This window comes from Rana temporaria, chromosome 4 (assembly GCF_905171775.1).
Source record: "Rana temporaria chromosome 4, aRanTem1.1, whole genome shotgun sequence".
In the NCBI taxonomy this organism is placed as follows: domain Eukaryota; kingdom Metazoa; phylum Chordata; class Amphibia; order Anura; family Ranidae; genus Rana; species Rana temporaria.
The window spans coordinates 299,286,824-299,358,912 of record NC_053492.1 but is presented as its reverse complement, the minus strand read 5'-3'; the positions used below and the strand labels follow the sequence as shown (position 1 = coordinate 299,358,912).

At 44.1% G+C, this 72,089-nt stretch overlaps 1 protein-coding gene across 1 annotated transcript; it reads left to right on the top strand.

Annotated features, from left to right (window-relative positions):
• The first annotated feature begins 13,331 nt into the window (after positions 1–13,331).
• Positions 13,332–33,670, top strand: LOC120937358 (p53 apoptosis effector related to PMP22). Its single transcript, XM_040350517.1, has 3 exons — positions 13,332–13,659; positions 29,162–29,299; positions 31,434–33,670. Exons 1-3 carry the CDS (start codon positions 13,467–13,469, stop codon positions 31,649–31,651), a joined length of 549 nt encoding a protein of 182 aa, XP_040206451.1. The 5' UTR covers positions 13,332–13,466; the 3' UTR covers positions 31,652–33,670.
• The last annotated feature ends 38,419 nt before the right edge of the window (positions 33,671–72,089 follow it).

The following is a 72,089-nucleotide window of genomic DNA, read 5'->3' as shown; positions in this document are numbered from 1 at the left end:
TAAAAAGCAGCTTGCTATGGAGGCACATGTGTGGGCGCACTCCCTAGCTATACACACACACACTGTGTGGCTCCGCTTTGGCCCCCACTCCCTACATACATGATTCGATTGGCAGGAGCCCCAATAGCTCTCTCTGCTGCCTCTGTGCCTGTGAGAGCAAGGAGAGAGACCAGTGATGCTGTGACAGGCACAGCAATGGATCAATACAGGGCACAAGTAAGAATTAAGGGGGGGGGGGGACAGCTAGTGGACTTTTTTTTTACCTTAATGCAGGTAATGCTTTAAGGTAAAAAAATGTTTGGCTTTAGGAGAAAATAATGTTTTTATATTCATGTAAGCAAGTCAGAGGAGTCTCTTTTATTGCTCGTTTACCTCATTGTTACACTGACTAGAATGCATGAATTGGGGTTTGATTTAAAGTTCTTGGTTAGAATATGCAAATACTTTAGTGTGTATTGTCTGAACCATGTTTACTTTAAATTACATTGAAATGCAATGTCTGACAAAGACTGCCCATTGCACAGAATAAAAATTCTGCTGCACAATTTTACTGCAGAATGAACAGCACTATCACCATTAAAGGAAACAATTGAATTACTGGCAGGATCAAAAGGCAACAAAAATATGCTACATGAGGACTAGTTTATTTAGCATGGTTTCCTGAAGCTTTTTTTGCAGAACTTGAACTTGGATAGGTTCAGGGTAACTTTGGGATACTCTTTACCACTTACACATGATCAGATTTTCCGTCGGAAAACCTTGGATGCTTTTTCCGACAGAATTCGGCTCAAGCTTGGCTTGCATACACACGGTCACACAAAAGTTCTCTGAACTTTCGACTGTCAAGAACGCGGTGACGTACAACACTATGACAAGCCGAAAAACTTTTAATGCTTCCGAGCATGCGTCAAATTGTTTCCGAGCATACGTCGGAATTTTGCGCGTCGAATTGCTACAGACGATTGGAATTCCGATTGAACCAGCTCTCAAATTTTTGTTGGTGGAAATTTCGACAGGAAAAGTCCAATGGAGCATACACGTGGTCGGGGTTTCCGAGCAAAAGCTCACATCTGAGTTTTCTTGTCGGAAATTCCGACCGTGTGTATGGGGCATTAGTAGTGAAAGTGAGGACACTAAACCTCCTCCTAGTAAGGTGAACAAGGGCCCTTGCTTGCAGCAAATATTGGACCCAGCTTTTCAGGAACACTTTAGTGGTGAATTCCCTTTAGATAGAACTGACTCTGTTGCAAGAAATCTAGTAGAGCAATAATGTGAGCAAAGAGTCCTTTCTTGCAGCAAATAAAATAGTGGACTGATCTTTTTAGCACACCAGACACAATGTCCCCTTTGGACAAAACTAAATCTAGCAAAAAAAAGGATTGCTCTCTGTTCTCTCCCGTTCCGTTCCTCTGCTCTCTTCTGTTCCATTAGCCATCCAATCAGGACGCCTGTGCCTTCAGGCAATCAGGTGACAGGTATTAGATCTGTGCATCCTTATTGGCTGAGAGGAGGTTCAGTGTTATCAAAGCAAATATTCATTTACTTTGCTAACCCACCTGGGTGAACTGCGAGCGCAATGCTTTCCGCTAGCAGTTTATCTGTTTTGAAGCCTATTCGAGAATATGGCTTTAATTAGGTGCATCAAAAACACCCCATCCCCCCCACCGCTATAATTCAGATTCCTGGCGTCTGAAAAGGGGTGGACACCAGAATAGGGGGTGTCTACAGCGGCTATGGATAGATCCATGCAATGCATGCATTTATCCATTTTACACAGAGGGGGGTGGCTGGAGAGAGAGGGCGGAGCCCGTGCACCCTTATAGACACCCCGCCACTGATTCAGCTAATGATTTAACTCTCCAAGCCCACTATCTTCCAGAACCTTTCCAAACAGACAGGAGAAGCAGTCAGCCCTGCAGCTTGTGAAACACACAACAGACCAAAGTAACCATATGCAGCTACATTGATTACCCCTTAAACCCTGCACTAGCTTGTCACAAATGTGTGCATTTACACGGTTGTGGGGCTCCCCAATTCAGTTGGGAATAATTTTTGCCACACAGCGATGCAAGGCATTGTGGCATGCAGCATATGTGCACACCCCTCTGCTGCCTTTGCAGCTAAAGGGTGAGCAATAAACCCATGGCTCAGTTGTGTGTGTTTTTTCGTTTTTTTGTATAGTGTACGGCTAGCATTAGTGTATTTACACTCCTCTCGTCACACCTAAAAATGCTACATCCGCAGCTCCAGGTCTGGACAGTGACCCATTCAATCAATCAATGGATGTCCATTGCAATCACTTTCCTTGCAGCACTGGCTCCACACAGGAGCACTGACTGATTGGAAACACTTCCCAATAATGGGCAAAAGCCACCTGTGCCTAACTGGATATTTGTCAGCCACACTTTCCTTGTTGCAACCGGATCTCCCCCCTCACACTTGCTACATTTTAACAGTGATGGTAACATCATTACTGGAATTCTGGTGTATGGGCATCAGACTAAGAAAGAAGTCAAATTCAGTATTCTTGTATCTTGGTCATTTTGTTTTTGCATTTACATTGACTTCTGTAGCAGTCTTGCAACTTGCTATGGCTTCATTGTAGTTATATCATTACTTCAGTTGTAAATAAATCAATGTCCATGTGCACAAGCCGTATTCTGCTTGTATCTGTGTATACAGAACCTGTGAGGAATGGGACACTACAGCATAATGATGCAAAATTGGCATAGTGTTACATTGCTCCCCATCCCCATGATTCAGAATGAAAAGATCTGTAATTAACATACCAAGCTTACATGTCTGAAGAATCACTGGCTATACATGAAATAGTAACCGTGACTCCGAAGGATAATGATGCTCTTTGCACTGAGAGCATCAGGATATTAAAATTCTTAGGTGAAACTATTAAACGTTGCACTTCCTGTATCAGACACATAATGTAAAATCACAAAGCTGCCTATACACCATAAGTTGGACTAATTTAGTAAAATGTTTGTTTTGGTATTGATTGAGTAGATCTTTAACTCATTTAAAATACACGGAAAAGAAACCCCCCCCCCCCCCAAGGTGGGACTTTAACGGTAACAACTTTAAAATACACATGCAGTCGACCCCTGACAGGTCTCTCTGATTTGCCCCAGGTTCTCTTCCCTTTCTGTTGTACAGGCAGTCAGGCACATGACCACTCTGACAATCTCACTACTCAATCACCAGGCAAGGGGCATCTTCTTATGCTTTAATGCTGGTTGAACTTGGTTGGGGTGCAGGTAAACTTTGAGATACTCTGCATTTAGTTCACAGGGTATCCGGAGGACGCTCTATGTCTTGTCTACTCTCTTCAGGGCAATCTTCCTCTTGGCAGAGACTAAGAACACAAGCAATCCTGGGGCTCCAAGCAAGGGCAGTTCCAATTCAGCAACACTGAAGCATACATTCAAGGGGTTACAGATACTCAAGTGGATAAAACAGCAGGCCGTCACGAGGATCCTACTTCCAGGCCTTTACTCAAAATGTCAACGGATACTTGGATACCTCCATCCAAATTTGTCCTGAAACTCTTGTACATCTCCAGGCCAGACCCTCAGTGTACCCCCGCAAGGATCCTACTTCCAGGCCTCTACTCAAAATGTCAACGGATACCTCCATCCAAAATTGTCCTGAAACTCTTGTGAATCTCCAGGCCAGACTCCCAGTGTACCCCCACGCATGGGCGTCCACTCCATAGGGCAAGGGAGGGCGCTTGCCCCCCATAAAACCCAGTGCCATGATCCTCGGGGAGAAAAACAGCAGGCAGGAAGCAAGGTGGTGGCACGGCAAATTCAATTAGAGCCGCTCTTTCTCTCTTCTAGCTCCAGCTGACAGAGAGGAGGAGGGGGGCGATCGGGGGAGATATACAGTACAGTCAGCCTGTGGCTCTCCTCTCCCTGTCACAGCGCCGCTGCTCCATTTACCAGAGAATTCGGCAGCGGCGCTGTGACAGGGAGAGTAGAGCCGTGGGCTGGCTGTACTGTATATCTCCCCTGATTGCCCCCCTCCTCCTCTTTGTCAGCTGGTGCTAGAATAATGAGAGTGTCTCTAATTGGATTCGCCGTGCCACAGCCTTGCTTCCTGCTTTCCTCCACAGCAGAGGGCCAATCAGAAGATTCTGGGGACTAGGGGCCTCATGGGAAATGTAGTCCCTTAAGAGTGGCGGCCCCAGCGTGTCCACAGACACCATGCTAAAGCCCGTACCCGCACCAACCAGAGAGCCACGCTGTACCCGCACCAACCAGAGAGCCACGCTGTACCCGCACCAACCAGAGAGCCACGCTGTATCGAACCAACTAGAGAGCCACGCTGTACCCGAACCAACTAGAGAGCCACGCTGTACCCGCACCAACTAGAAAGCCACGCTGTACTCGCACCAACCAGAGAGCCACGCTGTACCCACACCAACCAGAAAGGGAGTCACGGTGTACCCTCACCACCAGAGAGAGAGTCCAGCTGTACCCGCACCAACCAGAGAGCCACGCTGTACCCACACCAACCAGAGAGAGAGAGTCCAGCTGTACCCACACCACCAGAGAGGGAGCCCCGCTGTACCCGCACGACCAGAGAGGGAGAAAGACCGAGCCGCTGCCAGGGTACAGGCATGCTACACTACTGACTAGAGTCACCCCAGGCAACCCAGAGTGAGTAAACGTCCAGCCAGAGGGATCACTGTTGCGGTTTCACCAGGACTGGTAAGAGGGCCTGTTGGCCATTACCCATTACTGTTCCTAGGGACTGAGCCATTAGGAAGTGTCTAACCTGATATCCTCCCATCTATGCTGGGGGCAATTATTGCAGAAAATGGCACCAAATGCTGGGAGTTTTTAGTGCGGAAACTGACACCAGTGCTGAGCGTCATTATTATGTACATTGGTACAGATGCTGAATTTTTTTTCCTAGAAATCTGCACCGATGTGGGGGGTTATTGTTGGTGCTACTGACACCAATGCTGGCAATTTTTATTGTGGAAACTGACAGCAAAGCTAGAGATTGGTATTGCAGAAACTGGCACTGATCCTGGGGGTTGTTATTTCCTTGGGGGGGGGGGGGGGCTCAATTTTTTATGATATTGTTATTCAAAGTTGCTAGGTGCTTGATAGTTGCATCAGGTTTCACAAACCTTTGCATGCCTGCGCTTTATGTGATAATGACTAAGCCCCTCCCCTTCATGACATTGTCAAAAAGGGAGCGAGCATGGATGACCTTAAAATGATGCCCCCCATGAAAAAAGTTCAGCGGACGCCCATGCCCCCACGTGGATCCTACTTCCAGGCCTCTACTCAAAATGTCAACGGATACCTCCATCCAAAATTGTCCTGAAACTCTTGTGAATCTCCAGGCCAGACTCCCAGTGTACCCCCACGTGGATCCTACTTCCAGGCCTCTACTCAAAATGTCAACGGATACCTCCATCCAAAATTGTCCTGAAACTTTTGTGAATCTCCAGGCCAGACTCCCAGTGTACCCCCACGTGGATCCTACTTCCAGGCCTCTACTCAAAATGTCAACGGATACCTCCATCCAAAATTGTCCTGAAACTCTTGTGAATCTCCAGGCCAGATTCCCAGTGTACCCCCGCGAGGATCCTACTTCCAGGCCTTTACTCAAAATGTCAACGGATACTTGGATTCCTCCATCCAAAATTGTCCTCAAACTCTTGTGAATCTCTAGGCCAGACTCCCAGTGTACCCCTTTGATTTAGCTCCAACTCATTCCATAAAATAGCCCCCCAGCTCCCACTGTCCTGGGACCTTGAACACCTACAGACTTTGGGCCCCTCCAGCTCCCACTGAGCTGGGACCATGAAGAACCTCTGCAGACTTCAGTCCCAGCTCCCACTGAGCTGGGACCTTCGTGAAATTCTGCAACATCAGCTATCTTGCCCAAAAGGGCAGCAGCGCTTAAGGCTGGGATCTCTGCTGTTCCAGGCCTCAGACCATTTATGCCCTTCTCAGCCACCCACTGGATACTCACTCCCCAGGGATTGGCTGAGACCACATAAATATTCAGTTCCAAGGTCTACCACTTCCAGCCCACTAGATTCTAGAAACTATTAGAAGGCAAGTGAAAGTAGTTTAGCCTGCAGCCAGTGAGTCCCAGAACAGCCAAAAATATTTACACACCAACCAATGTTTACAGAGGAGCAACAAAATATGAAATTTACCTGTAACTCTCTAGCAACCTATTTTTGGAGGGTGCTACACACCTTTTACACACCTTGTCAATTCACACGGAGCAGCTCATCAATAAGTTTATAATTAGAGAGTAGCTTCAAAGAACTTCTTTTTAAAAAGAGACCCCGTTAGTATCCTGTAAAGAAAAAAAAAGTTATGGTAGATTACAAAAGTTAAAAGGTTTAAGCACAAAAATGAGGCATCTCCAGGACAAAAAAAATAAAATCACTATGGGATTCAAGGGCAGTATAGGGAGGAAAGGCTTAAGGACACTTCAGGATCAAAAAGTCAAATGGCATTTTACAGATTACTTGATTTTCTTTCCATCAACCATGGGTGGAATGAAAGTAAAATTGATTGATTCCCCCATCAACAAAACCAGTGTTGATAAGAAAATGTCGGAGCTATTGCTGGAGGGGGGGGGGGGGCGTGGAGCCTACCAAGCTGGCAGAACACAATGAATACTGCATCTATAGCCACCAGCAAAAATCCTGCAGGCTGGTTGTACCCAAGTCGATCGATGGATCCACTTAGGTACAATCAGCCTGCTCATACCTGTAGATTGATCGAATCTCATCCAGTCCTTGCTGAGCAGACTGAATTTGAGTCCATGTATGGCCACCTTTAACCTCTTGTGGGTCTTGCCCTTTTTCTCTACAGACTTCTTATGCCGCGTACACACGACCGTCATTAAAAACGATCGTGCGTGGGCTCCAGAGCATATTTTTAATGACGTGAAAAATGGGCATTAAAATTTGAGAACTACTCTATTTTTTCGCGTCGTTTTTCACGTTGTCGTTTTTCACGTTGTCGTTTTTCACGGCGTGAAAAACTGTCGTGTGTAGGCTTTAACGACGTGAAAAAAACGCGCATGCTCAGAAGCAAGTTATGAGACGGGAGCACTCGTTCTGGTAAAATTAGCGTTTGTAATGGAGATAGCACATTCGTCACGCTGTAACAGACTGAAAAGCACGAAGACTGAAAAGCGCGAATCGTCTCTCACCAAACTTTTCCTAACATGAAATCAGCAAAAGCAGCCCCAAGGGTGGTGCCATCCGAATGGTACTTCCCCTTTATAGTGCCGTCGTACGTGTTGTACGTCACCGCTTTTTTTTTCACGATCGTGTGTAGGCAAGGCAGGCTTGACAGGAATCGGGTCGGAAAAAAACATTTAGCCAGATTTAGGTATAGTTACGCCGGCGTATCAGTAGATACACTGTTGTAACTCTGAATCCGCGCCGCCCTACATTTAAGCGTATGCTCAAACTGAGATACGCTTAAATGTTGCTAAGATACGAGCGGCGTAAGTCTTCCTACGCCGTCGTATCTTAGCTGTCTATTTACGCTGGCCGCTAGGGGCGTGTACGCTGATTTACGCCTAGAATTTGTAAATCAGCGAGATACGCCTATTCACAAACGTACGCTCGCCCGTCGCAGTAAAGATACGCCGTTTACGTAAGGTGTTTTCAGGCCTAAAGATAAACCACCAAAAAGATGGCGCAGCCAATGTTAAGTATGGACGTCGGAACCGCCGTCGAATTTCACGTCGTTTGCATAAGTCGATTCAGAATAGGGCTGGGCGTAGGTTTCGTTCACGTCGAAAGCATTGACTATTTGCGACGTGATTTGGAGCATGCGCACTGGGATATGACCGTGGACGGCGCATGCGCCATTCGTTCAAAACGTAATTTACGTGGGGTCATGCTTTATTTGCATAAAACAAGCCCACCTCTTCACAATTTGAATTAGGCGCGCTTACGCCGGCACATTTACGCTACGCCGCCGTAACTTAGGACGCAAGTGTTTTGTGAATACAGCACTTGCCTCTCTAACTTGCGGCAGCGTAACGTAAATTACATACGCTATGCCCGCACATCTTTAAGCCGCCGTACGTGAATCTGGCCAATTGTTTTTTCTAGACCATTCGTTTTTCTAGGCCTCGTACACACGGCCGGGAATCTCGTCGGAAAAAAAACCTTGTTTTTCCCGACGAGATTCCTGGCAAGCATTTCTTGCAAAGCCGAGTGTACACACGGCACATTCAAAAGAACCGCCATTCTTTCTAATGGCAAGAACGCGGTGACGTCATCGACACGACGAGCATGCGCTCGTCACATTCGATGCCGTCGCCGCCATCTTGCTTCACCCTACACTACTCTTGTAAGCTACCGTGCATGCGTCAAAGTTTAAACAAGCATGCACAGGCTTACAGGAGGACAGGTAAGCTTGTAGCCACATACACACACACAGTTTTCTCGTCGGGAAACAGGCCGACGAGAATCCCGACGGGAAAATAGAGAGCAGGTTCTCTATTTTTCTCGTCGAGATTCCCGGTAGTTTTCTCAAGGAGAAAACATACACACGACCGGTTTTCTCGCCAAAAAGCTCTGCCAGCAGTTTTCTTGCCGTCTGTACGAGGCTTCAGTTTGAGTCTATGCAGGCTCTGCACTGTCATCCTAGAAAGCACTGTACAGGCTGATATATCGACACAAAGTTCAGCTGGATTGACACTGCTGATTGCTGGTCACCTTATTGTGTACCTCCTGGCACTGCTGCAGGTGTACAGACCAGAAACAAAGAATAAGAGCTGTCAGGTCATGGACACAGCAATAAATAAGCAGTTATAAGGAAAGATTTACAAAAGGCCACTCTAAACTGCTTTCTTTCAATGTTGGGCTAATTAAATCAGATCTTCGCTGCATCTGTGCACCACATACCAAAAACACTATTTAAGTTATTTTTATTATTCAAAGCAAACTCACCCATCCATCCATGTCTCTATGCTTTATTTTGTTGAGAAAACACCTGCCTAGCATTTCTGCCCATGGCCACCTTGAGTAAGGGTAAATGATTCATGTAGCATTTACTTCCTGGAATCCATCTGCCCTTTGCATGCTTCAGCTATCAGGAGAGTGTGCTTAGCTGAGAAAACCGCTCCTCTCCTCTGAGAAATATACAGAGTTCCTCAGAGAGCATTCTGTTCCTTGTCACTAAACACCTTTCTTCATTGTATGTTGCATTTAGGAGGGACACTGCCCTCTCCGCCAGGCTAGCGTATCTCTGCCACCTGACTTTCAGTGACACACTGGGTTCCTGCTGTGCACCTTACACGGACCTTATACATGTCTGGACCTTATACAGACCTCCAGCTCTACCGGAAGTCTACCATACCATGCAGCTAGGTTCATGGGGTCTCCATACCACGGGTTCAGTCCTGATTGCTTTTGGGAGGAACTGAGGGAGGGAGATAGAACAACAACCCTCTCGCTACTGGAGGACCTGCCACCTACACCTGGTACCATGCTTTTTGACTGGCTGCTATACACTCACATCAGTCAATGGTTACCCAAAGTTCTTGAACTTTTACTGAACACGTTAATTAACACATACAGGTCGCAACGTACATTAGATTTTTCGAACTAACTACGTAATAATTTACCATGTGAGTTTCTGTTGTACCTTCATTAAATGTAACCATATTGCTACACATAGAGGCGCCTCTCTTCTCTTTTATACTCTGTAGCTCCTGCTGGATTTTGCTTCTTATCCTCTTGTGGAGGCTTCCATTTGTGGATGGACATTTTATGCTTACACAACCTATCATATTGTTTTAATATTTTTATATGGACTATAAACTGAAGGACTTATGAATAAATGGAATGAATCATTTGAGTTTCCATTATTTACTATGGGGAAATGTGCTTTGTTTAAAGAGGAAGTAAACCCTCCTCTAGAAAAAAAAAGAGCCTGCAAGACAAATGCATAATGAGCTAGTATGCATAGCATACTAGCTTATTATGTAGTACTTACCTGGGATCAAAGCCCTCGCATCGGTCCTCGTTCGCCTCCTCCGACGCCGCCATCTCTCCCAGAGTGACTTCTGGGTATCGATGCACCGGCGTTGTGACTGGCCGGAGCAGCGATGACGTCACTACCGCACATGCGCACGGGAGCCGGCAGTGACGGCATGATCGGTGCCTGTTTTTGGGAAAATATCTCCTTAAAGCGGATGTTCCGCCAAAAAAAAATATTAAAAGCCAGCAGCTACAAATACTGCAGCTGCTGACTTTTAATATTAGGACACTTACCTGTCCTGGAGTCCAGCGGCGTCCGCAGCAGATGACGAGCAATCGCTCGTCACCCTGCTGCTCCCCCCTCCATCCACGCTGAGGGAACCATGAAGTGAAGCGCTGCGGCTTCACTGCCCGGTTCCCTACGGCGCATGCGCGAGTCGCGCCGCGCCCGCCGATTGGCTCCCGCTGTGTGCTGGGAGCCAAGTGTTCCCAGCACACAACGGGGGGGCGACGGGATGTGACGCAATGCCCGTCTTTTGCCCGTGAATGCCGGGCCGGAAGTGGGTGCAAATACCTGTCTTTAGTCAGGTATCTGCACCCCCCCCCCCCCCTGAAAGGTGTCAAATGTGACACCGGAGGGGGGGAGGGTTCCGATCAGCGGGACTTTACTTTAGGGTGGAGAACCGCTTTAACCGTGTAGGTTAGCCACTTCCTTACTGGGCACTTAAACCCCCTTCCTGCCCAGACCAATTTTCAGCTTTCAGCGCTGATGCACTTTAATTGACAATTGCGCAGTCATACAACACTGTACCCAAATGATATTTTTATTGTTTTTTTCCCACAAATAGAGCTTTCGTTTGGTGGTATTTGATCACCTCTGCGGTTTTTATTTTTTGCGCTATAAACAAAAAAAGAAAGAAAATTTTGAAAAAAACATAATATTTTTTTACATTTTGCTATAATAATATCCCTATTTTTATTTTTATCAGTTTAGGCCGATACAAATTCTTCTACATATTTTTTGTAAAAAAAATCACAATAAGCGTACATTGATTGGTTTTCGCCAAAAGTTATAGCGCCTACAAAATAGGGGATAGATTTATGATTTATTTTTTTACTAGTAATGGCGGCGATCTGCGATTTTTGCCAGGCCTGCGATATTGCGGCGGACATATCGGGCACTTTTGACACTATTTTGGGACCATTCACATTTATACAGCGAACAGTGCTATAAATATGCACTGATAACTGTATAAATGTGACTGGCAGGGAAGGGATTAACACTAGGGGGCGATCAAGGTGTTAAATGTGTTCCCTGGGAGTGATTCTTACTGTGGGGGGAGGTGACTGACTGGGGGAGGTGACCGATCTGTGTCCCTATGTACAAGGGACACACCATTGATCTCTTCTCTCCCTGACAGGACGTGGAGCTCTGTGTTTACACACAGAGCTCCACGTCCTGCCTCTGTAACTGCCGATCGCGAGTACCTGGCGGACATCGCGGCCACCAGGCACGTGCAACGGCACCCCGTGACACAGCGGTCACAGCTTTTCCCCGCCCCGCACTTTTCCCCGCCTTATTACTTATAACTATTATACTTATGTTCGGGAACGCATATGAATAAGAGCAGCATCCTTTATAAATTGCTTTCACCTATACACAATCTTTGCACCACTGATAGTGAAAACGTGGAGGTATAATTATTTTTTTTCACCCCTCCATGTTGGCCTACAGTATGTAACCATGGACAGATAGATGTTTGCAGGCGTTTAGAGGCTTGCGGCTTCACTCCCTTGTTCCCTACTGCGCATGCGCGACTCGCGCTGCACGTTCCCACTGGTCCCTGCTGTCTTCTGGGACGGAGAAGGCGCCAGAAGTGGCGTAGATACCCGTGGGTGGCTCAGGTATGTATGCCAGGAAGTGGGAGCAAAATAACTGTATTAGACAGGTATCTGCTCCCCCTTCCCCCTGAAAGGTGACACCGGAGGGGGGTAGGGTTCCAAAAAGCGGAAGTTCTATTTTTGGGTGGAACTCCGCTTTGAGTGGGTAATCGCTTGCGAACCAGTGTCAAAGTTTCCGATCTGTCCGAAATAATGTCGCAAGGTCCTGCTAAAAGTCACTGATCACCGCTATTACTAGTAAAAAAAATAATAATAAAAATGCCATAAATCTATCCCCTATTCTGTAGACGCGATAACGTTTGCACAAACCAATCAATATACACTTATTGCTTATAGAAGAATACACATTGGCCTAAACTGATGAGGAATTGTTTTTGTTTTTATTTGTTTTTGGGATATTTATTATAGAAAAAAGTTGTTTTGTTTATTGCGCAAAAAAATAAATAATAAAAAAAGAAAAGAAAAATTGAAGAGGTGATCAAATACCACCAAAAGAAAGCTCTATTTGTGGGGGAAAAAGGACATAAATTCTACTGTATTGTCTCCCTTTTATATTGTAAAGCGCTGCGTTAACTGTTGGCGCTATAAAAATCCTGTATAATAATATATATAATAATAATAATAATAATTTTGTTTGGCTACGTTGCACTCAAATGCAATTGTCAGTTAAAGCGACGCAGTTCTGTATCGCAAAAAATGGCCTGGTCATTAAGGGGAAAAACTTTCCGGGGCTGAAGTGGTTAAAAAGGCTCCTAAAACACGACTACAAAAAACGAATACCAGTGGTTTTTATCCAGTGACTTTTTTTTAGCTTAAAAAGAACACTAGTGTGCATGGAGCCAGGCTCGGTTTCCACTTGTGCGACTTGGGACTGCAAAGTCGCATGACAAGTCGTACCCCATGATTTCCAATGAGTACCATTCATATCTGTGCGACTTCAATGTAGTCCCTGCACTACTTTGGTCCGACTTTGATACGACTTGAGGTTCAGGACCGCAAGAATACACAGGCATTGCTATAAAATCGTGCGACTTTGGGGTTGCAATAGTGGAAAGAAGAGCTGGGCAACCCTGTGTGCATGGGGCCTTTCTAGACACTTCTGGCAGCAGGTTTAGAAGACTTTATTGAGTTGCCTGTGTGAGGGAGGCCTGAGTGTGGATTGTAGGGTCACATTGGAATGTGTATGGTTATGTGTATGGTTATGTGTAGGTAGGGAGTTGTAGTGAGCTGTCCCAGCAGTGGGTGGTGAAGTTGTCAGCCATGACTGGGCTCTGCTGACACACACTGTGACTGAGGTGTGGAAGGGAGGAGAACTCTGTAATGTAACCTGAGCCAGGCTTTGTTGTCTATGGAGGCGGAAGACTTGTACCAAGTCCAGGCTCTTGCCCCGCCCCCAAGCCCGGCCGGGCCCCGCCTCTCACATAGCAGGTCAGGGCAGAGCCTGGTGAGTCAGGCAAGGTGCGGCTGTAGTGTGAGTCTTTGCAGGGACTAAAGACACTCAGTGTCCGGGAGGAGAAGGAGAAGAGCATTCCGTACACCGTACAGAAACACCACAGAGCTCACCATGTTCAAGTGCGGCATCGCCTACCCCAGGTGTAAGTGGATCCTTCCACTACTCCTACTCTGCGCCATCATCTTCGATATCATCGCCCTGGCCGGCCGGGGATGGGTGGAGACCGAGTCCGGGAGGGAGTACGCCTCCCTATGGGAGAGCTGCAAGACCACCGACAACACCTGTATCTCCATCATGAACTACGGTCAGTACCCAATATACACTACTTCCAGAAACTTCTCTGCTCCCCTCCACACACCATGCAATCTGTACACCTCCCACCAGCCTGCCTGAGTGTCCCCAATATACACTACTTCCAGAAACTTCTCTGTCACCCTCCACACACACCATGCAATCTGTACACCTTCCACCAGCCTGCCTGAGTGTCCCCAATATACACTACTTCCAGAAACTTCTCTGTCACCCTCCACACACACCATGCAATCTGTACACCTTCCACCAGCCTGCCTGAGTGTCCCCAATATACACTACTTCCAGAAACTTCTCTGCTCCCCTCCACACACCATGCAATCTGTACACCTCCCACCAGCCTGCCTGAGTGTCCCCAATATACACTACTTCCAGAAACTTCTCTGTCACCCTCCACACACACCATGCAATCTGTACACCTTCCACCAGCCTGCCTGAGTGTCCCCAATATACACTACTTCCAGAAACTTCTCTGTCACCCTCCACACACACCATGCAATCTGTACACCTTCCACCAGCCTGCCTGAGTGTCCCCAATATACACTACTTCCAGAAACTTCTCTGTCACCCTCCACACACACCATGCAATCTGTACACCTTCCACCAGCCTGCCTGAGTGTCCCCAATATACACTACTTCCAGAAACTTCTCTGTCACCCTCCACACACACCATGCAATCTGTACACCTTCCACCAGCCTGCCTGAGTGTCCCCAATATACACTACTTCCAGAAACTTCTCTGTCACCCTCCACACACACCATGCAATCTGTGCACCTTCCAGCAGCCTGCCTGAGTGTCCCCAATATACACTACTTCCAGAAACGTCTCTGCCACCCTCCACACACACCATGCAATCTGTGCACCTTCCAGCAGCCTGCCTGAGTGTCCCCAATATACACTACTTCCAGAAACGTCTCTGCCACCCTCCACACACACCATGCAATCTGTACACCTTCCACCAGCCTGCCTGAGTGTCCCCAATATACACTACTTCCAGAAACTTCTCTGTCACCCTCCACACACACCATGCAATCTGTGCACCTTCCAGCAGCCTGCCTGAGTGTCCCCAATATACACTACTTCCAGAAACGTCTCTGCCACCCTCCACACACACCATGCAATCTGTACACCTTCCACCAGCCTGCCTGAGTGTCCCCAATATACACTACTTCCAGAAACTTCTCTGTCACCCTCCACACACACCATGCAATCTGTACACCTTCCACCAGCCTGCCTGAGTGTCCCCAATATACACTACTTCCAGAAACGTCTCTGCCACCCTCCACACACACCATGCAATCTGTACACCTTCCACCAGCCTGCCTGAGTGTCCCCAATATACACTACTTCCAGAAACTTCTCTGCTCCCCTCCACACACACCATACAATCTGTACACCTCCCACCAGCCTGCCTGAGTCTATACCGAGGTCAGGTAGGTGGGAAGTTTATGTATGGTCAGTACCCAATATACACTACTACCAGAAACTTCTCTGCTCACCTCCACACACACCATACAATCTGTACACCTTCCACCAGCCTGCCTGAGTGTCTATACCTGGGTCAGGTAGGTGGAATGTTGGTTGTACGGTCAGATGGCAGCGTGTGTGGTGAGCTTTAAGGTGACTGTACACACTTTGATCATTTTTTTCCCCTCCGATTGGTCATATTGGGAGAAATCAATCTATATCCAGCAACCCATTTGATGAAAAGGACGCGGTAAAAGTACATTTTGATCAATGCTAAAGCTCGCTTCACAGCGATGTGAGAAACGCACAGGAATCGCTGCCTTTCCCGCAAAACATTTGCGCTGTTCATGCGATCTGCTGCAGCTGTTGCTTTAAAGTTAACCCCCAAAAGCAGGTCACAGAATGCAGTGTTTTTGCCCGAATCTGATCTGGTGGGTATGAACACCCATGCAATCCGATTCTGGCGCTGCAATAAAAAAGTGCCTGCACCACGACTTGAGCCGTACAAAATGATGGGTTCAACTTGCAGCACACAGAATCGCATGTCATTTGCACAGGAATGCGGTGCGAATCGCACATGACACATTGGGTGAACCCAGCCTTAGGCCCCTTTCACACTACAGCTCCACTGCGATTTTTTTATTTTGATGTGATTTTTGCCATGATTTCAGGGAGACTTGAGGTCTATGAACCTGAATCCGCATCAACGTAGTGCAGGGACTAATTTGAAGTCATGCTAATAGGAATACTTGTCACTGGAAATCATGCGGAATGACTTGTACAACTTGTCCCACAATTTGGGACTGCAAAGTCACATGACAAGTGTGAAAGGGGCCTTAAAGTGGGCCTGTGTCAGTTTGGGGACATGGATTGGGGCAGCAGCTGTGTCCTGATTGACATGCACCCCGCACAGAACACCTGTGCCTCCCCATGTGGGTAAACACACCCCCTACTGGTATATGCCTTAGTACAGTGGTTCTCAAACTCAGTCCTCAAGTACCCCCAACAGGCCATGTTTGCAGGGTTTGCTTTATCTTGCACAGTTGCTTTAAATCTGAGTTCATGGCTTGGTATTTTGGACAGCTATTTTATCTTAGAGAAATTCCTAAAACATGGCCTGTTGGGGGTACTTGGACTGAGGTTGAGAACCGCCGTCTTAGTACACCCCATGTGAGTCAGGCTATATTGTACAGCAAACATGAAATGGTAAATATAGTCTTCTATTGCATGCACAGTTCAGTATGTGTTTCCAGCACACTGGTTGTGCCAGAATGAGGCACTCCCATGCTCAGGATGTTGTCATTCCCCCAACTAGCCAATCAAGAGGCCGAAAACCCATCAAATGGCCAAAGAGAAGATGACCATGGCTGGCAATGGATTACCCACCTCATCCCTTATATGAGGAGGTGAGTATTTGTGAGAGTTTGGTTCTGCCTTAAAGTGATTAAAAAAAAGAAAACTTTACAAACATGTCTATACTAGCCTTCTCTGTGCAATGATTTTTGCACAGAGTGGCCTCAATCCTCCTCTTCTGGGGTCCCCCCACGGTGCTCCTGGCTCCTCCTCTTCTTGAGTGCCCCAGAGGAGAGCTGCTCTCCCTGGGGACACTGGTGCGGGCTCGCTCCTGAGTCCTGCTGCTGCATCTATTGACACTCCCGTATCACTGGATTTGAGCTGCTCTTTATCCAATGAGGTCCCGAGACGCCGGCTGGAGCTGCTGTGTTCGTCCTCGTCACTGGAATAATCGGGTTTAGGTACGTAAAAGAGGGGGGCAGCTACATCACAAACACGCATTGCACTCGCAGTGCCATTTTTCGCTGCACCCCTAGCGCAGTTAGCAGACGTGTGTTTTGCCACGCATTTTGGTAAGCGCCAAACATGACAAAAACGCACACTGAAAAACCCACCTCATTTCATGACCTAAAAAAAGTTTTGGAGCTTCTTTGGCACACATTCGTGCAGAAACCGCACTAAAAAGCTGCAAGTGGGAAAGTGCAATTGATAACTTACAGTAGCTAAATTGTATCTGTTTCCACCATATAGTCTCCCAATCTGATCAATGGAAATAGTCCTATTCAGGTGCTGCTGATCGATGGTTTTCCACCTTGATCTCAGTTTGGTAGAATCTGATCTAAATTCAGTCTAAGTCGGTCAGGGAAAACCATCAAATTACTACAACTTCCAATTTGATTGAATTTGCGTATCGGTCAGATTTAAAAACAAAACGCGAAGTGTGTGTGGCCACTTCTCGATCTATCATCAACTATTTGTGTTGTGTGCAGGGACCTGCGTGATTGGACATGAATGTAAGAATTGTGTAGGTCTGACCTTGTATACCTTAGTTGTAAAAAGTATGTCCAATCAGATTGTATAGAGTGTGAGTGATTATAATGTAGGGTTAGGGCTGCTATGAGAAGGCCCTGGAGAAGCTGGGAATAGAATACTGGGGGAGGGGACTGTACAATGGAGAGAGCAAAGATCCATGATTTACAGACACAGCAACCTTATCACACTGTAAACAAAACAAGTCAATGAGAACAAGGTGGAGCCAGCTTTCCCAACGTATTTACCCTGGAGGAAAATTTCAAATCTTCGGAAATTTGTCCTCGGCAGCTTTTGTAAAAATGTAATCTACTTCTCGTGGTATATTAAGTTTGCCATACATGATGTGACGTTGGCTAGGTAGGTGGCCCTGTCAGAACTCTCCCACCCAACAACAAGGAGCTGGGTGGGATTTGTCAGATGAACTGCACTTCATCCAATCAGATGCGCAGGCACTGCTGGGGTATTCTGACAGCTTGCGGCTCTCGCGGTCGGAATTCAATAGCCCACAGCAGGAGATTGATCCTTGCATGCTGTGTAGTGTGCATGGAGAAAGTAAAAAACAAATGTATGTATTTGGAAAGCTTTAGCCCTGGTTCACACTGCGATTTCAGAACACATGGAATCGCATAACAAGTGAAATAACATGATTTTCTATGGAGGCTGCTCACATATACGCGGTGCGAGCACCTTGCGATCTTAAAAAGGGTCAAAGAGCCGCATCAGTGTGAACTAGGCTTAGTGTGATCAGTAACTTGTACATACAGGATAATAATGTGCTTTGGGAATTTGACAGCCACAGTGATCATTTTATGCCATCACCCCCTTTGCCCTACTTTGCAACATTTCCATCAGTAATCCTAAACCGAAATGAAGGGCAGAAAAGAGAGCTGACAATTGTAGTGTCTCCTTACACTAGGGGTGCAAAAAGTGCGGACTGTACACATTCATTCTACAGGTAGCTCCTGCAACACCATCTGGCTCAACAAAAGTGTGTGTGTGTGTGTGTATATATATATATATATATATATATATATATATATATATATATATATATATATATATATATATATATATATATATATATATATATATAATCTCTATCTCTTTATGATTTTATTTTTTTATTTTTACGAAGGAACTGGGTGGAACTTTTTTGGCCAGACAGATACTGCAGCCAGTCAGATGCCTGCAGGGCTGAACAAGAGCCATTTTCCCATACATGGGCAGCTTTATGTTGGCAGTTTATTGTAAAGTGCTCTTTTCCATTGCTGACCAGTGTAGGATTGTCCCTCTGCATTGGATACCAGTGGAAAATTGGCCCTTTACATTGATGGTCAGTGTATGTGAAAGATCAAGGGAACCTCCAGCGACCTCTGGAGGAGCTTTGGTTGAGAAAGGTAGAGGTTAGTGATCATAGGCTAAATCATGAAGTGAGTGTGTGCTTTGTTATGTAGGGCATATTTATTGTCAGCCACACAGTCTGCACATGTTTACTTCCCATGTCACTCTGTTCAGCCAATAGGGGAGAGGAAAGAATCCTGTATGTAAGCGCCAACTGGTGGCTTGAAGCTTGCAAAGGGGTGAGAACTTATTTCACCCTTCTGTTACAGTTCTGGGTAACACCAATTTCATGACCAGGGGAAGATGAGTACGTGCTGCTTTTGTATTAACCACTTGACTGCCAGGAAAATTAGCCACCCACCTTCATGATCAGGCCATTTTTTGCATTACTTTAAATAATTGCACGGTCATGCAACGCTGTACCCAAATAAAAATTGTATCACAAATGGAGCTTTCTTTTGGTGGTATTTGATCACCTCTGGGGTTTTTTTTGCGCTATAACCAAAAAAAAAAGGTTGACAATTTTGCAAACAAACTATATTTACCGTAAGTTTCTGCTATACAACACATCCAATAAAAAAATAAAGATCAAATGTCTTCATAAATTTAGGCCAATATGTATTCTGCTACATATTTTTAGTAAAATCCCAATAAGCATATATTCATTGTAGATGCTATAACTTTTGCAAAAACCAAACTATAGGATATATACTGGATTATTATTTGTAATACTTGGCATTGCTGCGATCAGCAACTTATAGCAGAACTTCAATATTGCAGCAGACATCCTGACACTTTGTGGGAACCAGTGACACTAATAAGTGCTAAAAATGTGCACTGTCACTGTACTAATGACACTGGCTAGGAAGAGATGGATTTTACCCCTTTGCTTTGCAGGGACTTAAATCCATCACTTCCCAGCCGACAGGACAGAGTCCTTGTTTACATAGGCAGAGTTCTTTCCTGTCCATCTTCTCACTGATCAGCGGGCACTAGCGAACACCCGTGCCCCCCTACCTGGAAGTGCCAGATCACATACTAGGTACGTGATCTGGCACAGAAGAGACACTGTGTGAATGACAAATTGCGGAGAGGGTCTGCCACGATTGTTGCGCAATGAATCGTGGGAAGCAAGTCGCCCAAAAAAAATAAAAAGTTCAGGACCTACTGTTGGGTGACGTACTTTCCCTGATGCATGTTGCCACGATTGCAGTGCGATTTATTGCGGCAAATCTACTCGCTATTAAAAATGCTGATGTGTGAATTTAGCTAAAGACAGGTGTGTTACTGGTTATAGACAATACGGCTGATTAGGACCCCTGGCAGATAGACTGTTGTGCTCACATGGTGGTAAATGCAGGTCTGAAATGTGTCTGTTTGCCCCATGTTGGCATTGTGTCCACTGGAGCATTTGCATTTTGCAGAGTAGGACTGGCTGTAGAGGGATCACTTGGATGCAGTTGGCCAGCTTAATCGTGTATTGCAATATGTGTGAACTGAGAAACCCTGTTGATGATGCTGATTGCAATGTTTGCTAGAAAGGGTATATAGCAGTGTGCAGAGGGTTTATCCCGAGTTTCTAGTGTAAATGTAGGTCTGCACAGCAGCTGTGTAACTTGGCACCTAAGTAACACTTTCTGAAACAGCTATGCCACTGCGACTGCCATTATTGACATTATTTTCCAGTACCCCCTGGAGCATACCCCAGGTTGGGAACCACTGCTGTAAGGCATTGAGGTCCACTTCTTCTTTAATTAGGCCTCATGCACACTGGACGTTATAATAACGTTCTAAAATGGCAGTAGCTTTACAGTGAGTTTTTCAACGTTTTTTTTTCTTTCAATGGATCAAAAACGTTAAGGCTTGATTCACATCTATACATTTTTGTGCTTTTTTTGCATTTTGTAGATTTGCACTACAGAACGTGTTCCATAGGAAACCATGTTAAATGGACTGTAGTGCAAATCTGCAAAAAGCACAAAAAATGCAGAGATGTAAATCCGGCCTAAAAGCTGGAGAGAGTTTATTGACTGTAGGGGAAACTAAAAACAGCAGCTGTAAAAACTTCCAAAAAGTCCAGTGTGCATGAGGCCTTAGGGTTAAAAATGAACCTAAAGTGCTAGCAAGGGAGCACAACCTACCTGATGCGTATTTCAGTTTATTATTCAGGCCTTGGTGTAGGGTTTCAGTGTATTGTTGTTCATCTGGTAATCTGTGGACGCCTGTTACTCATGCAGAAGTTCTATTCCCAAACACACCCAATACAAACTCCTTGCTGGCTCATCTAGAAAGTATGATGTAATGTAGTGTCATAACTAATCATATTTAACCCTGCCTGGGGAAAATACTAAAGACCTTGTACAAATCCATTGTCTATGCCACTGCTGTTCACATGTAATCATCGTCGCATGAGAGAAGGGGCTCTGTCTGACCCTAGGCACACTGATGCGCAGGATTCACAGTGATTCCTGTGCATATCCTGCACCGCATCACAATCACATTAAGTTCATGTAAACTGCTGCGGGTGTTAATGACCCCCAAAACGGTTTGCAAAGTGCAGTGCGATTGGCTGAATTGGATCTCATAGGTGTGAACACCCATACAATCTGATTCTAGTGCACCTTTTTCATATGGCGTTGGTGCGATTTGAGTCATACAATATGAATGACTTAAATCACGCTGCAAAGAATCGCATGCGATTTAAACAGGCATGTGGTGTGATTCCTGTCCAAATCACATGTGGATCCCCACACCGAATCACTGTGAACTGGGACTTAAAGCATTTTGTTAGAGAAAACAGAGGCTGATCTAGCTCCTTTTCTTTTAAAAAATGCTAGTCCTGGCTGTTTTGATGAACTTCTAGTTTCAGTACATTTAAAGTCATTTACATGAAACAAGTGTGTAGATAAAATTTGACAACTGTCAGTCAGTAAGTTCTCGTGGGCACAGTTGTTCCAGGTCAGTGATTCAAAGTGTTGGAGCCATAAGTTCAGAGCATGACAGCCAGGCAAAAAACATTAACAGGAGTGTTCAGCCATGGTAGGTTCCCTTTAAGTAGCTACTCCAAAATGTTACATTTTGGATTTAAAGTGGTAGTTAACCGCTGACGCTTTATTTATTTTTTACCTGCAAGGCAATGTCATAATGTGCTAGTATGCATGTGACAGATCGGGGTTTGTTATATATTTTTTGCTATAAATATTTCGGTTAAAAGAAATTGCAAATAAGCGTATATTGGTTTGCGCAAAAGTTATAGCGCTTACAAAATAGGGGATAGATTTATGACTTTTTTTATTTGCAGGACTGCAACTTTGCGGCCGACAGATCACACACTTTTAACATTTCTTTTGGGACCAGTGATACTTATACAGCGATCAGTGCTATAAAAATGCACTGATTACGGTATAAAGGACACTGGCAGGGAATGGGTTAACACCAGGGACGATCAAAGGGTTAAATGTGTCCTAGGGAGGTGTTTTCTAACTGTGTGGGGGGAGTGGACTGACTGGGAGTACAGAGAGATCAGTTGCTAATCACTAGTACTGTACTCCCCCCTGACAGAGCTGGGATCTGCTTTTTGTTTACATTAGCAGATCCCCGTTTTGCCTGTCTGTGGAGCGATCGCGGGTGGCGGCAGACATCGCTGTCGCTGGTCACGTGTGTCGGCTCCGGCGGAGCATGCATGCTGTATCTATTACACGAATGGCGATTTGTGCAATAGAGCTGCTGTAGTATAACTGCGGTGGCTGGTCGGTAAGCAGTTAGTGTGGACCTTTCCTTACACACATATCTGCATGCCGATGTGAAATCTGTCATTGGTTCTTTTTGTGTATATACTTTCTGGTCTCCTTGAGGCACTGGTGACATAGATCTCATACCTAAGCAGTGAGATGAAGCACAGTACAGAAGCACATTACACTTATCTGCTGGGAAAGGCTCTTCATTTTATATGCTGCATGTGAGAGACAAGTCACTGTCATGTGTACCTTCATGCTGAGGCATGGCGTTCATTTTCTAAATGACCATGTGGAAACACAGATGGCGCCTAAAAATGGAATGAAAATAAAGAAAAAGGAGCGCATGCACATATGTAAATGCACTTTAAGTACTTGTTTTGTATATAAGGGGAAGATTCCCTTTTAGGGATCCAGAACTTATTGCCTTTTCACAGAGGGGTAGTAATTTGCTTCTCTGCCTTTCTCTTCTAACCAGCCTGTAATGTAGCAAATCATTTGGAAGCCTTAAAACAAAGCACTTTCCAGTTATTATTATTATTAGAATCTATCAGTTATCCAGTGTTTGGCTGCAAGGGTCAAGATGTGGACAGCAATGAAAGCAAGCCTCCCTCCCTCCCTCCCTTCCCAGGCTTGTTACATTTTTTACATTCCTAAAGGTTGTGAGGTCTTTATTAGAAACCTTTTAAATGGCTAGTAAATGAATGGAGTGATTGTGTTCTGGTTGGGGGTTTTGTTTTGATGAGTATTGAATGCCATTACAGATAATAGCAGCCTTGGTGTATCAACAATAGGTAGATATATTGTGCTGTCACGTTCTTTCTTCTGTTACTGTTTCTACAAGAGAAGTTTATTTATTCTGGATGGCATCCATTTATGGGCCATGCCTTTCTGAATGATGCCTGTACATTTAGAACATGGTCATTCTTATGTGACTACACAGGACTTCCTATTTAGGCTGAGTATTTTCTCTGCTTAGAGTGTTTACACAATTTTTGGATTTGTGATTAAAGCGAGACCTTCAACATTTTGAAGATTTAGACCTGAATGCAAAGTATTTTTCTTTTTATATGGGGCTTCTCTACCTTACTTGTACCTCCTAGCAGTACCCTGTTCTGCCATCTGGTAGCTATATATCTGCAGTGTAAGAACGTTAAGGCAGCCATTCTCCACCAGGGATCCTTCAGAGGTTGCCAGGGGTTCCTTTAGCTGTGGTTGAGTGACCACCCATGTGATGGTGCTTGCATAGTTTCAGGGCTAATGCCGCTTGGCAGACCCAGCGCCATGACACCAATATAAAGGAACGTTCACCCACTGAATCCCACCAATTTTAAGCGGATTTAGCAAGGGTGCTCTAAGGCCTGAATTTTTCAATGAGTTCATCTGGGGTAAAGGGTAGAGAGGCTGGTGATCAGTCATATATTTAGCAGTAGTCTCAGTAGATTTGTAGTGAATGTAGGTAGGTGATGTCACTACTGTGTTGTGCACTGTTCCTTCAGAGGAAGCTGTACCTGAGGACCTGCAGTGCATGCATTCCTCATTCATTCATTCATAGAATACAAAGCCTCCTGTGAATGGCTGAGTGGGGCTCAGAGTATTTTGTTCCAAAAGTCTTGCTGCCGGAACACAATGCTGTATATACAGTTAATACGGTGTGCAACAAGCGCAACCACCGGTTAGTGTAGTAACTAGTTTGCTTGGATCGGCTTTGCCCAAACGATAAAAAGGACATTAAAAGTAGGGACCAACTTTAAAGCGGTATTACATCCAAAAACAAACCTGTTATGATATTGCAGCTTACCAATGTGATGTCTGCATTTTGTTTTTTCCTTTTTTTTTTTTTATGCTTTATTTCTCCTTTTTTCAATATTTTCATCTGTAGTCAGATATAATTGTATTATTGTTTTGCTCTTAGCATGTACACCCAGCAAGTTTGTGCAGTTCTTTATGTGGAGGTTGTAGAGTGTAGACTCCTCTCTGTATTCAGTACACACAGCTGATGGAGTCATAGGAGGGACATGCCCCCTCTCTGTCTACTCCAGACTGCTGTGTGAGCTCAGACTGCACTTAACACTTGGGCTGTTTTGCAGTATTTAATTTTTAGCCAATGGAAAGCTAGTTACTAGGTAAAGATATACTGAAAAAAAAAAGTTGCTTCAATATTGGGGTTCATGGCTTCATGCACACTAGGCGGCAGAAAATGCTGTAGTATGGCTTCTATGAATGGAGCCGCTGGCAGAAAAAAGCAGCAAAAGTGTGCATATTGTACAGGCTTTTTTTATCGGCTATTGCAGGGACACAAATTCCCAGCCTGTGCTGGCTACAACTCTTTAAACCTCTTGACTTGGTTGCCAGGCTGCAACCATTCTTCTGTAGACTTTATAGAGAAGATGACTCATCTGGTACTACGTAGAATCAGCCGGTGACTGTAAATGGCACAATTGTGCTTGAGACAAGCAACACTGGGAGTAGGGGTTCCATTGACATGATATTGTCCTAATAAGGCTGAATGGAGTGACCAGCATCTCGTATGTCCATGAGTCTTAAAAGAAAACAAATGCAGGCACCACATCTAAAGACAGGTATGTTGCAATATATAACAAATTTTAAACATTTTTAAGGACTTCTTCACATGGGCGCTTAGCCTAATAAAGCAGGCACAGCTGTTTGTTTAGCTTTTTCCTCCGCTGAGCTGCATACAGGTAGGCAATGAGAAGTGAGTGGTACGCAGGTATACTGACATGGATGTTTAGGCTCTGTCCTTGTGTACCCGTCAAATTGGGCAACCGAAGTGTACCCATTTACTTTCTGTGGGCTGCCTGCACCTAGCTCAGTGGTGGACAAAAAAAGGAAACAAACGGCTCTGTCTGCTTCAGGGGCTGAGTGTTGATGTAAATGAGCCCTAATTAGGGAAAGCCAATGTCAGCACAACAATGCTGATGATTCACATACACGCATATTATCTAGTTTATACACCCACACCTTTTGGGTGGAGGTTTAGCTGAAGGACAAGGCGTGGTGTACATGTCACTGTTTTATACTCCTGACATGAAGAAACCTGTTGAGTATATCATGGTAAAATGAACACCTCTTTGCTGACAGAGTACACTTTGTGTATTCTATACTGTATGAGCAATACAAGAATTTCTACTGTACATGGTGTTTGCCATAAGCTAGTTTCTGGGGCAGGATTCTCTGTAAAAGCATCACACAGAGAATGTATTCTGACCTCATTCAGATCAGAAAAGTTTGTTTTCAGTTTTGTTTGGCATCTCTATTTTTCAATTAAAGCTAAACTCCGGGCAAAACATTTGTTTCTCGTCCAGTGGGGCTGTGCCCTCATTGCAGCTTGTTTTATTTTAGGGGAGAGGTTAGAGGAGATGCACTTGCCTAATCTGCCAGATCAGCACCCCCCACGATCCAAAAAGACTTTTCCTGAAATCGGTAAGCTCGATAGACAGGAACAGTCCACTGCTTGACTGTGGGGGAGCGAGGTTTTCTAGAGGATTGGCAGATCAGGTGGGTATAAACTTTGTGCTCATCCCTAGAAATAAATGAGCAGTTGACCCATGCAGTGCAAGCACAGCCCCACCACATGGGGGGGGGGGGGGACATTTGCCCAGAGATGGGCTTTCATTTTTAGGCAGTTGGGAATAAACACCAATTTTTCATTTATTCTTTTACAGACATACCCCACTTTTAAGTACACAATGGGGTTTATTTACTAAGGCTAGAAAGCGCAAAATCAGGCTCACTTTTTCATAGAAACCAATGAGCTTCTAACCCCAGCATGTTCAATTAAGCCTGGTAATAAAACATAGAAGCTCATTGATTTCTATGCAAAAGTGACCCTGATTTTGCACTCTCCAGCGATGGTAAATAAACCCCATTGTGTATTTAAAAGTGGGGTATGCTTGTATTCACTTGCTAGGCAGGCCATACAGAAATAGATTTTTTTTCCTGTTCAGCTACACAGTGTAAATGGATAAATCTCCTTCTGCAGCTATTGTATTCTGAAATTCGGCATTGAAATCTGTCAGAATACCCCCAACAGCATCTGATTGGATGCAGGCCAACCATTTTCTGCTTCCTCCTTCTTTCTTTTTAGACAGAAGGCAGCCACCAGGTAGATTTTGTGTGGTTCACCAGGAACCGGCTGAAAATCTAACCGTGTATGGCCAGCTTTGGAGAGACTAGACCTGTACACCCGGGGTAATCTTTCCATGGTGCATTTCTTGGATGTACAGAGATGTGTGTTTTTTTTTTTATGCTGGCACAGCTCCCTTAAATTTTGTTAGGCCCCTTTCACACCGGGCGGATCAGTAATGATCCACCCGTGATCCTCCGTTTGCTCAGCGGGGATCGCTCCGTTGATCCCCGCTGAGCCGGCGGATGACAGGGCGGTCCCCGCACACTGTGCAGGGAGCGCCCTGTCTTTTCTCCGCTCTCCCCTATGGGGGGATCGGATGAACAGGGGCCGTCTGTCCGTGTTCACCCGATCCAATCCGCCAGACGGATGGAAAAGTAGGTTTTTCCTCCGTCACACTTTGGCGGGTCGGATGTCAGCGGGCATATCACCGCCGACATCCGCGGCTCCATAGAGGAGCACGGAGCGCCCGTTCAGGTCCGCCAAAAAAACTGGCAGGCGGACCTGAACGGGCCGCCCATGTGAAAGAGCCCTTAATCTTTAAAAAGAACGTTTCTAGTTAAAGAGCAGACAATACTTCACTTTTTCTTTTTTTTTTTACTGTTGACTATGCTGACTTGAGTTTAGTAATACCTACCTGTATGCTCCCTTTCTAGTAAAGGTGCCTGTAAATGATGTGTAAAACCCAACCATGAACTTATTTTGCTCCCTCTCTGGTTTTTTATATTACTACAATAACCCTGTTGATTCTACCTGAAATCCAGTGTTCTCACTGTGTCAAAATACAGTCTAAGAACTACAAAATATCTCTCCATATGTTGAAAAAATAAAGGGGTAGGTGTGCTCTAGTCCTAACACTACTTGTCAAAGGATGACAACACTGCACCTCTGCATATAGTACAGTGAGTAAGAGTTTTCATGTTGTGTTGGCAGGATCACCAGGTGTAAATAAAGAAAGCTTGAATTATTATATTACACTTTGTTCTGGAGTTTGGATGCACTTTAATAGCCACGGAATCGGATTACTGGTTAGGGCCCCATTAACATATCTGCGTTGCGGTAATGCCGGACGACACATTTGCAGTAGCATTTATTTTTAATGGCACCCTATCGCACTAAGGCAAGGCACATGGGTTGTAGTGAGCACCATAGTGTGCTGCTTTACCAGTGTTGTGATTTTGCGGATGTTTTGGCAGACAATTATTTTCAATTGGCCGCCTTAACACACAACAGAATGAGGGAGATTTACTAAAAGTGTTGCACACAGAATCTGGTGCAGCTCTGCATAGAAACCAATCAGCTTTCAGGTTTTATTGTTAAGGCTTAATTGAACAAGCTGAAGTTAGAAGCTGATTGGTTACTATGCACAGCTGCACCAGATTCTGTGTTAGTAAATCTACCCCAATGTGTGTTCACATCACAAACATGTGACTTGGCCCTGAGTGTTATTCCCTGTACACACGGTCGGAATTTCCAAATGGAAAAAGTCAGATGGGAGCTTTTTCGTCGGATATTCAGACAGTGTCTATGCCCCATCGGACTTTTTCCGTTGGAAATTCTGCCGAACTTGGATAGAAAACATGTTCTCTATTTTTCCGATGAAAAAAATTCCTATCCAAAAAAACGTTCATCTGTATAGAATTCAGACGGGGGGGGGGGAAGAAAAAACACGCATGCTCGGAAACAATTTGACGCATGCTCGAAAGCATTGAACTTCATTTTTATCGGCTCGTCGTAGTGTTGTACGTCACTGCGTTCTTGACAGTCGGAATTTGGTGTGACCGTGGGTATGCAAGCCAAGCTTGAGCCGAATTCCGTCGGAAAAACCTATAGAAAATCAGTTTGTGTGTGTGTATGCGGTATTGGATGTACAGTAAGAGAAGGAGATACACTATAGACACAAACAATTGGATACAACCCCCCCCCCCCCCCACAAGGGGCAGAATCTGGTTAGATCAGCAGGGTGTCTATCCGCTGATCTAAACAGAGCAAACGGATGACAAGTCTGTGTCCGCTCAGTGTGTGCAGATCGGACGCGGACCAAGCCCACTCTGTTCTATTTACCGGAGGGTGTAAGTGAACTACACTGTCCGTTTTTATACCCAATTCCTCTCTGATCCTCCTAGGCAGGGGGATAGGTCCCCATTTAGATTGGAGGTAGGTGGGTGTAGATGGACACAAGTCCGTTTACAGGTACTGGTCTAATGGATCTGAATGGAGGGCCCAATCAGATCCACATAGGAAAACTGATTCCGCATCGCCCCCCCCCCCCCTCTCCTGATTGGTTAACTGGCTTTGACAGCTGCAGGAGCCAATGGCACCGCTGCTGTTTCTCAACCAATCAGGAGGGAGAGTCCTGGAAGGAGATCCGTTTGGCACTTTGTAATTTTTGTGTACAGTGTTTATCTTCCAGCATTGCTGACATACTGTATGTTTTATGCCACCAATAACAATTAATAATGTGTGTGTCTTTCCTTTTCAGCCTGGGGTAAAGCAACAGCTGCACTTCTGATCATTGGATTCATCATCCTTATCGTGTGCTTCATTATCTCCTTTGTTGCTCTGTGTTCACCGGTTATCAATCTGTTGAGGATCATTGGATTACTTCTGTTCTTGGCTGGTAAGAACTAGCTATGTATTGTTACGGTGGGTGGAATTTGTGGGACCTGAAGAGAAATGTCTGAAGTTCGAATATTTAAAAAATACTTCCTGGGGTTAGCAGCTGCCTTTTTCTGAAATCGCGGGCAGAATCTTGCCTGTCCCCTCCTCCTCCACTTGGCTTCTCCTGGTGTGGAGAAAGCCTCTTGAGGGGGTGAGCAGGAGGGTCAGGACACTCTCTACTTTGCAGATAGAGAAAGGAGCTGTGTGTTAGAGGGCGTCCTGACACTCCTGCTCGCCCCCTCCAGAGGCTTTCTCCACACCAGGGAGAAAGCCTTGCATTACTGTGTGGAGTTAGACAGAAGAACAGGAAGTGAGGATTTCTCAGAAGAAATAAGGACATTTAAAAGCAAAATGGAAGGATAAGGTAAGTGAAGGAGGACTGCACTAAGGTAAAGGAAGCTATTTAGGGAAAACAAATTTTACCTTTACAACCCCTTTAAGCAGACTGTTGGATTTCTGGTGGAGGTGATTATTTTAGACCCCCTCCACTTGGCATGCGGCTACGCATAAAAACGACAAAGGCATTAAATATGCATTTTGACATGTAAAAATAGCTCTTGCCGCAAAAGGTTTATTAAAATGTAAAGAGAAGATTGTTGAGATGTTGCATTTAGTACTCGGTCAGATGCCAGCTTCAGTTTTTAATGCTGACCAAAAAGCAAATTGTACGAGGGCTGAAACCCAGTAGTCCTATGTGAATGTTAAAACCAGCCTAATGTCCATTTTGAATGTTCTTATGCTTTGCACGTTGCCCATTTACCTTGATCCGAGTCGGCATCAGAGAAATGCGACATAAGCATCAGACTCGAGCAGCAATGTTACAGCTGGGCACCAGGCTGCTGCTTGTCTTTACAGTTTTCAATTATGCATAGATCTTTGCTTACATATAAGCTGGTGGCATTGTGCATTCATTCTGTTCCTTGGAAAGAGGCCTAGGGGACATGTAATGGAAATATGGCCCCGACTATCAGATGGAACTAAGCAACCACAAATATGAAAATATTCTGTGCTGTTCCCAATGACCGCATGGAATCATTTTAGAACATGCAGCTTCATAGACTTTGTATAAATGTGTGGTGTTTGTGATCCACCTAGTACCTAGTATTTTGGTTGAATTTTCATTTAAAGCAGAACTTCAGTCTTTTTTTTTTTTTCATCTATTAAATCTTCTGCTCTTGTTGTTTTAACTTTGGGATAGTAAAATGTTATTTTTCTGCCAGTAAATATCGTATACAGCCCACTTCCTGTTTCTTGTCTGGTTAGAAGCCTAGGCCCAGGAAGGGAGGAGCGCTGAGTCAGAAGAGGGCCAATCAGAGCTGGATAGGTGTCTGTGTAAATGCAGGAAGTAAACAGGCTGCAATTTTTTTTTTCCTTATACTTTACTGCTCTATGCAGTAGTATTGCACAGAGTGGCCCCAAACCTCATAAGCTCCTCCTTCTCTGTGTGCGACCATAGGAAGCCTCTTGCTCCTGAGCTGAGCTATGTGCACCCAAAGACACACACAGTGCAGCTTTGCTCTACTCCCTTCTCACAAGATTAATTAACCACAGCAGGAGTCAATGGCTCCCACTGCTCTCAGCCAAGCTTGTGCGGGTGGGGAGAGAAGACTGGCAGCATGGCACAGCGCTGGATCGATACAAGACTTAAATATTTAGGACAGGAGGGGGCAGCAACTGTAGTGTGTGTGTGTGTGTGTTAGGCCCATCACGGGTTGCAGGAAAGAAAATCCACTCGCTTTCTCCCACCATCATTACAGTCAGTTTTGGTGGAATCCCTCCCGCCAGGTCAATGTGTTCTCCCGGTGGGGGAAGCTGTCCCCCCGCCGGAATAATGCAGTGATTATTGCTAGTGGCTATAACAGCCACTAGCAGTAATTGCATGTAATGTCTGACAGGCTAGTTGTACCCCAGTTAATCAACTTGGGTACAATTCAGCCTTATCCATACATGGTTCGAATCTCATGGCCAGTTACTACTAATGCATTCAGGTGAAAAACCATTAGCCTTTACAACCAATTTAATGCATAGTAGCCTGTGTTGGAAATGAAAGATGGTGAAGTGTTAACACTTTTTTTTTTCTCTCTTGTTTTTAGTCATTTTGCAGATCATTGCACTGATCATCTACCCTGTAAAGTACACCTCAGACTTGGCACTGTTCGTTGAAAACTACCTGTACAGCTGGACCTATGGCTTTGGTTGGGGCAGCACAATCATTATGTTTGGTTGTGGAATCTTCTTCTGCTGCCTCCCCAACTTTGAGGATGAACTATTGGGCAACGCCAAAACCAAATACTTCTACACATCACAATAAAGTCAAGGGCTGAGACTGTTTTCCTTCTGCCATATAAAAATAGACTGTTCTATTAGACGTCTCCCTAGCTTATCGGGCACATTTTATTTGATTAGGTTGTATTTCTAGCAAAACAAAATGCCATTGTTTTAATTGGATATATTTTTCTACTACTAATGTTTTGTATAAATTTGACTGGAATATAGTATTGTCCTGAATAGTAGATTTTTCACCTAGCAAACTATATGTATTGGTTGTACACACCGAACTAATGAAAGTATTTGACCTTTTGTAAACATTTTAAGTAAATTGTTTGTTTTCAATTTAAAACTCTTACTAATAGTTTTGTTTTTATCAGAAACAAATGTAGAAAATGAAAACGTAAACTAATAATTTTGTGCAGAAAAAAATACTAATACCAATAATATACTATTATCGATAGCTGTAACCATTTTTTGTTTGCATGGTGCTTGTGTTACTATGTCTGCATTTAGGGTGGAAATAAGGTTAGCATAAATATTTGTCTACTGTGGCTCTTTGCGTTAAAACTTTAATAAGGAAACGTATAGCAGTTTCCCACATCTGGAAATTTAAACCAACACACTGACCCTGGAAAATTCTTTTGAACCTCCTCAGTTTCTACCCTTTAAATCTCATGGTTAAAGATAAACCAACTGGGATTGGTATTGACTGTCACACATGCCTTGTGTCCCCTGATCAGGAGGCATCCAAATAAGGGTCACATAGCAAATCAATCCTGCCTACTGCTTCTCATTAGATTTTTTTATTTATTGGGTCATATGCGTGTGTCTGAAGCTTCTAATAAAGAACTGAATTTACCTCGCAAGCATTCCAGTTGCATGCCGTATTTACCAGCTTTTTGTTAATGACACTGCACAAAGCTGTTGCATGGATACATTTGTATCTGGTATACGATTGAGCAGCTCTGTACAGTGTGCAAAGCAAAAATTACCATATTTTTTTTTTTTCCTTTTTACTGTTCATAGAACGGTTTCTGAAAAGCACTGAATTATGGCTAGTTTGCAGTAAACGCGCATTCCATGCAACTTTCCTGCACTGTGTTCCAAATGCATTGCAGTTGCGATCTGCAGCGAGTATTAATGTTAATCTAATGACATCCCCCCAAACGTTGGTTGCAAACGCAGTGCATTTGTCTGCACCGGATTGCATGGTACACAAGTACCATGCAATCTGGTTTCTGTGGTTTTCATAAAAAGTGGTGCATGCACTACTTTTGCTGCGATCCGGCATGATTTCAGCCCATTCAAATATATTGGGCTAAAATTGCACTGCACCTGAATTGCATGTGAATCTTGCAGGAACGCACAGCGATTAATGGTGCAAATCCACCCCTAATCAAGTAGTTTGAAGGTTTTTGAGCATATTAAATAGATCCTCCTTTTTTGTTGTGATGTGTGTTTTTTTTTTTTTTTTTTTTTTTTTTTGCTGCTTTTCTCTCAGTAAAGCAAGTCTAGAACCTGCCTACATTTTGAAACTATTCTTTTATTGCATATGAATGATATTGGTTGACATTTTAGGTATCGTGCTTTTCCCATGCTGGAACATCTAACTTGCTTAATATTGCAGTAGCAATAGGCAGAAAAATCTATTTTGCAGACTTTTTTTTGTTATGTATATTTTATTTAACTGTTGGCAATATACAGTGGAGTAAGTTAGAATGAACAGCACGTTGCACTTGCTAAGGATTGTTCTGTTAGTAATCTTAATACTGTATCACTACTGTAAATATTGTAGTAACATGCACATATTCAGCTGATTTGCAAACAATCAACCTTATTCAATAAAGAGTGCCGATTCTTAAGGAAAGCAATCCAGGGCATCAAAACAGAATTCATTATGTACTGAACTAAAGTCGGTGGAAATTATGGATTTTTTTATTGAATAAGGCTCAAGTACATAATATTATACAATATTCCAAATTGTTTGTACTTTAACATGTTATGTGTTTATTCCCACATTTTTTTTCCAGCTTAACCTTTTTATTAAAAGTAAATAAAACAATAATAATTGGATTGTGTTGCTGATGGTGGTGTTATAATTGGTGTATATATGATGAGAAAAGGAGTAGAAATCTAAAGCATTACTGTAACATGAACACACAAAGCCTCATGCACATTGGAAATGTAGTCCCTGTACATGAGACTTTGGCAGTTAGGTGACAAAGTGATCGCATTCCCTTTGTTCTTAGTGGCATAAGAGCTAGGGGAGTAGAAACATCAGGACACTGATTTTCTCAGTTAAAAGCTGTGCGGGGGTGGGGTGGGGTGGTGTCAGGACAAGTCTGATCATTGGAGGAGAGCAGGCTGAGTTCATGCCTATTATTATTATTATTATTATTATTATTATTATTATTATTATTATTATTATTATTATTATTAATAATAATATTAATATATTTTAATGGGAAAGCAGAGGGACTGGCAGGAACACCAGGGATTTCACACAAAAGAAGCAATACAAAGAAAACGGGATACATTTTCATAAAAGTGCATGGTACAGCAGCCACACATCGGCATATTACGTTTTTGACGTACCCTAAAGCTGATCAGGTTTCCTATCACTTTAAATAGTTTGTTTGGACCAAGCTGGCCCAATTTTTTTTTCACTAATATGTGTGCGCACTGTATAAATGATATGTAGCCTCACCTACATACAGTACTGTTCTGGGTGTGAGAGGAGTTCTTACTGTCTCGCACACAACAAAGTGCTGGTCCGAGTGGCACTTCATTGACCGAACAGCTTTGTGTTCGGTCAATGAATACATAGCTTCCTCTGGCTGAAAGTACTTCAACATTTTGTGTGCTTTTAATATTTGATTTTAGAATTAATTCACTTACCTGAACTAAAACCACAAACACTGTCAGAAATGTGTTAATTTTGAGAAGTTTTCATCCTGCCCCTTGAAGAATAAATGTCACTGTGATCGAAAACTACCCTTGATTTGACCCCTCTGATTATCAGCATTCTTAAAATTAAAAATTTCTAACTAATTTCTACAAGTGTATGGTTAGCTTTACACTATAGCAGTAAGTGCAATCCTTAAGAATTATGGCTCCAGATATACAAAACTCTGTGCACCGTTACCATACCATAGGAAGCATAAAAGCTAGCATTTTGGTTGGTAGGAATGTCAGATCTGCTTCTATGCATTCGCCCTGCACAATCTAAGGCTAGATTTTTACACTGCATGTAATGGTGCCGATGCGCCCATATGGTTTCCCTATCCCTTTCACACAAAGCTGCAGTGCATAGATTTAGACGGCCACAAAGAAAAGATTGACATTTCTACTTGAAAATATGTATTGCTGCATCAAAACAGACATGTCAGTAAATCCCTAACCAGGTTCACTGCTCCATTCTAGGATACAATTTCTCGATTTCCTGCTAACTTCCCACTAGCCAGTAAGCTTCACTTGCCCCCTACTACCATAAAAACAAGCACCCTGGATATAAATACAGGGGCTACGACCGTGATTAGATCCAAATACAAGACTCCTGTAACAGCAGTATGCTCACATGATAGTGTTATTTTAAAATACATTTTCTCTTTTTTAATCTTTTATTTGTTTCCCTGCTGTTTGAAAAAGCTTTGTGTATTTGTGTTTGTTTTTTTTTTTTGTTTATCACCTAATATCGGTTTTAATAATCATTGAGATAAATGGGACCCTGAGGAGTTTATGCATGGGGGTCCTGTGTGTCATGGTTCACCGTTTTTAGCCCAAATTATGGTCTGAATTCGGACCTAAAACGGACCAAAAGATGCACAGGGCTCCTGTGAAAATTCGCATCGGAGCCGCATCGCAAATATCTGAACCGTCTCCAAAGAGTCATTCACATTCTCCTGCTATTGTGAATCGCCACATCCAATTCGCAATAGTGTAAACCCGGCCACAGATAGACAGGGCAAACTTGAATTGTGTGCGAAGGAGCAGTGGCTTTTGTGCTTTAATATATGTCAATAAAAATGGTGTGTCCTCATTGAATATTGGAAGTGTCCAATAAACCGAAATCAGGTTACAGTGTAATAACTGCTTTACAGGTATTAAACAAAAAATGGCAAAGATATGCACAATAGAGGGTGTCTAAACTGAAGAACAAACATGTAATGTATTGCAGCTATTTTAAATTTATTTTTTTGCTTAATTTTACCCAAAGGATCCTGCCAGTAACACTTCCTGTCCTAGGATCAAAACGCTCCCTGTAGTGCATCTATGAAGCAGCAGTGTTGTCGGCCTAGGACAGAACTATAAAAGAAACCTCCCCTTCCTCTTTTCTCCATAACAGAAGATGATAGTGTTTTAGTTTCATAGGGATATCGGGGAACTGTGTAACAGATCTAACAAAATGCTTTTATTGGTATATTTAACCACTTTCCCTTTATGGCTGTAAACATACGTCCTCTGGTTTAAGTGGTTTTACCAGGGTCATGGCTGGAGCTGGTAAATAATGTAAAAGTGATTGCTGAGCCAGGTGCCTATCCAGGCTTCTGGGTGGATCTAGACCATATGGTCAGGTTCTTTCCAGAGCTTGGACTGGCTCTGTGACATCAACCAGCAACAGGCCTGCTGTCGGCTGAAAACAGGTCATGGGAGTGCAGAACTAACTGCGCTCTTGTGAAGTATAGCCAAAAAAAGGATTTGACTATACTTCTCCTTTTAATACAATTGCGACACAAGTCACATTGTAATTGAATGTTATTAAAAATGACTTTTCCTTTTAAATCTGCAGCACTGTTATTTTCTGGAAAATGCAATATGGGGCAACCTGGAGGTGTTCTCTACACAGTGTACAGAACCCCCCCAGTATATGCGATTTCCTGCTTGTCTCACTGATTTTCCCAGTCTGCACTTAACCGCTTGGGATCCGCGCTATAGTCAAATGACGGCTACAGCGCGGATCCGAAAATGCAAGTGGACGTCAATTGACGTCCACTCCAGAGCGCGCAGCGGGGAAATTCTGTGTTGGCCGTGTTCCTTGGACACAGCCAATTACAGATCGCCGCAAACGGCCAATCAGAGTGGCCGTTTGCGATGCGATCTGTGCAGGCCCGTCGGAACCCGACAGGCAAAGCAAGCGCTGGCCAGGGGCCCCAGCAGGGAGGGCCCTTGCCGCATCGCTGCGTCCTCCTGCAGTCCGGTCGGCCGTGTACCATAACCGCGCGGTACATAGGGACATAGATCGGTCGACCCCCCCCCAGTCACCCCCCTTCCACCAACAGTTAGAACACAATGCAGGGAATACATTTAACCCCTTCCTCACCCCCTAGTGTTAACCCCTTCAATGCCAGTCACATTTATACAGTAATTAGTGCATATTTATAGCACTGATCGCAGTATAAATGTGAATGGCGCCAAAAATGTGTCAAAAGTGTCCGATGTGTCCGCCATAACGTCGCAGTCCCAATAAAAATCCCAGATCGCCGCCATTTCTAGTAAAAAAAATAAATAATAAAAAATAATAATTCTGTCCCCCATTTTGTAGGCGCTATAACTTTTGCGCAAACCAGTCGCTTATTGCGATTTTTTAAAAAAAACATTTTTTTACCAAAAATATGTAGAAGAATACGTATCGGCCTAAACTGAGGAAAAAAATTTGTTTTTTTTGTTTTTTTTAAATTGGGATATTTATTATAGCAACAAGTAAAAAATATTGTATTTTTTTCAAAATTGTCGCTCTTTTTTGTTTATAGCGCAAAAAATAAAAACTGCACAGGTGATCAAATACTACCAAAAGAAAGCTCTATTTGTGGGGAAAAAAAGGACGTCAATTTTGTTTGGGAGCCACGTCGCACGACCGCGCAACTGTTAGTTAAAGTGACGCAGTGCCGAAAGCTGAAATTTCACCTGGGCAGGAAGGGGGTATATGTGCCCAGTAAGCAAGTGGTTAAAGTAGGTGTAAACTCCCTTGGTTGAGTTTTACCTATAGGCAGGGCTCGAGTCCTGCGGGAACGGAACTTTTTTCACAGCAGGAACGTTGTTCCCTTTGCAGGACTAGAGCAGCCGTGCCGCCCAAGCCCATCCTTCACTAAGCGGCGATGCCCAGCACTGTGATAGTCTCAGAGGTCCGTTTAAAGCGCAGAGAGCATCATGAAGAACAAGGAACACACCAGGCAGGTCCGAGATACTGTTGTGGAGAAGTTTAAAGCCGGATTTGGATACAAAAAGATTTCCCAAGCTTTAAACATCCCAAGGAGCAGTGTGCAAGCGATAATATTGAAATGGAAGGAGTATCAGACCACTGCAAATCTACGAAGACCTGGCCGTCCCTCTAAACTTTCAGCTCATACAAGGAGAATACTGATCAGAGAAGCAGCCAAGAGGCCCATGATCACTCTGGATGAACTGCAGAGATCTACAGCTGAGGTGGGAGACTCTGTCCATAGGACAACAATCCGTCGTATACTGCAGTGGTCCCCAACCTTTTTGGCACCGGGGACCAGCTGCGTGAAAGAAAATTTTGCCAAGGCCCGGTTGGGGATGGCATGCGCATTATTTCTATTACATTGTAGTAATAAATGAAATAGTTAAACCCACCATAATGCAGAATCAGTGGTAGCCTACCCCCCACATTACATTCCCAACCTCCACTTTAATATCCTCAGCCCCCCCTCACATGACAGTTCTTGGTCACCCCAATTTAACTTCTTCCAGCCCCCCCCCCACATTACAGTCCTCAGTCCCCACACTCCAGTCTCGGTCCCCCCACATTACAGTCCTCAGTCCCCCCCCCCACTCTCCAGTCCTTAGTGTCCCCCCCACACTCCAGCCCTCAGTCCCCCCCCCACTCCAGTCCTCAGCCCCCCCCACACTCCAGTCCTCAGTCATCGTCCCCCCCCACACACCAGTGCTCAGCTCCTCCTCTTTGGTGCAGAACACCCATCCGATCCGATTCCAGTGCGGACCGAAAAAAGGTCTTGCCAGGCCTTGCCATAAAGAAGTCGCATGCGCGGGAGTGACTGTTCAGGTCTGCCAACAAAACTGACAGGCGGACCTGAACGTTACAGGTTTCGAAAAAAAATAAAGTCAGTGGGTTTACTACCGCTTTAAAAGAAAACTCTTTGGATAGAGGAAATTAAAGATTCTGGAGGACAACAGAGGAAAGAGGGGGAGTGAAAGATTTTGGAGAGAGAGAGGGCAGAGCTGCTAACCCACTTGGATGTTCCCAGGATCAGGATGCTCACAACAGTTCAGTCAGTGGCTTCTGTAGCTGTTGGCTACTTGTTTAAACGTTCCCGCCCCCACATTCCTTTCAGACGCAGCACACGAGTTGCACGGAACATGGACGAGACACAGGAACAGAGGGGAGGGAGAGCCAATTCAGCCTCTTCCATCCCTGTGAAAAAGGGGGGGGGGGTTGTATTCGCTGGCCTGTAGAATGCACAGCATTGTGACAAGTGCAGCCAGACATCCCTATATTTATGCCTGATGGATCAGTCCACCTGACCTGGGATCTCCCTGCACCGTAGGCTGTCTCACATCGCCGCTGCTCTGCCGCTACCAAGTCTGCCCCTTGTCACTGTTTCTTACAGGGAAGGACGATGGCGCAGCCTGACACCCCCCCAGTGTGTAGTACCCGTTGCGCTCCGCCCCCCGCCCCCTGGTTAGTAAGCCTCTGATTGGAGGATTACAGAGCGACGGCAGGAGGAAGAAAAGTCTCATGCCGCCTGCTCGCACTCACGGCCCTGCTGCAGAAGGGCTGCGGCCCGGTAGTGGGCCGCGGACCGGGGGTTGACGCCCCTTGTATACTGCACAAATCTGGCCTTTATGGAAGAGTGGCAAGAAGAAAACCATTTCTTAAAGATATCCATAAAAAGTGTCGTTTAAAGTTTGCCACAAGCCACCTGGGAGACACACCAAATATGTGGAAGAAGGTGCTCTGGTCAGATGAAACCAAAATCTAACTTTTTGGCAACAATGCAAAACGTTATGTTTGGCGTAAAAGCAACATAGCTCATCACCCTGAACACACCATGCCCACTGTCAAACATGGTGGAGGCAGCATCATGGTTTGGGCCTGCTTTTCTTCAGCAGGGACAGGGAAGATGGTTAAAACTGATGGGAAGATGGATGGAGCCAAATACAGGACCATTCTGGAAGAAAACCTGATGGAGTCTGCAAAAGACCTGAGACTGGGACAGAGATTTGTCTTCCAACAAGACAATGATCCAAAACATAAAGCAAAATCTACAATGGAATGTATCACAAATAAACATATCCAGGTGATAGAATGGCCAAGTCAAAGTCCAGACCTGAATCCAATCGAGAATCTGTGGAAAGAACTGAAAACTGCTGTTCACAAACGCTCTCCATCCAACCTCACTGAGCTCGAGCTGTTTTGCAAGGAGGAATGGGCAAATATTTCAGTCTCTCGATGTGCAAAACTGATAGAGACATACCCCAAGCGACTTACAGCTGTAATTGCAGCAAAAGGTGGCGCTACAAAGTATTAACTTAAGGGGGCTAAATAATTTTGCACGCCCAATTTTTCAGTTTTTTATTTGTTAAAAAAGTTTGAAATATCTCAAAAATTTCGTTCCACTTCATGATTGTGTCCCACTTGTTGATTCTTCAAAAAAATTACAGTTTTATATCTTTATGTTTGAAGCCTGAAATGTGGCAAAAGGTCGCAAAGTTCAAGGGTGCCGAATACTTTTCGCAAGGCACTGTAGATTGACCAGCCAGCATGCACCCTGAGACCAGCCAGGCCAGCACTGTGTACCTTGAGGCCCGAGACCAGCCAGGCCAGCACCAGTATTTTCTGTGAAATATATATGCATATGAGTGTATCTTTTTTTTTTTTTTTGTGGGGGAGTGGATCTTCCCACACTTTATTTCCCCAGGACTTGACCCCTGCCTATAGGTAAGCCTTATTTACAATAAGGCTTACCTATAGGTACAGTAAATATCTCCTAAACGTGCACCGCTTAGGAAATATTTATTTGTGAAGCCATGCTGTTCCTTCAGAGTCCTATGCCATGAACAGCGGCACGTTTGTTATCACAGGTCGCCCAAAGGACCGGAGCCTCGCAAAGCGGAAGGACGACTGGGTGAAGATGGAAGCCCTGTCAGCGTTGACAGTGCACTGCTGGAGGGCTTTGTTTTAAGGTAAGTTTCACATAATGTGCTAAAATACATACTAGCACATAACTTTGCCTTGCAGGCTTAAAAAAATAAAATAAAATGGTGGTCTACTACCGTCAAGTCAACAGGCAATGTAAAGAATTTCATTTGTGGCTTTTTCTTTATGTGCATCAAATGCACATCATCCTAAAAAGACTCATAATCATTAGTAAACAGTAATTACTGTATACCTCTCTGTCGGAAGCTTCTAAATCACGTCAGCATTTTCTGAGATGTTCATTGTAAATTAATACAGCAGGTTGGAATGGCTTAAACACTTTTTTTTTAAATTAAACTTTCTTAATCCTGTGCCGCTAACAATGTAATAAACCCACATATTACTACAAATCCTGTTTATTTCATATTTTCTGTGTACTTTGATGTAAAAAGTCTGTTGTTTACAGAACCCAGTAGCTCAATTAGGCTAGGTGTACACTAGCCGCTGTCACGACTACACCTCGGTTGTAATGCTTTTCAGAGACAGTGGTGCTAAGGCTATATTGCACTTCACCACCTGTTTTAGCCCCCATAAATGGCACACCACCACACTGTACATGGATATGGAACAGACCCATTTCCCTGAATAGGTTGCATTTGGAGGGCAGTGTTGCCCACTGAAAGTGGCAAGGTTTTAATTCTTGCTGCGGCCATAGCATGTGAAAACCCCTGTCTGCTGCCCTTGCAGCTTAAAGTGTTACTAAAGCCAGGATTGTGAATTCACTATATCCGGTCTCCCACAGTACATGGAAATGCAATTATTTTAGTAAATAAAAACTGCTAAATACCTTTTCTCATCAGCAGTCTTGTGACTTCTATCAGTGTCTAGTGAAGCTTGTAAGAGGAGTTTTCATACTGCACTGAGCTGACCTATGAGGCTGTAGGGCTCTTGACCCTCTGGACAGTGCTGATTGGCCCTGTACTGATCACATGCACTTTCCCAAGAAATAAAAAAAAAAACTATCTAGTAATACACACCAAACTGAGCATGTGCAGCCTGACTCCAAAGGCTCTGTCTTATCTGGACAGTGCAGGGAGAGGGAGGATCTGTGCATACAAGATCAAGCAGCCTTTTTTACACAATGCAGAGGATTATCCCTTTAGGTTCCACAGTGAGTATAACAAGGATGCTTTACTGCAGGGGTCGGCCGCACTCGACCCGTCATCGCAAATGTCTGGCCACGAACATTTTTTGTAGAGCCGACAGTTGGCTTTCTTAGGACAACAGCTGAAGCGGCTAAGAAGCCATTCAGCTGTTATCCCCAAGCATCTTCCCCCCGCCTTCTGTGGTTCGCCCAGGCTCTTCCATCTCACCGACCAGCTGGAGACCCAAACGAAGCCTAAATCAGCTTGTCTCGGGTCTAGTAATCCATCACTTGACCATGACATCACTTGCGGCTTACAAAAGACTTAAAGGCGCCAGATTTAAAAAAATGTACATCATTGAAAACAGCCAAACTTGGTGTTTTGAATGCTTTTAAGTGCAAAGGAGGGATTTGGGATCTTATAGACCCCAGATCTTTCCATAAAGAGTACCTGTCACTGCCTATTACTGTCAGAAGGGACGTTTACGTTCCTTGAAGCAGCAATAAAAGTGACAAGAAAAATGGTTTCAGCTCTGCTCTCCACCCACTGGAGAGATCCCTCAAATTCATTTCGCCCCCTAGTGAGCTTGATCACTTCAATGATTATGCCTACTAGGGGGCAAAAAACACCTGAGAGACCTCTCCTGCTGGTGGAGAGCAGAGCTGAGGCCATCTTACACTACCTGTTTCAGTTTGGGTCACAGTGAGTTGGCGCCCTGAATGTGATCTGGACAACTAATGAACAAGGCTAGTCCCAAATGTGCTAGAGACAAAGAGCACAAGCTGGGGTATTACTACAAGAATTAAGATTTTACAGATGTTTCATCAGTGTAAAATTGGCCAGCAGCAGGACAGTTTTAATTAGGGATAGTAGGCCTAACTGGCTTATGCCTAACTTTCACTTTGTCCATGGGAATAGAGGGAGTGAATGTAAGTAATATAATGTAAGGTGACAGGTTCACACTGTTTTTGCACTTCGTTTTTTTTTCTTTCAAACAATGAATTGGCATGTTGCAAACAAAAGGCAATGGACAGAGTTTCAGTAACAACTTATTGCTCCACTTTGTACACCCCAAACTTAAGAAAGGACCTAACCCTATCAACATAAAATTACATAAAAAAAACACAAAATAAATAAAAGAGTTTGCTATGGATGAGACAGCAGCTAAATGTGACTGCTCGCCTCAAATTAACCACAAAATACATTGAAAGACAAAAAAGCCCCCAGAGAGCTAAGGGGCTGATTGTCCAAAAAGCTAGCTATAAAAATTAAAGTACAGTTTCCTAACTGATCGTAGTCTCTCCCTATGCAGTTTGTCAGAATTTCTATGCTCTTCCTGTTTCTACTTCAATGATACTATGGCTGATTTGTGCCCTCTTTTTTATAGAGAGGCGGTGACTTAACCAAAAGTCCTTTTTTTGGCTCTTCTAAGCCTGCTGGCCATTCAGTGCATTATTGTTTAAAACAAAAAATATATCCTGCGTGAATCTGCACAAAAATTCACCGGGATGGTGAATCTTGAACCTGCAAGATTTTCCTACAACCTTATCCCTACTTTTAATATGACAGTGCTGTGTTTTAACCCTATTTCAGAACTCTAAGCCTCTGGTGCAACCAACACTAAACAGCTACACTAGACTTTGACCTCCTGCAGGAGATAATACATAGTAGGGGGAGCAGGAAAAATAAATAGTAATTTAAATACATCACAAAACTTCCTTTGCATTTGCTGGAAGTGATGCTCATCATTTAACTTTAAAAAGAATTGTAAGTCCTTTATATTTGCAAAAAGATTATTTGTTTGTGTTTGATGATTTTCATTTACATGTTTTATCAAAAACGTCCTTGTCAAAAGATTTTATTAAGTTTATAGCAATAAGCTTAACATACATGTTAATGAATACAAGTTAACATAAGAAATTAAGCTCAATAATTACAAAACTACAGTAATTACAAGAGTAACTAGGAATTTAAAACATATAATGGATTAAGATAAATAAGTAAGAATCTTCGGAAAAGAGATTTTAAAACTATTACATTTTATCAAAAGGTATCCAGCTATTCCTACCATAATATTTTCGGATATAACGTGTATATGTGATTTTGTAATAAATATATATATTTTTTATATATATTTTGAATTTTTTGCGTGTTGCCTACATAGTCCCAATTTATGAGGTATTTCGAATATTTTCTAGTACTATGGGATGATGGCAACTACATGCTGTCATACATGAGTTGGTCTTTTTTTAACGTGTATATACAACATTGGTAAACAATGAGCTTCAAGAATCAAAAGAGGGATGGGAGAGAGAGAGGAAAGGAAGTAGGGAAAGAAAAAGGAAAAGAGGGGAGAAAAGAGGAGAAGAAATTCACTAGGTTCATCCGAGAGCCAGCGATATACGTCGACAGAATGGCACGGGTGGGCACATGGGCGTACATTTACGGAATCCCCCCCCCCCCCCCCGGCACCTGTGGCGGTCCGTTTACGGTCCAGGAGCGATCCGGGATGAGGGGGCGGCCAATGGTTTCTGGCCACCCCCTCACATTTAGGAAGTGATGTCATCTCTCCTGTGGCGGTCTTTTCGTCTGGATCGCCGAGGAGAGAAGACACCCAAGTAAGTTGCACAAGCACTACACTGACACCAGAACACATAGGCAGGGGAAAAGGGAATAGCCGCTCCAGGTGGGAACCCAGATGAATATCCTCTGTTGCAGACAACTCAGGTGCAGGCAATGCACTTAGCAAAGCAGGAACAAAGATTGTCTCTGGACAGCCGCACTCTGAACAAATTGTAGCCTTTTATTAAAAGAAGGACAGCACTACAAGTCACAGCAAAATAAAAATAATAGGACACATAGACATACAATCCACCCCCCAGTCACACGCTGATCACCCCCCCCCCGATCACCCCCCAGTCACAGTGTCACTGATTGCAGTGATCATTTATTTACTGATTACTGCATTTAGTGTCATCTGTGACAGTACAACGTTGCAGGGCAGTTAGCTTTAGGCCCCTTTAGGTCCAGGGTAGCCTCCTACCCCCCTAATAAAGGTTTAACCCCTTGATCGCCCCCCAGTTAACCCTTTAAACCCCTATCGCCAGTGTCACTAAGCAATCGTTTTTCTAAACGCTGTAGTGTCGCTGGTGCCGCTAGGTAGCCAGTTATTTTTTCAGGTTCGCCGCCAGGTTTTTATAGCATCAGGTACCCCCCATATATTATCTAATAAAGGTTTTAACCCCCTGATTGCCCCTAGAGTTAACCCTTTCACCAGTGATCACCGTATAAGTGTTACCGGTGACGCTGGTTGGTTAGTTTGCTTTTTATAGCATTAGGTCACCCGCCGTATATAACCCAATAAAGGTTTAACCCCCTAATCACCCAGCGGGTGATAGCAATTAAATTTTAGCGTCAGTCAGGGTCTGCGTCGCCCCAGGCAGCGTCAGGTTAGTGCCAGTAACGCTTACACCCACGCGCAAAGAATACACCTCCCTAGTGGTATAGTATCTAAACAGATCAATAGCTGAACTGATCAGATCTATACTAGCGTACACAGCAGTTTAGGGTTCCAAAAAACGCATTGTTAGCGGGATCAGCCCAGATACATGCTGGCACCTGCGTTTTGCCCCTCCGCCCAGCCCAGCCCAGCCCACCCAAGTGCAGTATCGATCGATCACTGTCAATTACAAAACACAACACACATAACTACAGCGTTCGCAGAGACAGGCCTGATCCCTAACAGTTTTTTTTGGTAGCATTTTATACATTTGCTGACAGATCAGGTGCTTTTTTTACCTGTGAATCCTTACTAGTGTATCACTAAATTTAGAGCCCAAAATGGCAAAGCAAATGTACACTAGTAAAGAGGCCTACGAGTTTCTGAGCATGATGGGCATTCTTTCCCTGTGAGCTTTTATAGAGAAGGAGTGGCCATAATAACATATCCAAGATACCTGACAGTTGTGGGGACGCAAAATAGGAGTGGTTATCCTGGGAATGAACCAAAGGCACTTTATTAAAAAGGATCTGGTGAGTGGCCATTCTTAACGGTGATGGGAAGATCACGGAAGTGGTGAAATCACGTTGTATTTGAACACTTCACAGGAAGAATATTTATTGTTTATGAGCACCTGGTTATCACATTGGGACTTTTCTAATAAAGAGAAGAGGATTCATATAGGAATTCTCCTTTATATATATTTGGTTTCCACATTTTGTATTAATATTTGTTATTAATTTCACCATAACATCTGTGGTCCAGTAACGCAAGATTTATTTATTATTTTTTGTGCACACGGAATAGGGAAGTGCACGTGCTTAAAGATTAAAAAGGCACACAATTTTTTTTGTGTCTTTCTTATATATATACACATAGCTCTCTTAGAAGAATAATTGTACATTTTTTTGGTGAATTGTCACTTATTAGTAAACTTGTGGTGGAATAGCACAAGGTTATATTTATAGGTGCTATTTTTAGGTTATGGCACATGATTAGGTAGAGATAGGTCCTCTACCAGGGTAGCGCAATCCTTATACTACCAACATTTTGGGCAAGCCACCACAGACCCTTTGCACCCTTTTGATTGCAGCAAACCATTCAATATAGAACATTTTTTTCCATTTGCGCCAGTAACACCAGTCCCATAAGAGTTTCTGAGCATGACAGATAGTGAAGAGGAGGTCACGCGTCTGTCAGATTCTGGCTCAGAATACAATCCCGTAGAAGACAGCGGCTCCATGTCAGCTAGCTCTGACGACGAAGAAGAGGTTCCTGGTACCCGACCCCATTCTTCTGTTGTTGAGGTGTAAGAACCGCAGGTCCCTCGTATGGAGCAGAAAGCCAGTACTAGCGCCGCTATTCCTTCTGGTGAACTGGCAAGCACCAGCGGCCTAGTACACCCTGGTCGTACATCCAGCACTGCGCAATTTTAAAGCATGTCGTGTTTGGTATCCGTGTACTCGGCCTAATATCATCTTTTTTATTTCATCAAACATTTGGGCAATATAGTGTGTTTTAGTGCATTAAAATAGAAAAAAGTGTATTCCTTCCCAAAAAAATGGGTTTGAAAAATCGCTGCACAAATACTGTGTGGAAAAAAAAATGCAACACACACCATTTTAATCTGTAGGGCCTTTGCTTTAAAAAAATATATAATGTTTGGGGGTTCAACTTAAAGGGCAGTTCCAGGCTTTTTTAGTGTTTATTAAAAGTCAGCAGCAACAAAAAGTGTAGCATTTTATGGCCTTCAAAACTGTGATAGGTAGTGATAGGTAGTGAGGAGTGAAATCAAAAATTTGCACCCTTAGAAATCCTGAAGGCGGTGCTTGGTTTTTGGGGCCCCATACATGGCTAGGCTCCCAAAAAGTCCCACACATGTATCCCTGTACTTAGGAGAAGCAGCAAAATGTATTTTGGGGTGCATTTCCACATATAACCATGGCATGTGTAAGCAATATATCATTTAGTGACAACTTTTTGTAAATGTTATTTGTTTTTTTTTTGTCATAATTCAATCACTTGGGGCAAAACAATTAAATATTCAATGGGCTCAACATGCCTCTCAGCAATTAGCTTGAGGTGTCTACTTTCCAAAATGGGGTCATTTGGGGGGGGGGGGGTGTGTGCCATCTTGGTATTTTATGGCCTTCAATATTGTGTTAGGTAGTAAGGAGTGAAATCAAAAATTTGCACCCTTAGAAATCCTGAAGACGGTGCTTGGTTTTTGGGGCCCCATACGCGGCTATGCTCCCAAAAAGTCCCACACATGTGGTATCCCCGTACTCAGGAGAAGCAGCAAAATGTGGTGCAATTACACATATAACCATGGCATGTGTAAGCAATATATAATTTAGTGACAACTTTTTGTAAACATTTTTTTTTCACTTGGGGGGCAAAAAAATAAATATTTAATGGGCTCAACATGCCTCTCAGCAATTTCCTTGGGGTGTCTACTTTCAAAAATGGGGTCATTTGGGGGGGCTTTGTACTGCCCTGCCTTTTTAGCACCTCAAGAAATGAGACCCTGGTTTGTAGACGCTATAAGTTTTGCGAAAACCAATAAAAATACGCTTATTGACATTTTTCTTTTACTAAAGACATGTGGCTGAATACATTTTGGCCTAAATGTATGACTAAAATTGAGTTTATTATATTTTTCTTATAACAAAAAGTAGAAAATATATTTTTTACAAATTTTCAGTATTTTTCCAGTTATATCGCAAAAAAAAAAATTTGCAGAGGCAATCAAATACCATCAAAAGAAAGCTCTATTTGTGGGAAGAAAAGGATGCAAATTTCGTTTGAGTACAACATTGCATGGCCGCGCAATTACCAGTTAAAGCAGCGCAGTGCCAAATTGTAAAAACACCTCGGGTCTTTAACCTGCATAATGGTCCGGGTCTTAGGTGGTTAAGTAAGGTTTGAGTTCCAGCAATTATAGTCAACTACCATGGCAGGAGGACTGATTCATCAAAGGATGATGGTGCGAAAGATTGAACCCATGGGTGCCACATATTTTCAAATTTGGGGATTTGATTACCTTCTATGACTGACATTTTAGAGTGGATCATAAAGTTATTCATTCTATGTTTCGTCTCAACCACCACCAATGAAGGGAAGTGTCCATGCTTTTGCGAGAGTTTGCTTAGCGGCTGTAAGGAGCTGAACAAAAAGCTTGAACTGTATATGCGTCAAGTATACAGGTTTTAGATTAAGTAATAGATTAAGTAATGCCGTGGTAGGGTCGGGTTGCATTGGAATTTTGGATAGTTTGGAGGCAATTAAAAATATTTCCTTCCAGAAGATCTGAGCTATAGGACAAGCCCACCAGATATGCATTTGCGTGCCCAGGTTCCAACAGCCACGAAAGCAAAGGGCTGAGCAGGATGGAGTGTGGAGTGTATTTAGCAACGAGGTACCACCGGGTCAAGACTTTATAGTTAGTTTCAACCGCTAAAACGTTAGGGGAGGATGTTTTGGTGGCTAGCCAGATATGAGACCATTCTTTAGCACAGGGGTGGCCAACCACATGTGGCCCGCAGAGCCCTCTGATGTTGCCCGCGACCTCCTGCTCTGGAATGGTGGGTTGGCAAGCCCAGATCACAGGTTGCCGCCCCGCCATACCACAGCATCAGTGTTGTGAATGAAGCTGGTGGTAGAAGAAGAAAGAGGCTGCGGAGCAGAGCCCCATAAGCCAAAGCATCCTCTACATCGTGATCTTTTGCACAGGTGAGGTCTATGGCAAAGTTCAGCTAAAGTCAAGATAGACACAGGTGCACTACTCTGCACCTGCGGTGTGAGTAAACCACAGAACATCATTGTGAAGCAGTCTTAGGCCCTTTTCACACGATCCGCCCGACCAAATGAGACCCTCAATTCACCTCTATAGAGCGACAGATGTCCGTTTACGCCCGCCTACCTCCAATCCGAAAAACAGAAGGGAGTTCATCCCCTTTCATCTGGGTGGATCGCTGGGCCTATAGAGTAGCCGTGACCTGTCATCCGCCCGCTCCGCTCATTGTGGCCCTTGACTGGTTACCAAGTTGCTTAAGTGGCCCTCGCTCTTCAAAAGGTTGGGCACTCCTGCTTTAGCAGTTAGTGTTCGCCCAAGGTCCTCATACTAACTTCTAAGCTGAAATTGTAACCATCTTTACTAATGTAGATGTACTTTGCTTACGACTTACGCTTTGTATGTTGCTTAAATATGCGTAATAAAACCTTTTGTTTGGTAAATACATCACATAGCATGGGTTAGTATTTTAACATGTATCTGAAATAGTTATTCAGTTCCCTTCTAGCCACAGAATAGGTTGTATATGACATGAAACTGTATGAGAAAACATCAGAGTTTTAGCAGAATTAGCTTTCATAGAATTGCATTATCTTTGCATAGTAGATGATATAAGATGTTCCTTGCTTGTCTTCAAACGCAGATAGAAACATGTCTAGACAGCGCGTTAGAGCTTTCTGTCAATCATTACGTCTTTCCTAAGAAACTCATTGCTGGTTGTCAGTGATACTCATCAGAGCTTACAGCATGTGCAGTAGTCTCAGTGAAATATTGGATTATAATTACTCATTCCTTATCCTTTGTTTTGACTGTAAACTGTTTTTAGGGAGGATCTTTATTTCATGAAATTATACTAGTAGCATATAGTTCAAAAACATTGATATGTGCAAAGACATTGGCCCAGATTCTCAAAGGGCTTACGAAGGCGCAACGCCATGTACGCCGTCGTAAGTCCCAATCTGGGCCATCGTATCTATGCGACTGATTCTTAGAATCAATTACGTATAGATATCCATTAGATCCGACAGGCGTAAGGCTCTTACGCTGTCGGATCTTAAATGCAATTTTTTTTTTTTGCCGCTAGGTGTCGCCTCCGTAGTTTTCCCCGTTGAGTATGCAAATTAGCTAGATACGCGAATTCCCGAACGTACGCGCGGTCGACGCAGTGAAGTTACGACGTTTACGTTAGGTTTGCGCGGCGTAAAGTTGCCCCTGCTATATGAGGAGCAACCAATGTTAAGTATGGCCGTCGTTCCCGCGTCTAAATTTTTAAATTTAAGTCATCCGTGAATGGGGCTGGACGCCATTTACGTCCATGTCAAAACCAATGACGTCCTTGCGACGTCATTTGGAGCAATGCACCCTGGGATATTTTCCGGACCGCGCATGCGCAGTACGTTCGGCGCGGGAACGCGCTTAATTTAAATGCTCCACGCCCCCTACCCGGCTAATTTGAATTAGGCGGGCTTGCCGCCGCAACTTTACAGGCAAGTTCTTTGTGAATAAAGCACTTGCCTGTAAAACTTGCGGCGGCGTAACGTAAATCAGATACGTTACGCCCGCCGAGTTTTACGCCAATCTACGAGAATCTGGGCCAGTATATATACTGACCACCAGCAAACCTGCCACAGATACCTTAATAAATATGGTCACAAGAGTTAGTCATAAGGGACAGCTCATTTGCAGCTTGTAGCAATTTTCTTCAGTCCATTTAAAAATACAGAATTTTTCTATTTGTACATTTCATGTATAAAATACCTATGAGGCCCCGTACACACGACCGAGTTTCTCGGCAGAATTCAGCCAGAAACTCGATCGGAGCCGTATTCTGCCGAGAAACCCGGTCATGTGTATACTTTTGGCTGAGGAAACCGACGAGGATCTCGTCGGGCCAAATAGAGAACATGTTCTCTATTTCCTCGTTAGTCAATGAGGAAACTTGGCTCGCCGAGATCCTCGGCGGCTTCACAAGGAACTCGATGAGCAAAACGATGTGTTTTGCTCGTCGAGTTTCTAGAAAAAAATCTAGCTGGGGTAAAATGTACCCTTAAAAGTAGATATAGTTGCATAAGCGTTTGCGTTTCATTTAAGGGAACATCGGGGCACTGCCTGTAAAGACTCCCCCTCTTGATCTTCTATGAAAGGACCAAGCTCTTTTCCATCTTTCGCCCACCTTCAGGGAAATTTAAGTTCAAAATCTGTTAGTAACGTTGCGTAGCATCTGGAGATAAATCCCTTTGGTGGAAACGATTTTAGCCATCATGTTAAATAGTGATGAGGGGATTGCTGCCACTCCAATCTAGAGCCATGTGCTACTACAACATGTTATCTTTTTTTTTTTTTTTAAGTTCTCTCTTATTAGGTTTATGAATGAGTTGAGTTACAAAACAGGGCCTTCTGGACATACCCAGGCCCAGAAGAACAAACAAAAAAATAGATCAAAGCCAGTTACTATACTGAGTATAACATACTAACCACTGTTATGCCCAGATACACCCACGAGAAGTAATAGGCGAGGGAGCATGTAACTACCATGTTCTGTTCCCCTTGTTACAGGGATAGATAAATACAACCAGAAGTCATGGCAATATCTAAGTCCAACCCCAGGCTCCTGAGACTCAAATATTTGTGGAGAGGCCCATAAGTTCCCTTGAGGTAGAGATACTATTTAGGTCAATGCAGACCCAGTATAAGATGCATTAGTAGTGTTTGAATAATCCAGAGATACCATACCTTATTGAATTTTTTTGGGGCATTTTCTATATTTTTAAATCTTCAGATTGCATTAACTACTTGCTTACTGGGCACTTAAAGGGTTGATAGTGATGGGCACTGAAGGGTTGCAGTGATGGGCACTGATAGGTGGCAATGATGGGCAGTGATCGTCATTGGTAGGTGACACTGATAGGCAGCACTACTAGGTGGCACTGATGAGGCACTGATTGGCACCACTGGTGGGCATTGATAGGTGGCACTCGTGGGCATTAATAGGTGGCACTGTTTTGCACTGATGGGCACTGATTTGTGGCACTGTGGGAACTGGCAGGTGGTACTGCTTGGCACAGATGAGGCGGATGTGCCTCTTCCTCTTTGGGACCGATGTCCTCTGCACAGAAGCCGGCGATCAGCTTTTTTTTTTCTCCTCACGCTGTCCTCGTGAGGAGAAAAAAAATTATTACCGAACTTCTGTTTACATCTTGTGATCAGCTGTCATTGGCTGACAGCTTATTACGTGGTAAGGGGCCGGGATCAGTGACTCGGTAATCACAGCTCATGCCACGCGCACCCTGCAGGGGCGCACAGGGAGCGTGCAAAGGGGAGGACGTCTATTGACGGACTCCCGTCAAAGCAGGTCAGTGCTGTAGCCGTCATTTGGCTATAGCGCGGATCTGAAGGGGTTACAAGAGTTAATTGCCATTAGGTCCTCCTTTTTTAGGTCCTTCCTGTAATGGAGAGATAACTGGTTTCTTGGGGTATCACCCTGTCACATACTCCCCCGGGGGGAAAGAACTACATGTGGCTTTTCTATTCTGACACACATTTAATTTGTGTCTTCATCAGTTTAACCAAAGTGCAGCTTTAAGAGCTGGTGTCGTTTTTTATTTATTTATAGGCTTGCATCAGGATTTGACATATTGACAAGATATTTTTCATCTGACAATCAGTGTTGGCATACATAATCATATAGCAGAGAGCGCTGATCAGAGTGTTCTGGCGGGGGGGGGGGGGGGGGCTGTCCCCCTGTCAGAACACAACAGTCAGCGGGGGAGATCGCTGAACTAACCTTGCATGGTTAGTACAGCGGCTTTGACTGGAGCTGTCATTTTTTTGTGGAAAGCCACAAGACTGCTATATACTGCTGATGAGAAAAGGTATTTAGCAGTTTATATTTACTAAAATGATCAAATTTCCATGCTCTGTGTACCAGATATAATGAATGCAGGGTCCTGCGTTTAGTAACACTCTGAGGTGTAATTGGCAGAACTATCATTGCAAATGAACGCCAGCCCTAAACTAGATCTGACTGGCCAAGTGACAAAGGCCTGGAACAACACTCCTCTGGTAACAATCAAACAAATTAGATTTGACACCCTACCTAATTAAATAATACAATGTATTACTGCAAATGGAAACCCCACCTTTTTGTGATCTTCACACATTAAATTGAATTCCTTATTAAAGTATAATCATTTGCGTATAACACCCTACTGTGGAGGACCAATGGGATTTGTGCATGTTAATGTGATCCTAAACAAAAACTACACCAAAAACATTCATGTCAGTTTTGGTGTATATATAATTTGTGGAAACATGAATGTATATACCTATGATATATTATATTTTGGATGTAGTGTATAAATCACACAGTGACAGTGCATACAGTCACACTTCACGGTAAACCTATACTGATATTTTATTTGTCTTCTATTGTCTCAGAAAACCCTTGACTAGTATGATAATTCAGTAAGAGAGCAGCTTCCTCTCTAGAAGAATACACTCATTATTAAAACAATCACAACTCCTGTAAAAAAATGACACCAGTGTGACTTTGGCTTCAGGTGTGCCTCATAAATTATAGAGCATTGGTTTTTGCTAGACTCATTCTGTGGGATTTGAAGACAGGGTGTGGTAACTGGTTTCATCTGAGACCAGCCCAGAATATGTCATTAGTATTATGGTGAGGCATGCAGTGACTAAGTGAAAGGCCAGCAGCTGTACAACAAAATACCAAGTGTTCTCCATGAAGACGTACACCAACATCAGGGAAGACTTCTCAGTTCATAATGATGGTTCCCCTTAAAGTGGTTGTAAAGGCAGAGTTGCTATGCATTAAGATAAAAAGCCTTCAATGCACAGCAGCCCCCCTAATACTTGAGCCCCCTCTCGATCCAGTGATGTTGTACGAGAGACTCGGCTGTCCGGACTCTCCCTCCTCATTGGTTGAGACAGTAGGAGAATGAGAAGTGCGGGGCCGGGCCACGGCTCTGTGTTTGAATGGACAGAGCAGTGGCTTGAGTGCCCCCACAGCAAGCTGCTTGCTGTGGGGGCACTCAACAGGAGGGAGGGGCCAGGGGCGTTGAAGAGGGACCTGAGAAGAGGTGGAGCTGGACTGCTCTGTGCAAAGCAACTACACAGAGGAGGTAAGTATGACATGTTTGATATTTTTACACAAATAAAAACGAGTATCACTTTAAACTATTGATGTACGTATGCATACATTGTGCTAGTTTACGTCCTTTTAGAATATAACCCCATATAACAACATCATTTTTGGATATTGGAAGCTTTCAATATGTACCTAAAATTTAAGCGCTTACCCCAAAGGGGATGCTGAGAATATGCCCAGGTTCTCCCACTGCCAGCCACACAAACCCATGCACACCGACAATTAGGGCTCAGTCTAGGGCAGTGATGGAGAACCTTGGCACCCCAGATGTTTTGGAACAACATTTCCCTAGATGCTCCACTACACTGCAGAGTGCATGAGCATCATGTGAAATGTAGTTCGAAAACATCTGGGGTGCCAAGGTTCGTTATCACTGGTCTAGGCAATGTCTTTTAGAGTTTATTGCTAAAGAACTTTAAGGCCCCGTACACACGAGAGGATCCATCCGCTGGAATTGATCCGCGGACCAGCTCCAGCGGATAGATCCCCTGGTGTGTACAATCCAGCAGATCTGTTTCTGCGGATTTTTATCCCCTGGGATGTATTTGAAGACATGCTTTCAAATCTATCCGCTTGAATCCATCCCAACGGATTGATCCGCTGGTCTGTACAGACTCACCGGATCAATCCGTCCGAATGAATCCCCCGCATGCGTAATAATGATTCGACGCATGCGTGGAATTCCTTATATGACAGCGTCGCGCACGTCGCCGCGTCATCATCGCGGCGACGGCGCGACACGTCATCGCGATGGGATTTCGGCGCGGATTTCGATCCGATGGTGAGTACACTCCATCGGATCAAAATCCTCGCAAATCCTCGAGGTGGACCGTATCCGCGGATAAATCCTCTCGTGTGTACGGGGCCTAACAGGACAAGTGCACAGGATACTTAGTAACAACAGTAGGATGACAAACTTCTCTCTAATCTTCCAAAGCAGCTCTTCTGGAATTAACAGGGAATACTGCAGCAGTCCATACATCAACCTTTGGCACTTAGTTCCCTTCTGGCACTTGTATAACTATTAGTCCCCAATGTGGTCTTTACTCACAGTGTCCCAGGAGCTGTCTGCCACCCGGCATTTGCATTAATGAGGGCGATAATAAGCACCTTCTCCAGACCCAGGACTTTAGTGCAGTGCAGAGACCCAGACTGCTGTCTCTTGTCTCCCTGTCTATCTCCCAGGGGCAACAGCAAACCCCCCTTCCCCCAGGATTACTGGAACACTCTTTTGAGGGAAAATAAAAAATGTGCTTAGGGCTCCTGCATATTTATCACCTCACGATCCACCTGCTGGGTGCCTCCTTCCAGGGACTGGCTGGGGCATGATAGATATAGAACTGATCATTTGAATCTCCCAGCCCTATGTACTGGAAACTTCTTCCAGACACAGAAGAAGAGGGAAGTAATCAAACTCTTAAATCAGGAAACACTGAGCAGACCTACACAACAAATCACTGCCCCATTCACTAAAATGGAGCCAAAAACTAAATTTGGCTAGCTTTTTATAAAACATTCACCTGGCAGAAAGACTGCTGGTGTTGAACCATTTTGTGGTTATTTGCAAAAGTGATAATGTAGCAGTGTTATCAAGCCAAGTAGACCCGCAAAAAGATGAAAACAGCCTCTATGGGGCTTAATTACACTTGTCGTGCCCTCTGAAGAACGAGGTAAGGATGTAGAAAAATATCTCTGTATATACAGTATATATGCTGTATATAATAACAAATATACAACATTGTACAGTTTATCACTCAACTTTGCTTACCTAGGGAAGTGTTAAAACCTCTGTCAGCCTACTAAAACTGTGTTAATTTCTGTGTCCCCATTGGAGACATTATCCTTCACTATCTTTCACAATTGCATTAGAGGAAAATCTGATGAAGTCGAACAGATGTCAGAAAGCTGCACATACAATTACACTGATCGGCAGCTTTGAAATCGTGCTGAAGTAGCAAGATTTCAAAGACGCACTGGTGTGAACCAAGGCGTAGTCCTTACTGGTAATAGTTGCCATGGACATGGGCAGCCTATCTGTTTATTATACTCTTGGATAGTTATATGGCGCAGATTTGTCCTACAAGGGATATGGTATGGCTATTTATTTGACAGCATTACCCAGAATTATGCAACCCATAAATTATGCAATTTTATAACAATAGCTTGATTCCCCCATCAACACAGTTAGTGTTGATGGGGGAATCCCTCCAGCAGCGCTATTGGGTTCTGCTGGCGGTGAGTCAGTAGAACAAAATAGTCGCTGATGATGGCTATTGCCGGTGGTAGTAATCACATGAAAAAAAATCCAACAGGCTCGTTGTACGGAAGTCAATCGATGGACTTCAGTACAACCAGCCTACCCCGATCCCCGATAAACTGGCCAAAATGTTATACATCTTTTTGCTGGCTTTAAGGCTGGAGTTCTAAATAGAGACATCAGGTAACTACCAGATATGGATGAGCATAGGCTTGGTCTGAATTTGCTTGTTACACCATTGACCTAATATGACCACATGGCCATATTTGAACTTTATCATTGATAAAATATGGCCATGTAGCCATAATCTCACAAGTACTCCTGCCCATGTGGTACATATGGTGCAGGGGAGTGCCATGGCCATTGCTGATTGGGCGCTGATTTGGAAGAAGTGACAGCCTTCTCCCTGGTTTTGTCCAAAGTTCAGACACAAGTTAAGCACAACCCTACTACCAAATACTAACCAAATACTAACCCATGCCCTTGATCAGGGTTGCATTGATACCGATACTAGTATCAGTATCAGTGCCGATACCGAGCATTTGCATGAATATTTGTACTCGTGCAAATGCTCCAATGCTAAAACTTATACATGGGCAGTCAGGGATGATCTGTGTGTCTGTGGGGGGAGTTACAAGCACCGATCTCCCTGTGTAGATTTCAATAAAGCAGCTGACAGCCGTATCCCCTCCTCTCCCTCTAACGGCTTTCATGCTGCTTTATTGAAATCTATACAGGGATATCTGTGTTTTTAACTCCCCCCACTGCCTCACTGTTCACCCCTGACTGTCCTCCACCGTGTCCTCTTGTCCCCTTCTGTCCCCCTCCGTGTGCTCCTCCAGTCCCCTTCTATGCTCCTCTGTCCCTCTATGCTCCTCTGCCCCCTTTGTCCTCCTCCGGTCCCCCCTGTCCCAGATCCGTCAGGATGGAGAGCAGAGGAAGGAGCGATCATTTACCGGCCCCTTCCATTTCTAATTGAACAGAGTCATTGATCACTTGTTGTACTTTCATAACTGAGCATCGTAAACTGTTCACAATGTTTCCGTTTATGAATGGAGAGGAGCCTCTGTCTCCTCTCCATTCATCTTCAGTGCAGCTGAGGTTGCTGAATAAGGGACTGGGGAATCTCTGGCCTCAATCCCTTTCTCTGTCTCAAAGGGGAGATTTTAGGGGTCTGTTTGGGCCCCTGATATCTCACCAAAGCCCCCCCCAACAGGTCTGATAAAAAAATATATAATAAGAAGAATTTTATTTTTTTATACATTTTCAGCTTTTAATAAATGGACACTTACCTGTCCTGCTGTCCCTCGATGTCCGCAGTAGGGTTCCCGGCATGAAGCTGAAAGGCTACACTGCCGCGCCATTGCGGGTAAGGGAACACAGCAGTGTAGCCATTCGGCTTCACGCCGAGAACCCTACTGCACATGCGCGAGGCCCCGCTCTTCTCTCCTATTAGCCCGGCGGCCAGGAGAGGAGGAGGAGGAGGAGGGAGCTCCGCGGTGACGTCACGGCCGCAGCCGGACTCCTGGAAGTGGGAAAGGATACCTGTCAAAGACAGGTATCCTGTCCCCCCTCCCCCCGAAAGGTGCCAATTGTGGCACCGGAGGGGGGGAGTAATCTGATGAGCAGAAGTTCCACTTTAGGGCGGAGTTCCCTTTTAAGCCGTCTTGCACACGGTATTGATGTTTGAGTATCTGCTTTTTTGGACGTATTTGCGCGTATATGCGTGTTCGTACATTTGCACACACAATGCATTCCTAGGGAAAATTCATCAATATTTACTGTATGCTCATATGTGTGTATTTGTGAGCGTATTAGCATGTACAAAATACTGACCGTGAACGCAGATTTTTCTATTTTTTCTTTTTTACTCAAGAATACGCAGAGCTTGATAACACACCTGTGCATACAGGCCCATTGTAAACAATGGGCTGCATTTTAGATCAGATTTTCCCCTTTCTGTACCATCCCTGATACTAGAGGCGATTGAAGCCATAATAATGCACTTGCAACAAAAACAATTGAGCACTATCCATTAAAACTTCCAAATTTTTAGGACAAGCTTTTGGGGTGTACCCCCTTTTTCAAGGTCCAAACAGTACTCACTGCTACTAGACTATCACACATTCTTAGATGGTGTGTTCATGTACTTGCATCACGGGGGTGCAAAGTTTCCAAGATGTTTTATTTTTGCCTTGGGCTCCTAAATTTGAATCTCGCTAGACCAGAAATGCAGTAAAGTGTGTTTTGAAACGTTTCCATAGAAATAGAAACATATTATGAGCTAGTATTTCTTCAGTCCATGGGTAAATGTGTTTTGTTCAGGAACCAACATGCACAATAAGCCACTGGTAAATATATAAAACTTCTTCACATCTACATGTATCTTAGTTTCTGAATGCAAAGAACAAATCAAAGCAAACATAATAATGTACTGTAAATTAAAAAAATACTGGTAATTAAATTCACATTTTTGGATAAAACGTTATTTAATTGACACTAAACTGTTTATAATTTTTTTTTTTTTTATAAGGATTTATGAACTCAAACAGTACCTTCTATTGCTCTCAGCAACCTTGACATCTCCAAAATGTTTTCTTATGCTGCTGTGATCCAGCCTGTTAGAGAGTGGCCATAATTGTTCTCTATGGTCCCACTGTATGTAGGAATGTAGCCACTCTCCCTTGCTCACTCCCAGAGTGGACTATGGTATCTGTAGTGGTCATAGGCGTGCGCAATGGTGTGCCAGGTGTGCCTGTGCACACCCTAATCCTAGGGTTGGCAACTTGTCAATGGAGGGCAGGTGACAGGTAAACCACAATCCTTCCTTGCTGGTCCTCAGAACCTGGACAGGAGAGGCGGCAGGGGTGGAATTTGGTGGAACTGATCTGTATTTTCCTCCTGCAGCAACTGAAAGTAGGCTTCTCCTCCTCTCCCTTTTGTCAACATTCAGCTGCCACAGGAGGAAAATATAGGGGATCGGTACTTATATATGCCACCCCTCCTTTTCCTGTTCCTCTTCCTTCTGTTGCCCGGGTTCCCCATGTGCTCCCTTGCTCTGCCTTTCTCAAAATTGTTTCAGGATGGAGAGTGGGGAAAAGGCCGGTAAATATGTCAAACACATATGTGTTGGAGCTTTGGGGTGCACACCCTAATGCAATAGGCTGTGCACACCTATGGTAGTGGTGGTTATAGAGCAATGCATGTGACCGCACCCAATGTGCTCGTTTTAAACACAGGAAGTAAGGGGGAAAAGAGAGGTTCAGAAGATTGTGGAGGGCATTACATAGAGGCATAAAAACACAGTAGGAAATAAGTAGTAGCAAGTAATTTATAAGTAGTGGATGTGTATGGATTATTTTTGAAGGATAAGGATATTGTTTAGTGTCCCTTACTCCCTTTAAGTACAAAAGGAGGCAGAGAGCATGCCCCTCACTCCTGAAACATATAAGGGCACAAGCCCTACAGGAGAAAAAAACAAACAAAACAAAAAAATGTATGAGGTCCTTTTTAAAATCTATGTCAGACCTCTGTCCTAGAAAGAGGTCTTGTATACATTTTTTAAAGAGAATCCTACACAAAAAAATGCTGTGGGTTCCCCTAAAAACCCATATCAGCATTTTATCCTAGATATAGGTCTGGCCTAGATTTTAAGAACCTCATACAAAAAATTTAAAAAATTATTGAGTTTCCCTAAAAATCCATACCAGACCCTGGAAAGGAATGGCCAGGAAATAAATGGGCAGTGAGCGTACATCCCCCCACCTCCCTCTTCCCTAACAATACCAGGCCACATACCCTCAAGATTGGAACAGTGCCTTTCCAGGGGTGCCCACACTGGCAAGACACCTTGTCCCCATGCTGGTGAGAACTATAGCCTCACCACCACATTCTTGGCCCAGTCGATGTGGGTGGGGATTAATTGGGATCTGGAAGCCCACTTTAGAATAAAATAACTGGGCTACCCCCTAGTTAAAAACAATTACGTATATAGTACCCCTTGTTAAAAAAAAAAAATTGACAAAGAAAATAAACACAAAAACACCATAGAAAGAGTATTTTAACAACCGGCCCCCCAAAAAAACAACAACAAAAAAAAAACATGACACACTATAGATGCACATTTATGATGAACAATGTCCTGATGACCCACCGGTACAAACATGATGATACGCGCCAGCTCTCTTGCTGGCATCTGAATGTCACCAAACCAGCCTGGGATGTCTGACGTCATTGGCAGAATTTGACTATGACCATTTTTTATTAATGACATCACCCGTCAGCTTGATTACAGTTTTGAACCTGCCAGTAGGCACCAGCCGGGAGCTCTCATTTAGTGGTGGTAATTATATGCCCACTAAATCAGGGCTCAAGTCCTGCGGGAACGCGTGGGAACGGAGTTCCTGCACTTTTTTCACAGCAGGAACGCAGTTCCCTTTGCAGGACTAGAGCAGCCGAGCCGCCCGAGCCAATCCTTCACTAAGCGGCGATGCCCAGCTCGAGTCACTGTCAGGGGCAGGCGAACCTTAGTAATTCTTTATGTTACTGGCCGCTTCCTGTATATGGATTCATCGGGTAGTGTGCGGGTATTCCGTCACTTCCTCAATGCCGCAATGTCTCCTGGGAGCTTTTGTCATTGTTCCTAGGAGACATTGCAGAGGTCTGCCACGAGTTATCGCGGGATTTAGAAAGAACTTGCTTTTAGTAATTAAAACATGCGGTTTAGTAATTACGCATATGAGCGTATAATTTTTTTTTTTTTGGTGGGGAAGTGGATCTTGGGTGGGAGTTCCCACACTTTTTTCCCCAGGACTTGACCCCTGCACTAAATGAACAATTTGCCACCACTACAGCAGTCAGAGGTTTGGGCGGGAGGGCAAACTGGACAAATGTGGCTAATTACTTCACCCATTCAATGACCTGTGTACAGCCTGGGTTTGGTGATTTTAACTCAAAGCTTATCCCCATATAAATGCAAAGACACTATAAATATTTTCTTGTCCAGTATTGTATTAAATAGGCTAACAGTGCCCTCTAGTGATAGATCTAAAGAATACACATAATGGTTTTAGTTTACATGAGTTTGATTATCCTTTAACTGTTTAAGAATTGAAAATGTATTGATTAATAGAACAAAGCTACAGCTAAAACATTTCCTGACCTTTCCCACACTACACACACAATGATGTATTAATGCATTAGTGTGCATTATATTTTCATTATTATTCAGCTTGTGTAGGTACTTATAATACTTTAATGAGCTGAATGGAAGAATACCTGATTGCAAAGGTAGCCACAGATGTTAAATGTCAATGTCCAACCTGATTATGTTCAGATTCCCACAGAACCGCAGAAGAGTGATGGCAGAAAAAAACAAGGGGTGTCTTTACCCTGTTTTTTAACACATGGAATATATGAAAATGTTTTATTTTTTTTTGACTAAGTATAGATCTTTGTTATTCTCAAGCATTTAAACTCACTGGGCCAGATTCTCGTAGGAGTTACGCCGGCGTATCTCCAGATACCCCATCGTAACTCTGAGTGTGAGGCGTCGTATCTATGCGCCTGATTCTTAGAATCAGTTACGCATAGATTTGCCTTAGATCCGACCGGCGTAAGTCCCTTACGCAGTCGTATCTAGGTTGCATATTTACGCTGGCCACTAGGTGGCACTTCCATCGATTTACGCGGCGAATATGGTAATAAAATAGATACGCCGATTCTCAAACGTATGTGCGCCCGACGCATTATTTTACATAGATTACGTAAGCCTTTTTTTGGCGTAAAGTTACCCCTGCTCTATGAGGCGTAGATGAGGCGTACCAATGTTAGGTATGGACGTCGGAACAACGGCGAATCTTTCACGTTTTACGTCGTTTGCGTAAGTCGTCTGTGAATGGGGCTGGACGTAAGTTACGTTCACGTCGACTAGGCATTGAGCGGGCGTAATTTAATTTGAAAATTCGACGTGATACTGAGCATGCGCGCGCATGCGCCGTTCGATAAAAGCGTAATTTACGTGGGGTCACATACGCCCCTTTTATCACTTCCTCTTCCTGTATGGCCCCACCCAGGCCATCCCAGGAAGTCTATATTAACCGTTGCTCTACAGGTCTGCAGTGCTGTTCAACAGTGTAGTTTGCTAGTTCCTGTTTGCAGTGTGCTACGATCATCTTTCCGTGTACCGTTTTGGCCTGTTTCTGACTTCTGCTGTTTGCCTGTGCCCCTGACCATTTGCCTGTCCCACGGTTATCCTTGTCTGCCTGTTGTCCTGGCCTTGGCCTACCCATCACCACCGTTTGTCCTGCCAGCTGCTTTCCCTCTCTCCCTGCGGAGTGTGACCTAGGGGATCTCGGGGGTCGCGACCTGGATCCAGCTGCGGCGAAGACCATCTCCACCACTAGGGGCTCTGGTGAACACAAAGCTGGGTCTTAGATTCTGCGCCCTGGGTGATCTTGGGTTCGCGCTTCGTCCCTGATAGCAGCAGTCGGCTATAGGGTTCACTACCCTTAGGTGCATCCCTGACCCCAACGGGGTGCACTTGTCACCTGACTACGGGTGACCTGACAAAGTGTTTCTACAGCAGGATTGTCAGATTTAATATTTTCTTTACAAGAGAAGAAGTCACCTCACACATTTGAGTGAGTAACTTGTATAGCGCTGACAAATGCGAACCGAATCGCCTCAAGGCGCTGTATCCAGAGTCGTGCTGATCCTTCAGAAGAGATGGGTCTTCAGTTTTTTCCTAAAAGCCCGATGGTTTCAGTTATTGTTTCTATTTTACCAACTTGGATTACAATTAAGTGCACCACCTTATATATCAAGACAACCAAGCTACCTGAAGAACAGACTGGAACAGAAGGAACTGAAATTTGTCGTTCATTAAGTTTTGCAATATAAAGTAAGGTCACACTGAGCTGCACTCTAGAGGGAGCCATTTAGCAATTTAAGATTAAGCATATACTTTGATTACTGTGTCCATTGTTTGTTATTGGTCTGTGTGCTGGGGCTACAGTGGAAAGGTGGTTCAATAAAGTTACTGAAGTGTTGGGGACATACTCCACTGTGTACTTGTTCACATACAACTTTGCCAGGTTATCATTGGGTGTAGTGATAGACGTTAATAGTTGCAATATATATCTTTGCAATAATAATAATAATCCGTGTTCATTAATCTGTGTTAATTTACTGTGGGTTGTATAATAACTTCATGTCATTTTCTGCTCTAGTAAAAGTTCCTTGTGTGGTTTAGTAATCTTGATTGAGTCTATTTTTACTAATGTGAGACAGCTATAATGGAACCCAAGGTGTCAGAGGTAAGAGGGAATCTGCAGAGTCAGGACAGTCCGTGGGGTATAGAGTCAATCAGCAGCCCCCATGGGGGTACCACTACATATGGATGTCCCACCAAGATTCCCCATTTGGGGTCCCCGAGTAGATCAGTTGAGACGTCCAGAGCGGAAGAGGCTACTCGGTGGATTCAAGAGTATGGGTGTCAGCCGGAGCAAACCATAATTCTGAGACTACCAGGAGTTTGGTGGTTTGACAGAGAGATACGGCAGTTGATGAGGAAGGTTGTCCCGGGACAGGGGTCCTACCTCCGGGACCTGAAACATGAGTTTGAGGAAGACTGCACCTATGCCCTGATAGAATGGTAGGGAAGCATTCCGGTGGAGTTTCGGAAAGGGGGGCGGTAAGCCTGGCTGAAGGTCTGGAGGGCCATGTGATTCAGGTACAGTTACCTAAGGGAGTTGAAAGAAGTCCCCCTGGATCACCTACAGGAAGTCTTGTAGTCGGAGCCCCAGTGACTGGCAATCCAGTTACGCCCGGAACAGTTGTAGGGAGCTCAACGGCAGAAATGCCACCAGCATCTTTCTACCTAGACATGAGTCGCATGGTTGACAGTCTGATAAAGAAACACAATACCTCTGCTAACCAGGGATACAAGAAGTTACCAACCTTTTCAGGTCGAGTTTCCAGGCCGGATGGAGAGGAGGAATTCGAGAGTTGGATGGACCTGGCTATGCAGGCGGTTGAAAAATAGGAAGTGTCGGAAGCAGTAAAAAGACAGTGGATCAGTGAAAGCCTCCACAGTACAGCAGCTGATGTCATTAGGAGCCTAAAAAGGGGGAAGCCAGATTGTGAAGCTATGGACTATATCGAGGCCCTGTATGCAGTTTATGGTAGGGTAGAAAAGCTTCCTGACCTGATGTACAAATTTGAACATACTCACCAGTGGAAAGGAGAGAAGTTGCCGGACTACGTTGTTCGGGTGGATCGCATCTTGCATTAAATCATCATGAAGAAGGGAGTCGACCCTCGAGAGGCAGATAAAGTCAGGTTGGATTGGACTTTACAGGGAGCTAGACCCAACCATCCGGTGGTGCTCTGGTTACTACTAAAGGGCCCCCGGGAAGCTCCCTCTTACCCTATGGAAAAGACACCCCAGAAGAATAAGAAAGTGACCACCCAGTCCGTGCAGGTGGATGCTAATGAGGAGGAATCTGATGAAGAGTCTGAGTGGGTGGAGTCCACTAAGACCCCTGTGGAGCAGTCCACTCCTAAAACTACTCCTGTTAATCCATCTGAAGGAGGAGGTCAGGTTCAAGAACAAGTCCAGAAAGCCTTGTCACATGTGATGGAAGCTCAAGCTAGAGCTCAGGCTGAACGAACTGGTATCAGGAAGTGCTACAAGTGTGGAGACAAGACACTTCAGGGCACAGTGCCGACAACAACAGATAAGTATGGAATTATTGGCGGAGCTGGTGAAGGCATTGCAGAAACTGTTGAAAGAACAGCCGGCGGGAAATGCCGGGGGGTCTCAGTGAGGACCAACTGAGGACCCTGAGGAGAGGAGCTCCAGGAGAACAGGGAAGAAAGCTGCCGGAAGAAGGCCGTCAAAGAAGGAAGTGTACAGACCGACTTGTTCCAGATCCCAGTCAAGTAACCTGGCATCGGGGTCACGGGGTCAGGTGCAGAGAGTCAATGTTTCACCGCCACCTAGGGCCACGATTAGGCCCTACCAGGATGCACTCAGACGTAGACAGTATAGTCCAATTCAGAGTGGTCTAGCAACACCTTCTAGGGCTAGGCTGGGGACCCCCCCTAAAAGACTCTGTCAGTTTAGTCCAATCCACAGTGGTCTGGCAACACCCCCAAGGGCTGCTGTTAGGCCCACACAGAATGCACGCAAGAAGAAGAAAACTTGTAAATTCAATCAAACTCAAGACAATGCTACTGGTCTTCCTGAAAAGCTAGTGGGGCCATCCCTGATTTTACCTGTGCAAATAGGGCCCAAGTTACGCTGTTATACCAAGACTTTTATGATATTAGACAAAGTGCTGCAGTCGGGGGAGGTAGCTTGTGTGAAGGCCACCATCAAGTTGACTTGGCACCAGCCAGGCTGTTACGTACCTGGGATGTGAGCCTGACGTGCAGAGGAAGGCCTCTCGTACAACTCTGGCTCGTGGACTACTGGCAGTGATACAGCAGCCACAGGAGCACGGTGTGGTATGAGTGCCTGTAAACATTTCAATAGTCCCTGTAGCAGCGGTGGTCAGCAGGCAGATAGTAGATGAGCTGACATGATGCTTGACTGGTGGCAGGCTGGGATAAACCACGGAGCAGTACCAGATGCAGGCTTGCAGGGCTGAGAGCTGTAGCAGGCTGGATGAGCGAGATGCAGGGTCAGACAGGCCGGGTCGGTAATAATCAGGCAGATCAGACATAGACGTTAGACAGAAGAGAGGTCAGGTCACAAGCCGAGTAGTACTGGAAGATCATCAGACAGATCAGAGTCTAAGGGAAGCAGGGATCAGAACAGGCAGCAGGCATTCACAGGTAACAACAAGCTGGATCAGAATCAGAGGTCACACAGGAAACAGGAAATGACACAGAAGCTGCAGACCAAACAGCAAGGATCATCTGTAGGAGCCTTGCTTAAATAGCCTGCCTGACTTCAGTATTAGTGACAGGTGTGTGTCTTAAAGTGCTAGTACACATGCGTGCATACCGGGCGCTTGCATGGAAAGCCTGTCTTCCCTGACACAGGCCCCTTTGTGGTACTAGAAACGGATGAGCAGGCTCAAGCGGCTGGACTAGAGATAGTTCCTGCTTTAGTCCCCACCAGGGATCTTTTGAGAACAGGAAAACGCATGCCTATCAGTTTGAGGAATGTATCCAATCAACTTGTCAAGTTGAGAGCCCGCATGCTGGTGGGACAGGTGAGTGCAGCTACCCCTGTCCTCCCTGAAGAAGCTAAGGGTTCGAAGAATAGCCAGAAGCTTCAAGCAGAGTTCCAGCGATGTGCAGAGGTCCTGTCTCCTGTTTGATCGAGGATTGTGAAGAAAACATTTACTTTGTAGGCACCACTTAAAAAAGTAACAAAAATACAACATTTATACTAAATGCATCCAATGGAATACAACAACAAATAGAGAGAAAGAACCATGTATAGAACCACAGGAAGGCACTCAATGGATAATTATCACTAATGCAGGGATATACATGATGAAAATGCCCATGCTGGAATAGAACACTACCGAGGTTCTTGAAGCATTAAAAGTAGCTCAACATGTTTCGCGATTCAAACATCACCTCCTCAGGAGCTTCTAAATTACAATAAGAAGAAAAAACAAATTTAACCATGTATAATCATGTCTCTTGTTTGGAAGAAGAGGATGAAGACCCAGCTGATGAGATGGGAGAAGTTGTTCTCCATAGATGACTTCGATGTGTGCTGTGCCAAGAGCGCCCAACATAGGATCCGGCTGCAGGAAGATAGACCTTTCCGTGAACGGGCTAGAAGAATCCCTCTTAGTGATCTGGAAGACTTACGAGAGCAGCTTGCTGAGTTAAAGAGTTCAAGAGTCATCCATCCCTTAGGCCTCTTTCACACTGTGCGGATCAGTAATGATCCGCCCCGTGCACCTCCGCTTGCTCAGCGGGGATCGCTCCGCTGATCACCGCTGAGCCGGCGGATAACAGGGCGGTCCCCACACACTGTGCAGGGACCGCCCTGTCTTTTCTCCGCTCCCCCCTATGGGGGGAACGGATGAACACGGACCGTATGTCCGTGTTCACCCAATCCGATCCGCCAGACGGAAGGAAAAGTAGTTTTTTTCTCTGTCACACTTTGGCGGATCGGAGCGGGTCAGATGTCAGCGGGCATGTCACCGCTGACATCCGTGGCTCCATAGAGGAGCACGGAGCTCCCGTACAGGTCCGCAAAAAAACCTGACAGACTGACCTGTACGGGTGCTCAGTGTGAAAGAGCCCTTATGCATCCCCTATTATGGTGGTCAGGAAGAAAAATGAGACCATACGCATGTGCATTGAGGTACAGGGACCACAGCCTCTGACCTCTCCTGTACCATCCGCAGCCTCTGACCTCCCCTGTACCATCCGCAGCCTCTGACCTCCCCTGTACCATCCGCAGCCTCTGACCTCCCCTGAGCCATTCACAGCCTCTGACCTCCTGGCAGTGACATCCTCAAAAAGAAGGAATACCATTTGTTATTGGAGTGGACTTTTGTTGTTTCTTTATAATTTTTATTTTTGTTAACATGTGCCATGTGAGTAAATAGTGCCATTTGTATTATTAAAAATGATTTGAAAAACAGCAGAGAAAAATGTAATAATACATTAAAGTGTTTGTTCACCAATGCCAGAAGTCTGCCAAGCAAAATAGTTGAGTTGGAAGCTCTGGTGCATGAGGAGAGCTATGATGTATTGCTGAAACTTGGCTTCAATCCTCACATGACTGGGCTATTAATATTCTTGGCTATGCACTCTTTCGGAGAGACAGGGTAAAAAGGAAAGGTGGCGGGGTCTGTCTCTATGTGAGAAGTGACCTCAAAGCAAGCGTGAATGAGGACGTGGTTGATGGAGAGTGTGATGAGGCTGAAGCATTATGGGTGGAACTGCATATAGATGTGCGTAGTTCAAAGTTAATCATTGGAGTTTGTTATAGACCACCCAATGTTTACGAGGAGGTGGAGACTCAGCTCCTTGCACAGATGGAAAGGGCTGCAAGGGCTGGGACGGTGATAATAATGGGGGATTTTAACTACCCAGAAATTAACTGGAGTGATGGCACTGCTGGGACAGTTAAAGGACAAAAATGTATAAACCTATTGCAGGACAATTTTATGGTCCAGTTTATTTAGGCCCCAACTAGGAATGATGCTCTGTTGGATCTGGTAATCTCAAACCATGCAGAGCTTATTAATAATGTTCAGATAAAGGAACACCTGGGTAGCAGTGATCATAACATGATTTCATTTGATGTTAGCTGTAAGCAAGAAATACTTACGGGAAAGAAAAAAATACTAAATTTCAAGAGAGAACATTTTCCAAGGATGAGGGCTGCTCTCCAGGACTTGGACTGGGAAGGAATATTGGCATCGATAAACACAGAACAGAAATGGGAATTCTTCAAAAAGACTGTTTGGGACCTCACTGCAAAGTATATTCCCATGGGCAATAAGTTTAAAAGGCTAAAAATAAAATCTATGTGGCTCACGGCCAAAGTTAAAAAAGCTATAAACAATAAGAAAGGAGCCTTTAAAAAATATAAATATGAAGGAACACTAGTGTTGTTTATATGTTACAAAGAATATAACAGAATATGTAAAAAGGAAATCAAGGATGCAAAAATTCAAAACGAATGACAGATTGCAAAAGATAGGACAAACCCCCAAAAATTCTTCAAATATATTAATAGTAAAAAGGTCAAGTCTGAGCATGTAGGCCCTTTACAAAATAATCTAGAGTGGGTGACTGAGGACAAAGAGAAGGCAAATTTATTAAATGCTTTCTTCAGCTCTGTGTATACAATGGAGCATGGGGGAGCTCATGTCCAAAATGGGGGTGGTAGTAACAAAGCCCCAAATCCACAATGGCTCAAAAGTGATATGGTCCAGAAATATTTAGACAGAATAAAGGTGGATAAACCACCTGGACCAGATGGCATACACCCACGGATCCTAAAAGAATTGAGCTCTGTAATTTCAAAGCCATTGTATTCAATTTTTAGGGACTCATTAAAGACAGGAATAGTACCACTGGATTGGCGCCGGGTCAACATGGTGCCTATATTTAAAAAGGGAACAAAGTCTTTACCAAGTAACTATAGATCTGTTGGTTTAACTTCTATAGTTGGGAAGATACTGGAGAGATCAATAAAAGACCACATAGATGACCTCTTGCTGGAGAAAAATATTTTAACCACTTAAGACCCGGACCTTTATGCAGGTAAAGGACCCGGACAGTTTTTGCGATTCGGCACTGCATCGCTTTAACTGACAATTGCGCGGTCGTGCGATGTGGCTCCCAAACAAAATTGGCGTCCTTTTTTTCCCACAAATAGAGATTTCTTTTGGTGGTATTTGATCACCTCTGCGGTTTTTATTTTTTGCGCTATAAACAAAAATAGAGCGCCAATTTTGAAAAAAAAACAACAATATTTTTTACGTTTTGCTATAATAAATATCCCCAAAAAAGTTATAAAAAAAAAAAATTTCTCTCAGTTTAGGTCGCAATAAGCGTTTATTGATTGTTTTTTTTGCGCAAAATTTATAGCGTTTACAAAATAGGTAAGATAGTTTTATTGCATTTTTATTAATATTATTATTAATATTTTTTTTTTTTACTACTAATGGCGGCGATCAGCGATTTTTTTCATGACTGCATCATTATGGCGGACACATCGGACAATTTTGACACATTTTTAGGACCATTGTCATTTTCACAGCAAAAAATGCTATAAAAATGCATTGTTTACTGTGAAAATGACAATTGCAGTTTGGGAGTTAACCACTAGGGGGCGCTGAAGGGATTAAGTGTGATCTTATATGTGTTTCTAACTGTAGGGGGGCGGGGCTGGACGTGTGACATCATTGTTCATGTTTCCCTATATCAGGGAACACACGATCAATGACAGCGCCACAACGAAGAACAGGGAAGGTGTGTTTACCACACCTCTCCCGTTCTTCAGCTCCGGAGGACCGATCGCGGGACACCGGTCGCGATTGGGTCGCGCGGTCACAGAGCTTCGGACCGGGTGCCACCCCACAGCTGGGCTTAAAGGGCCACGTACAGGTACATGGATGTGCCCAGCCGTGCCATTCTGCCGACATATATCGGCGTGAAGGGGTCCTTAAGTGGTTAAGCAACAGACAGCATGGATTCATGAAAGACAGAAGTTATCAGACAAACCTGATTTCTTTTTATGACGAGGTAAGTAAAACCCTGGACAGAGGGGTTGCGGTGGACGTGGTATACTTGAATTTTGCAAAAGCATTCGATACAGTTCCCCACACACGCCTCATGTGTAAGATAAAGTCTACAAGCTTGGAAATATCAGTTTGTAAATGGATAGAAAACGACCTAAAAGACAGAATTCAGAGAGTAGTGGTTAATGATTCTTACTCTGAATGGTTGAAGGTTATCAGTGGTGTACCCCAAGGTTCAGTGCTGGGACCCTTACTTTTTAATATCCTTATAAATGATATTGGGTCTGAGATCAAAAGTAACATTTCTGTCTTTGCAGATGACACCAAGCTATGCAGTGGAAAAACGTCCTTACAGGATGTCTCCAATTTACAAGCCAACCTCAATGCTCTGTCTGATTGGGCGACTAAGTGGCAGATGAGGTTTAATGTTGATAAATGTAAAGTTATGCACTTAGGGAATAAGAATATGCATGCATCATACATACTAGGGGGAGTACAACTGGGGGGGTCTGTAGTGGAGAAGGATCGGGGGGTTTTGGTAGATCATGAGCTCAATAATAACATGCAATGCCAAGCTGCGGTTTCCAAAGCGAGGAAAGTCCTTTCTTGTATTAAGAGAGGTATGGACTCCAGAGAGAGAGATATCATTTTGCCCCTGTACAAATCATTAGTAAGACCTCATCTGGGATATACAGGTCAGTTTTGGGCCCCAGTTCTCAAAAGGAATATCAGGGGAGTGCAGAGAAGGGCAACCAAACTGATAAGAGGCATGGAGTAACTCAGCTATGAGGAAAGATTAGAACTGAATTTATTCACTCTTCAGAAGAGATAAATAAGGGGGGATATGATCAACATGTACAAATATATAAGGGGTCCATATAGTGCACTTGGTGTTGAGTTATTCACTTTATGGTCAACACAAAAGACAAGGGGACACTCTTTACGTCTAGAGAATAAGAGATTTCACCTCCAAATATGGAAAGGTTTCTTCACAGTAAGAGCTATGAAAATGTGGAAAAGACTCCCTCCAGAGGTGGTTCTGGTCAGCTCAGTAGATTGCTTTAAGAAAGGCCTGGATTCTTTCCTAAATGTACATAAATATAACTGGGTACTGACATTTATAGGTAAAGTTGATCCAGGGAAAATCTGATTGCCTCTCGGGGGATTAGGAAGGAATTTTTCCCCCTGCTGTAGTAAATTGGATCATGCTCTGCTGGGGTTTTTTGCCTTCCTCTGGATCAACTGTGGGTATAGAATTGGGTATA

What these genes read in the sequence shown, in the direction of transcription:
- LOC120937358 (XM_040350517.1), top strand. Translation starts at nt 13,467, where the DNA reads ATGTTCAAGTGCGGCATCGCCTACCCCAGGTGTAAGTGGATCCTTCCA. An exon ending in TATCTCCATCATGAACTACG is followed by an intron (nt 13,660 to 29,161) that starts GTCAGTACCCAA and finishes TTTCCTTTTCAG; the next exon opens with CCTGGGGTAAAGCAACAGCT. An exon ending in ATTACTTCTGTTCTTGGCTG is followed by an intron (nt 29,300 to 31,433) that starts GTAAGAACTAGC and finishes TCTTGTTTTTAG; the next exon opens with TCATTTTGCAGATCATTGCA.